This window comes from Triturus cristatus, chromosome 3_2 (genome assembly GCF_964204655.1).
Source record: "Triturus cristatus chromosome 3_2, aTriCri1.1, whole genome shotgun sequence".
Classification (NCBI taxonomy): domain Eukaryota; kingdom Metazoa; phylum Chordata; class Amphibia; order Caudata; family Salamandridae; genus Triturus; species Triturus cristatus.
Genome location: NC_140584.1, coordinates 283,451,829 through 283,523,917, shown reverse-complemented (window position 1 = coordinate 283,523,917; position 72,089 = coordinate 283,451,829). Strand labels below are relative to the sequence as shown.

At 45.7% G+C, this 72,089-nt stretch overlaps 1 protein-coding gene across 1 annotated transcript; it reads right to left on the bottom strand.

The window, feature by feature from the left end:
• Nucleotides 1-13,985: 13,985 nt before the first annotated feature.
• LOC146857154 (ras-related protein Rab-39B-like) lies at nucleotides 13,986-53,206 on the bottom strand. The gene is made up of 2 exons (XM_085647633.1): nucleotides 52,564-53,206; nucleotides 13,986-15,637 (listed from the first exon to the last, which is right to left on the bottom strand). Exons 1-2 carry the CDS (start codon nucleotides 53,022-53,024, stop codon nucleotides 15,199-15,201), a joined length of 900 nt encoding a protein of 299 aa, XP_085503759.1. The 5' UTR covers nucleotides 53,025-53,206; the 3' UTR covers nucleotides 13,986-15,198.
• Nucleotides 53,207-72,089: the final 18,883 nt, after the last annotated feature.

The window sequence follows — 72,089 nt, the reverse complement described above, 5'->3', positions numbered from 1 at the left end:
TTTTTGAAGGGGTAGGAGTTTGGATGGGTTCCAGAAGTCTTTCTCGTCAGCCTCGGTCCCCATGACTTGGGAGTAAGCTCTTACAAGGCCCTTTCTTTAAATAAAAATCCACAACTGATCTCTGTATACTTAGCAACTATTGATCTATTCTACTTCTCTCTCCTAAAATAATTGAGGAGGTTAATCAACACATTTCGGCCGCCTATCAAGCCAGATATAGGCCAAATCATAGTACTGAATCCGCCCTACTTCCAGCCACTGACGTTCTCTCTGCTACTCGCGAGCAATATGTTAAGGCTGCTCATGTTGTGGCAATGTGCAGTAACACAGGTTGCAGCACTTTTAGTAGCATTTGATCTGGTTGAGGTAGAAACATTTTTTTTTTTGTTAAAATCTGTAAATTATGCAGAAGATGATGGATTATGTGTCAAATATTAATTCAGAAGTTACCAATGCCACAGAATCACACAATTTCCTTAGTCCTGTAGTAGTATATGCAAGACATTATGATGGCTGCAGCTACAGTTTTGTAATGCTCTAGATGGCACATTGATAGAACTTTGTGAAACATTCTAATAAAGAAGAAACAGGAGGAAGTAACTGTTGATTTGCAGAGCTGTGGCAGTCAAATATGACTCAAGATTTTAGCCAATAAGGCTGTATTAGAAACTTGGCCTAGTTTAGAGAGCCGCCAGCTGGAAGACAACATGTCAAGGGAGGTCCTCAATTTTTCCATCTCTCTCAAATTAAATGGAGAGAAGCTATCCAAGGAGCAACTTCAACCATACATGCAGAGTACTTGTTTGTAGAGCTATGGAAGTCATTAGTTATTACTATTGTCTGCATTGGGAGAACATAAATGTAACACCAAAAGTGCAGATGAGACTTGCAAGAAGCGAAACAAAGATTAAAATGGGTGGGGAGGAGAAGCGCTACACTTCCAGCCACACGACAGAGAGGGAAAAGGTGGGAAGTTACACTGCCTAAGTTCATTGAGAGAGACATGATGACGACCAGTTTAAGGCCCTGTTTCGTGTTCCTAAACGAGAGAGATCGCACAGCGTGGTGGTCACTGGCACAGTGTACTGAAGAGTCTATTCCTGTTGTGCAAGCACCCAAAGGCTTTTTAAGTCTGTGTACGCTGGACAAAGAGCATACGCTGCAATTTCTTGATATACAGCATGACAGTTTGCAATAGAACTGTACCAATCAAAACAAGCGTTTGAAATGCAATAAGTCTCCCATTTGCAAGAGTTAGAGCTATTGGTGTTCTAAATGACTGTCTTTTACTCATGTGTTTTGGTTTGCAGTGGAGTGGATACATAAAAAACAAGAAACAAAGGCAGGTGCCGTGCTGAAATAGGAAGTGCAGCGCCTGTATAGATAAAAGGTATTCGGGCGACGGCCAGTGAAGCGGGTACCAGGATGACTAAATAAACGGCGGAAGGAACTACAAACAGGTGCCCACAGTGTAACATGAGCAGGAAAATAAAAAAGTAGTCCCCAAAGGAACACATAAACACCCACAGTGTAAGGAAACTGTAGGTGGGGCTGATCCTGAGTGAAAAACAGAAGTGATGGGAGCACCAACCAATGAGGAGCCAGCAAAGAAGATCGATGCAGGAGTAAACCAATGGCAAGCAGCAGGGGAAATACACTCCATATAGTGATTACAGCAGGTCTTCCACAAAGCGTATGCACGCTGCGTACGCTGGACCTAAAAATAATGTATAAAGAGGGCCAATGGAATTATACAGCAAGGGAGGACCAAATTATGCAGCATGAAAATACAAATTATGCAGCATAATGCAGCACATTCTTTGTGATCGTATCAGTTCATTATTTTGTCATTTTTACACGGTAATACTTTTTGGTCAAAGGTTTCGACTTATTAGTTTGACACCCAAATATAGCAATATGCAACTGAAAAGTGAACAGTCAACCTTTGTGAAGTGTCTTTGGCTACACAGCAACACGTCACTGCAGATTTAGAAAAGTTTGGTCCATTTGAGCTAGAAACTATGAGGCATATCATCAACAACCGGCGATAATCATCGCTAAGCGCACTTAGCGCGAGGATAATTATCGCCAGCTAACGCTGAATTTTATCGCTGAGGTAGCGTGCAATCAGCAACGCTTATCTCAACAGCGATAAAATTCCAGGCGCAAGCTGCCAAATGTGCGATTATCGCTGGAAATCCAGCGATAATCGCACAACATTTGGCGATAGCTTGTTGATAGGGCCGGGTGGACTTAGCCATTATATCCAATGGTGGATATAATGGCTAAGTCAACCTGAAAGCAGGCGTAAGGAAAGTAGCGATAACCGCGGTTAGCGCTACTTTTCTTATCGCTATGCTTGTTAGCGTGCCCATTGATAATTGGAGAAATGTCGGTTAGCGACATTTCTCCAGTTAGTTTGGGACGGAATGCCCAGTTTGCATCTCATTAGAGATGCAAAGCTGGGCGTTACGGGAAAGGGTGCGAAGGCATGGATTCACGCGATAGCGTGACCTTGCTGATAAAGCGATAAAATCATCGCCGCTTTTCGGCCGAAAACGGCCGCAAAAGCGGCAATAATTTTATAGCGCTGCCTTGTTGATATGCCCCTATTTTTCTTGTTATGATCTGCAAATTATACAGCAGATGATGGATAGAGTGGCAAATGCAGCAAATTTATATTTATGTGAAAAATGCCACGGCTGCAAAGTGGCCCTACATATAAAATATTAGCAATGATGCGGACGAGTCTGCGGCGTAGTGAGAGTAGTCTTAGATGTGTGTCCAGGAGACCTAGGTTCAAATCTAAGGGGCAGATTTAAAAGCCCCTTGCGACACTTTTACGCCACCGTTTCATCACTTTTGTTATGCAGCGGCGTCATAAACAATGTGTCACGTTGTGACACATTCACAACGTGACTCATCTTGAAAGATGCGTCACGTTGTAAAGCACTGCGCTACATTATACCTGTGTCAGGTATAAGGTATTCAGGGTGGGCGTTCCGACGCAAGAAAGCCTCGTAAAAGTGACGTAGTGAAAGTCACAAAATTTCACTACGTCAATTCTACCATGCCACTGCATCAAAACCTTATGCCTGCTCTGAAGCAGGTGTAAGGAGTGACCCAGCATAATAGGAATAGGCATTCCGAAGCATTGCTGGGTTGCGTCGTGCTTGCGACACAACTCCAGCAATGCGTTGCCTTTACGGCAACAGATGCATCACGCATCTGTCAATCCTTGCACCACGGTGCACCACATTGTAAATGGGAGGCATCAATTGTGGCGCAAGGGTTTTTTTGCGTGACGCAAATTAACTGACGCATCTCTGCTATTATGCAGAGATGCGTCAGTTCTTGTAAATCTGCCCCTTAGTTTTAGTCCTTTGCAAATAATGTGAGATTCTGGGTATAACTTAAGCTTCCTGTACCTTATTTTGTAAATATTTGTGATGTTGAAATAAGACTGTGCTATATGCTGCCTAGTGCTGTCACAATTACTGTCTCCCATCTGCCTGTTTCACTCGTCATGAGCTGAATGTCCTGCTGCAGTATAAATGTTTTCTGCTTAGTGCGGACGGACAGATGGTCGGTCTTTATTTTTGATGTGCCTGTACTACACATCTCTTTTTAAGCAGTTAAAAGCAGTAGTGCCCGTGTCATACTTTCATAATTCTGAGGTCACTACGATGAGTTCCACTGGAAGTAAGCATTAATACTACCCATCAATCAAGCACTTGAACACCATTCAGTTTGTGCTGTGCAGTTGTCTAGTATTAGTGATTGCGATGCAGGTTTTTAGCAGGCTACAGTGCCTGAGCGGTGAGCCACTCTCAACGCAGGCCAGCACAGGCAGCGCCCACATACAAAGCAGGCGGCGTTGAGGAAGTCGTATGTCCCTGCCTAACCCCTGAAGGCTGTCCTTGTATACTTTGCAGTTACACAAAGTTGCTGTTTTCCTACAAGTGACTGGCTGTGAACAGCCTGTGTTTGTGTTTAGCATTAATTCCATGCATGTTTTGGAAGGCTGGCTGTGGGCTGGAAGCATGGGGCTGCTTGCTTGTTGCTGGCAGTAATGCAAGCTGTCGGTGTGAAATTGTTAAGGTGGCTGGATTGAGGGTGTGCTGTAGAGAGATTATTGTACTTAGCTGCCAATGTTTTAGATTGATGTGTGTGACATTTTCATAATTTCAGTGTAATTATGAGTGATATTTAAACAACTATGAGTGACACTTGAAGCAGCTGGATGTGACGGCGTTGACCTGTCGGTTCATGGTGAGTGAGGAGTCGAGTATGATGCCCAGGTTCTTGGTGTGGTCCGAGGGGGTAGGTGGGCTTCCGAGGGCGGTCGGCCACCAGATGTTGTCCCATGCTCAGTGGGTGGTTCCGAGGATGAGGACTTCTGCTTTCTCGGCGTTGTGTTTCAGACACGGGTGGTCATCCAGACTGCGACGTCTTGCATTCCTTTCTGGAAGTTGAGTTTGGCTGTGGTGGGGTCTCAGGTGAGGGAGAGGATAAGCTGGGTGTCGTCGGCATAGGAAACTATGTTGATGCCATGTTGTCGGATGATGGCTGCGCGGAGGGTCAAGTAGACGTTGAAGAGGGTCGAGCTCAGAGATGACTCGTGTGGGACTCCGCAGGTGATTTTCATGGGGTGGGAGAGGAAGAGAGGTAGTCTGATTCTCTGACTTCTTCCGGTGAGGAACGATCGGATCCACTCCAGGGCTGTTTCTTGTATGCCGGCGTCGTACAGTCTGGTGAATAGTGTGGTGGGAGACTCTGTCGAAGGCCGCTGACGGGTCAAGTAGGATGAGGGCTGCAGAGTGGCCCTGGACGAGGAGGGTACAGAAGTCGTCAGTGGCGGTGAGTAGGGCAGTCTCGGTGCTGTGGTTGCTTCAGAAACCGGATTGGGACGGGTCAAGGATGGCGTTCTCTTCAATGAACCGTGTCAATTCCCTGTTGACCGTTTTCTCTGCAACTTTGGCTGCGAAGGGGAGGAGCAAGATGGGCTGGTAATTTTTTAGGTTGGTGGGGTCCGCTGTGGGCTTCTTGAGCAGGGGCCTGACTTCAGCGCGCTTCAAGATGTCTGTGAAGGTGCTTGTTTTGAAGGTGGTGTTGATGGTGCGTTGCAGTTCAGGTGCGATGGCGGCCGCGGCTCTGTGGTAGATGTGAGGAGGGCAGGGGTCGGTGGGGGCCCCCGAGTGGACGCCTTTCACGGTCATGGTCGGTGTCCAGTTGGAAATGGTCGGTTGGCTAGTGTCCTTTGGGGGTGAGGGGGTGGCTAAGGCATCTCGAGGACGGTCGAGGAAGTTGTCGTATAGGGTCTTGATCTTGAGGTGGAAGTAGGTTCCAAGCTTGATGCAGAGGTCTTGTGACGGGGTGATGTCTGTGGCTTCGCTACGCGGGTTGGTGAATTCCTGGATGACACTGAAGTGTTTCTTGGAGTTGGTGGAGTTGGCGAGGATTTTGTTGTGGCTGAAGTTCCTCTTGGTGGTTCTGATTTGGTTGTGGTAGTCCGTCACTGCGTCCTTGTAGGTTTCGGTTTTCTTGGTGGTTCTCCAGTTCTTCTCCAGGCGTCTGCAGGTGCACCTGGCTTCTTGGAGAGTGGTGGTGAACCAAGCAGCTTTCCTGGGGCGCTGTTTGTCGGGGTTGCGTAGCGGGGCGAGTTCGTCTGCGCAGTTGGAGATCCAGGTGTGAAGTTCTCTGGCTGTGCTGTTTGCATCGGAGGCCCAGGTGTGGCTGTCTCGGTGAGGGTGAAGTTAAGTTGCTCGTCGGTGACCTTGCTCCAGTTCCTTCGTGGTGGGCGTGGGGTTGGTTTGGTTGCCTTAGGTTTGTAGACAGTGAAGTGTACGCAGTGGTGGTCGGTCCATGGTGGTTGTGTAGTGTGGCTGAAGTGGATGCTGTTTCCTGCGGCGAAGATGGGGTCGAGGGTGTGCCCTGCTCGATGGTTTGGTGTGGTGAGGAGTTGTTTAAGTCCGATGTTGGCGAGGTTGTCACGCAGGGTAGTGGAGTTGGGGTCGCTGGGGTTGTCGAGGTGGAAGTTTTGGTCTCCAATTAGCATGTAGTTCGTCGATGCGATGGTGTGGGGTGCTACTAAGCCGGTGGTGGTGAAGGGGGTTCGGGGGCCAGGGGGTCTGTAAACGAGGGTTCCTTGGAGTGTGGCGTTGGGGGTGATGTGGATCTGGAAATGCAGGTGTTCGGCGGCTGGTAGGGTTTTGGTGGAGGTGGTGAGGCGGATGGTGCTCTTGTGGACGATGGCGAGGCCCCCTCCCGGGTGGTTGGCGCGGTCCTTCCGTCTGGATCTTGTATCCATCCGGGATAGCGACGCTGATGTCGGGGGCAGAGGAGGCGTTGGTCCAGGTCTCTGTGAAGAAGGCAATGCCGGGCGAGAGGGAGTCGAGTAGGTTCCAGATTTCTATGGTGGGCATGTGTACGGAGCATACGTTGAGGAGGATGCATTGGAGGGTGTCGCCGTTGCTGGTGTCGATGTTGGAGTCCGGGATTGTGGTGAAGATCAGGCGGCAGTGGCGGCAGGAGAACTGGCCGTGGGTCTTGTTCGGTGAGGCCTGCTGGCTGTCTGTGCGTCTTCCGGGGTTGAGTGCGAAGAGGCTGGTGGTGTCGTAGCGGTGGATGCTCAGGTCGCAGATGGGCTTGCCTTAGGCGCGAACGCACAGCGGCTGCGATTAAGAGGGGGAGGGATGGCAGCTGGGAGGTGGGCGGGGCAACAGGGGCAGCAGCAGCAGGAAAGGAGCGGGCAGAGGGGAGCGGGCGCGAAAAGTGGGAACACTAAACAATGAGGCAAACAAAAGACTGAAAAGACAAAACAATAATTAAGACAGTACTCGCAGTTGCGAGTGCGGCAGAACACACAATTAGGCAGCAAACACGGAGGAATATGCCGACAGCGGTGTCGAACCCTTCAGGTAGGAGGGCTCAGCGGCGACGCAGGTTAGGCGGAGCTGTTGGGGAGTGCTTGGGCCTAAGACGAGGGTCAGGGGTCTTGCTTGATCACCAAAAGATCTCCAATAAAGTGACACTTCGGGGGTCCCGTAGGGTATTGCAGTGCCGGCCCAACAAGGAGCACCGCCCCATGATGAAGATCTACGAGACTCCTGAGGCGGAAGCCGGGAGAGATTGAGACAAAAATCTTATTTTTTAAAACGCTTGTGTGCGATACTCTGTATTTTTAAAACGATCACCTTCATTTGCACTTAGCAATTTCACGAACAGCGAGTTCCTCGCTGCAACGCTTGTCACTCCCACCGCCATTCTCGAGGGCGAGGCGCGACTAGAGACACGCCCACCTCAGGCGGCCACGCCCCCTCGACCACACTATAAATAGTGCGCGCAGCTGGAAAGCGCGACACTAAGATCTACGAGACTCCTGAGGCGGAAGCCGGGAGAGATTGAGACAAAAATCTTATTTTTTAAAACGCTTGTGTGTGATACTCTGTATTTTTAAAACGATCACCTTCATTTGCACTTAGCAATTTCACGAACAGCGAGTTCCTCGCTGCAACGCTTGTCACTCCCACCGCCATTCTCGAGGGCGAGGCGCGACTAGAGACACGCCCACCTCAGGCGGCCACGCCCCCTCGACCACACTATAAATAGTGCGCGCAGCTGGAAAGCGCGACACTAAGATCTACGAGACTCCTGAGGCGGAAGCCGGGAGAGATTGAGACAAAAATCTTATTTTTTAAAACGCTTGTGTGTGATACTCTGTATTTTTAAAACGATCACCTTCATTTGCACTTAGCAATTTCACGAACAGCGAGTTCCTCGCTGCAACGCTTGTCACTCCCACCGCCATTCTCGAGGGCGAGGCGCGACTAGAGACACGCCCACCTCAGGCGGCCACGCCCCCTCGACCACACTATAAATAGTGCGCGCAGCTGGAAAGCGCGACACTAAGATCTACGAGACTCCTGAGGCGGAAGCCGGGAGAGATTGAGACAAAAATCTTATTTTTTAAAACGCTTGTGTGTGATACTCTGTATTTTTAAAACGATCACCTTCATTTGCACTTAGCAATTTCACGAACAGCGAGTTCCTCGCTGCAACGCTTGTCACTCCCACCGCCATTCTCGAGGGCGAGGCGCGACTAGAGACACGCCCACCTCAGGCGGCCACGCCCCCTTGACCACTCCTTCCCTGACTATAAACCATGTGCCTCGCCAGGAAGCACAGCGGGCGCGACGATGGCGCGCCGAAGGCGCGCCTAAGGTAAGCCCGTCTGCGCCCGTCCGCGCCAGACCGAGCCCAGAGCCTAGACCCCAGGCTAGTTACAATGGCCCTAGATTAATATATACACTCGACACCCTGTACCAGCTCAGGGAATCAGTGACCACTGGATGTAAGGAAACTATCATGCCAGAAACCGACCCTGTGGGCTGCCCAAACTGCGAATACAGGTTAGCCCCATCCCCCCAACCCGAACCGGCACACCTCGAAATGGCCCTGTTGAATTGTAGGTCACTCCCAAAGCACCAGACAGAAATCCACTTACTACTAGCAGAGCTTGGCTTAGACGCTCTGTTCTTAACAGAAACGTGGCTTTCCCCTAGCACAGATCCAGACATCATTCAAGCACTCCCCCCCGGATACCTTATCAAATCTCTAAATAGACCGAAGGGTATTGGTGGAGGGATTGCGATCATCTACCGGGATAATCTTTCATGCCAACTTAAAGATAGCCCCATTCTCGATAGTGAAAACCTTCTGTTCTCCCTTCACCTGCCACCATCTACGACACTCTCTGGTGCCCTAATCTACCGCCCTCCGGGACAGGTAGGGGGTTTCATAGACTCACTCACAGACGCCATCTCCTCTCGGGCTTGTGTTACCCCTAATTTTACAATCCTTGGAGACTTAAATCTCCACTTCAACGATCAAAGCAACAAACTTGCAACTGACCTATAAGCCGATCTGGCTTCCCTCAATCTTCACCTCCTTAACAAAGAACCCACCCATACGAAAGGTCGACTACTTGACCCAATCTTTTCCAATCTCTCCACCCTCACTGTACAAACTCCTCTTCCCCTCCCCTGGTCAGACCACTTCCTGGTTCCTTTTAAACTGCAACTTCCAGGCAAGTTGCCTGACATTCCCCTTCCCCGAGCCCCTTCTCGGCCCTGGAAAAAACTGGACACAACCTTGTGGGATCAAGCACTGACGGCTACGACCCCCTTAGTAGACCCTAACCCCTCGTCAGCTGAAACCCAACTTCATAACTGGATAAAAGACTCCCTCGACTCAGTCTTACCTCTTAAAACTCTCCCATCCAGTAGGAAATCGACCAAACTGCCTTGGTTCACAGAGGAACTTCGCGAATTAAGAAGAAAGGGAAAAAAACTCGAACGCCGTTGGAGAAAAAACTGGAATACAAACGATAAAAGCGACTATAGAACCCATATTAGACTGTACAAAAACGCATTAAAAAATGCACAGGCCAACTTCTTTGAGGAGAAAATAGCTTCAGCCGCTAACTCCGCGAGAGAGACCTATAGAATTGTGAAACTCCTCACCAAAATACAAGACCCTCCACCCCCCCCTGACGTGGACAGTGCAAATTGCAATAAAATGGCAGAGTTCTTCTCGGCAAAAATCACCAAAATCCTAACCTCCCTTCCAACCCCATTGACAATCCAAGCACTACCAGGCCCCTCCCCTCTTCAAGACACCCCGAGACTAACCTCTTTCTCTCAAATCTCCATCGAAACGTTCCTCAACGTTTTACAGAAAGTAAAAGGGGCTCCCCATCAGACCCAGCCCCAATTAGTAAATTGAAGCTAGTTGCTTCCACTATTGCTCCCCTATTTACTAAACTGATCAATGCTTCCTTTGAAAACGGTATAGTCCCGGAGAACTGGAAAAAAGCTACGGTCAAGGCCCTCATAAAGAAACCACACTTGGATCCCTCAGACCCCTCCAATTTCAGACCAATCTCGTTGCTTCCAGCTATGAGTAAAATAGCCGAACGAGTAGCAAATCGGCAACTTTCGGATTTTTTAGAGTCCAACCATCTTCTTCGCATGTCCCAGACAGGCTTTAGACCAGGACAGGGGACTGACACCGCTTTGTTAGCCGTTGTCGAGGAAGCCAGAGGCATACTGGACGCAGGAGGATCAGTGGCAGTGATCCTCCTCGACCTGAGTGCCGCCTTCGACACGGTGGACCATGCAACCCTTGTCCAGCGCCTTGGCCTAAGGGGAGTGGCCGATTCCGCCCTGGCCTGGATATCATCCTTCCTCAAAAACAGGTCCTTCCAAGTAGCGGACGGGTACTCCGTCTCCTCTGCTCAGCCGCTTGGGTGTGGTGTGCCTCAGGGATCTTCCCTGAGCCCCACACTCTTTAACGCTTACATGGCTCCCCTTGAGGATGTTGTAAAGCCGTATGGCATTAAATCAATAATGTATGCTGATGACACCCAGCTGATCGTCTCCCTTAACCAGGTGGACAATGCCCTGTCCAACCTGAGCAGCTGTCTAGAGGGGGTGCATCAATGGATGTGCGAATCAAGGCTAAAATTAAACGGGGAAAAATCGGAAATTCTCCTTTTAGGGACCTCCAACAAAATTCCCACTTCCCTTCCTTGGCCTCCGTGCATGGGAACACCACCCATCCCCAAGTCCGAAGTCAAGAGCTTAGGGATTTGGCTTGACCAGGATCTAAGCTTCAAAACTCAGGCGAGAAAAACGGCGGGAACTTGCTTTGGCCTGATAAAGATGGCTCGGAAGATCTTACATTTACTGCCACTCCAGTCCAGGAAACTCTTGCTGCAAGGGCTCGTGAACTCCAGACTGGACTACGGAAACGTCCTGTATCTGGGAGCCCCAGCATCGGTGACCCATAGACTCCAATGCACTCAGAACGCAGCGGCGAGAATCCTCACAGGAACTTCAACGAGGAACTCAGCTAAACCAGCTCTCAGAAGTCTGCACTGGCTGCCAGTGAAGGAGAGGGTCAATTTTAAGACCCTGTGCATCACCCACAGAATTCTGCACAATGAGGGCCCTCCCATACTCAGGACACTGGTGACTCAACAACAGTCGAGTCGCCATCTGAGGTCCAACTCTCTTTCCCTCGCCAATGTCCCCAGAATCAGGAAGGCCAGATCAGGAGGTCGCCTGTTCTCCTATAATGCTCCTAGATTGTGGAACGCCCTCCCCCTTTCCCTGAGGCAAGAACACAACTACCTCAGGTTTAGGAAACGCCTAAAAACTCTACTGTTCCCCTGAGTTCACCTCCTGACCCTTCCTTCCCTCAGTTCCGTAGTCTTTTTCAGCGCCGGGATGCCCTAGGGTAGCTGCGCGCTTAAGAAAACATAAAATCAAATCAAATCAAATCAAATCAAGGATGGCATCCTTTGGGGTGTGTGAGGGCATCATGCAAAAGTCTCTGACTTTTTCCTGCTTTTCTCTAAAATATCTTCTCCCACACTCTCTTCTCAGGAACAGTGACTCTCCTTAGCGAATTATCTACTATTCGGGAGCACGAGCCACTGGACCTACATTCAGCTCCCTGCCCCCCCCACCCCCTTTCTCAATTGTAGTGATATAGTAAAATATGCATCTGTATCAAATGTGTAAAAACTCTATTAATTTTCGTTTGTGGCCTCAGTAGTCACCAAAGCATCAAGAGGACAGGTATTTGGGAAACCCTTTGCTATACAAATACCTAGTAAAATAACATAATCCCTTTAGTAAGAAAGTTACATAAATACTCTATTGTAATGTTATTACACTTGTGTTCTAACATCACAGTGTCAGAGATCATAAACAATGTGAAAGGGAGACCACTGATCGAAATTACAAGTGCTGGTTAAACGAAGAACGAGATTATCAGCTTTGTAGTTCTTTTTCATGTAAATTCCCCCCCACCTCAAACCCACCACCACCCCCATGAGACCCCCCTTTCATTGGCCCATAAGATATTAAAGGGAGTCAGTTTATCTATTAAACTGCTGGAATTCACTAGGAGAACGCAAGAATCTATCTGCAGGTTACCACACATTCAAAACTACAGCTGATTTTGACAATGACTTGCATTAAACTGCTTAACTAAGAATTACATCTGGAAAGAGTTATAAACTGCACATTGGTATGTTTATTTTCCCAGTACAGATTCCATATGTGTTCTAAATATCAGCAGCCAGATGAGGTCCGTCATAGAAAGAGTGAAAGGATTAAGGGGGATATTTACTAATGGTTGTGCAAATAATAGGGTGGCACTGAGCAGTTTTGTGGTGCACCGCTAGGCGTCTGTAATGGTAAGTATATTGACACAAAACTTTGCGCTACATGAGCGGCCTTGCAAAATCTTACAAAATAACCCCATAAAAATGTAGAAGACAGTAGGTGGGGGGAGGAGGTATATGTTTATATGTGTATAGGAGAATAAACTAGCTCCTGTGCTGTATTATAAAGATACTGCAAGTCACCTTAGAGTTCCCTGACCTTGTGAATGGACTCTTCTTTCTTCTACATGGTCACTGAACTCCTCTGTGATTTGCAATTACGTTGTAACATATGTTAGTGGGTACTTGATAGTTATTGGGTGCGGCTGACATGCTGTTCCTTGATCATATAGGGCCTAGTTTAATCTGCCCAGTGTGCAATGAGATTTTGTCTCGCTGGACAGATGTATCCCCTTCTCTTCACTGTCATGCGATGACCTGATGTGACAGCGCTCAGTGTGGAATATTTTTCCTCTAAATTAAGACTGAACACCAACATGTAAATTGTTTTAGTTCAACCCACACACTTCAGTAGCATTTCAGTACTTAAACATGGCTAACTTGCCTGGAAAGAAATACCTGAAAATATTCCCTTTTGCTCCCTGCATTTCAGTACAATATATACACACAATGCACTCTCACGCGCGCACACGGACGGTTGATCGCTCCATGTGACCGAGTACGACATTAGTAGCATGCTCAGTTTCCCAAAAGATGTCCCATAGTTGAGTCAAAGGAGAGCTAAATACCAAACTAGAAGAGGAAGGATACAAGAGGAGCCTAAACATGATGGGCCTTATTTACAACTAACTGACTCAGCGCAGTGCCGCAAAAAATGTGGCTGCGCCGCACTAAGTCACTTACAAAGCACAGGGATGCGCCATATCTACAATGATATGACGGATTCTTGTGCTGGCGCACAATTGGCTGCCATGCGCCGATGCAGGCACCCTTGCACCATAGTGCAAGGGTGCCTGCGTGGCAGTGATATTGTTTTGTGCAGAAAGGGACACCTTCCTGCACAAAAACAATCACGAGAGATGATTTTCTCCTTCTATGTGTGCTGCAGAATGCAACACGCATAGCAAGAGGACAACACAAGGAGAAATGAAACATTCATCCTCGTTGCGCCTCCCTACACCTCCTCTGGGGAGGTATAGCATTCTGAACCATTCCCAGGTTTACAATTTCTCGTAAATCTGGAAATGTGTCAGGCTCCATGGGTGTTGCATGGGAAAAGCCACAGCAACACCTATGAAACGTCCCTTTCATGCAAAGTGCAGCGTGTAAAGGGGCCGTATTTACAATGACAGGAACAGCCACACAGGGTGGATTTACGTGTCCTTGTAAATATGGGGCAGCAAAATGCGCTGCCGGTGCGTCAAAAAAAGTGACGCAGCGCAAGGGGCTTTTAAATATGTCCTGATGTTTATTGTCCTGCACCTTTCTTTTACAAATCATTCTCAGATCAGTCTGCCCAACTGGTACAACTGAAGGTGGGCCAAGACTACGCCTCGCAGAATGCCTTCACTTGTCAAATCAAAATAAATCCTAGCCAGAATCATGGTGTTGCACACACATGAAGGAATAAGGCAACACTCCTCACATTCACCCACCAACTGCACTCACTCACAGGCACCGGACAGGAGTATATCCAGATAGGTAGGTAGAGATGTAGTTTGCTCTAAGTGTTGTAAAGCCATGGAGAGCGCTTCAAGAGGATGTGGGAATATAGAAAAACTCTCTAAGCTTTTATCGTGTGGCCATTTCATGTTTATTGTTCTTGAGGGGTGAGTTTATAACAGGAAGCAGGAGGAAAGACGTCTGTCCGCCAACAAATTTGAGCCTAAATGGTAGTCCACCATGTGTAGCTGTTCTGATTCCAACATGAGTTTCCATCCATCCTTTTCTAGGCTTGTATGCTTTCTCAGATCAGCAAGCAGTGCTCTTGAAGTGTTCAGAAGAATTCCCTTTTAGCCAATGTCAACTTCTGGACCAGAGAGAAGTCGTAACTCGCTGGCCATGTCTGCAAGCTAAGAAGTAGGTTTTGAACAGAGTTTCACCTTAGGGTATTCAGCTCCTGGATACCCTCACGGGTGATTGGCTGCGCTTTATAAATGAGGTTGATTGATTATTGCTAGTCCTACCTTGCATCCTACGGCATGTGTTGTAGCCCGATCGCCTTTGTCATTCTGCCATAAGTTCCTGTCCGCCTAGGTAACCATACTTCTGTAACATTATGTGTGCCCTTGCATCTCTTCTAGTTACTGCAGCCCTGCTACCATGATATTTGTCGGGTTGCACTTTGTAACGGTGTTGGAAGAACCACCTCATTTTTGTCAGTGTTGGGATGCCCCCTCGATCATACCACTGCAGTGTTGGGTGGTGCCTCCTTAAGCCTCCCATTGTAATGCTGTGGAGTCCTCCTTGCTCCATCTATTACTTTCTTCTGGTGCCCAATCAGTTGTACCGCTGTGTGTTGGGACGGGTCACTCAATAAATCCACTGCAATATTGATTTTCCAACTTCATTTCATCGTTTCCATCCTGGGGTGCTCGCTCAAGGCTAAGAATGTCTGGGAACTAACTTCCATGTACCACTCACTGCTGACATGGCTGCAAAGCTGGGCTGTACACATCTGCTCTGCCTACTGGGCGTTGGCCTATGCTGATGGTTTCTCACCTACATTGGTTCTTCAATTCCTCCTCCTTATTCCCAGAAGAGGGTATTGGATGTTGTCACCAGAACAGGCCTGCTCTTCGCACCATATCAGTGACATGGAGTCAAAACAAGCTCTTTGGGAGGTGGTCACCCTTGTGTTTTCACCAGCACTGGCACTTCCATTTTCTTTTCTCAGAGCATTTGGTGATACCTGTCGCTAGGGGTTCCCTTTGAGTCACAATGTACCTGTCGCCCCAGGGCACCATATGCACAGTGGTTCCTGGTTGGTCCTGTTTGCGTTTTCACCAGCATTGACACTTCCGCTTCTTCTCCGCCTGTACCAAGGAGAGGGAATTTGGTGTCACCGTTGCTATGGCTACCCTGCTCTTCACCCCGTCCCAGTCCTCTTGGGGCACCATCTGCCCATTTTGCACAGCCCCGTAGATCTCGCGAGTCAGCAGTTCGAAGGCGGCCTCCACGTTGCTGTTGGTCTTAGCGGAGGTTTCCAGGTACTTGAGCCCCAGTGAACTGGCCATCTTTTCCGCCTCCTCGCGATTCACCTGTCGTTCGGCCACAAGGTCACTTTTATGGCCCACGAGGATGAAGATGGGGCTGAATGGTTGAACTCGTTCACTGACCTCCCGATGCCAATCCCGGATGCTCTCCAGGGACTTCCGGTTGGTGAGGTCAAACATTAGTAGACCGCCTGCGGAATTCCGGTAGTATGAACGGGTCACAGACCTGGTGCAAAGGGAAAGAAAAGAGAAGGAATCATCATGTATCGTACATACTGATATTGACTTATATAAATCAAATGAAACTGCTGACAGCTGTTGCTTCACTCAAAAACATAGCTAGTCGAAAAGCTCAGTGGGTTAATGTGACTGTTCCACAAATATGTTGGAAATTTAAAATCTTAGAGTAAACAACACAGCCTTTCAAAAATCATCGGATTAGGCAGTAGCCCCTGTTACTTAAAACACTAGGAAATTGTAAACTCCATGTACTGGCAAAGTCAACAGGTCTCGCTTTTTGGGCCTACTGACTTTGCCAATGCTTTTTGGTGATGCTGAACAGCATCGGCAAAAAAGCAAGGCCTCTTACCACTGGCTGTTTAGTACTGAAAACAATAAAGGCATGAGGACACGGCTGTTGGTGGTCTCGTCATTGTGTAGGTGCACATACACCACTAAGCGTGCGCGCACCTTCAGAATGACACAGGAGCCATATTATTTTATTTTTATTAGCCAATCTAAGATGGCGGGCACTACTTCGATGGGCCAATAAAAAGAAAACGAAATTGCTAGTGCATGAAAGCGCTTTTGCGAAGGGACAGCACAATTTGCTGTTTGGCCCTCCAATAAAAGATGTATATAAAAAATATATTTAAAAAGAGAACAGCAGAGGTGTTGTAGACAAAGAAGCGGGATGACAGAGCAGAATGGGGGAAAGCAATGTGGAGTGGATGGGGCATGGAGGTGAGACTAACGAGGGGGGGGGGCACACAAGGGAGACAGCAATACAGGGTTGGGGGAGAAGTACACAAGTGAGACAGCAACATAGAGCGCGGAGGGGACGTGGGGTAAGAAGCAGATGGGAGAGCGAGCAGCCAGCCAGGAGAGGGAGGAAACATAAAACATGGGACAGGTATTTGAGGGGGTGGGAGGAGAGAGCTGGAAAACACATGCATTCTGATAGAGTGCTTAAACAAAAAGAAAATATTGTTCCCTAAAAGTGAGCAGTGGAAGGACACAAGTCAGCCAGTCAAGAGGGTGGTGAAGAGGCTATGCTCCAGGGGAGGGACAAACACAATATGGGCAAGGAAAGTCAACACATAAGAATCAACTAAGAGTAACAAACTCAACCAGTGGTAAGCAATGTAAGTTCTTGGTAAACCCTCGATAGGTCTTTCACAACCAGATAACTAGTACTGTCTGGTAGGCTTCAGCTAGCAAGCAATGATTGTGAGCACAATACTGGAACCCAGATTCACTAACACTTTGCACTGGGAAGTGCAAAATTGTTGTGCATTTACATTCCAGACCGAATCATAATTTGCATTGGAAAGTTGTCCAAAATAAGGCAAAGTAGTTTTAGGCACACGTGAGTTAGATGCAACAGTGGAGAAAAATGTTAAACTCTTCATATTTTCCAAAGTTGCATGTGTGCTGTATTTTACAGCACACATAGAAACTGGAAATAGAATTGAAGCATAGTTTTTTACTGGACGTGTCACCTTCTGTAGGAAGGTGCAGTATTATGTAGTGATGCTGGTTAGGCTTCACCATGCAATACTTTCACAATACCCCAAGGATGGTCCTTGGGTTCACAATAATAAATCCTTAGCTCAGTCCTAGAAGAGTGGCAAAGAACAGTCAGACTTTACTAGAGGAACATGATAGGCATTTCAGAGTACCAACATGGATGATAAGTAATTGACATGACAGGAAAGAAATCCAACTCCAATTTATAAACGTAAGGCAGATTTTTACATAAATTTAGACCCCAAAACAAAGTAAATCAGATAAGTACAACCAGAGTTATGGATTTTAGAAGCAATAATAAATCACTGCAAATCAATACTGCAAAACGTTAGCATTGCAGTGAATGGGAAAAATCACTAGCGGCAATCAGTCACTGGCAGGCCATGTTATGTGGAACCCAACGAGGGTAAAAGTAATGCATGTCCCAGGACCGAGCCACTTTTGTCGGTTCGATTTTATCTGGCTCGAGAAGTCCAGGTACAGAGTTGTCCTGGCTATCCATGGTGCTGAAGTGGGAGCTGGTTTTATCGCTTACATGGTGCTGGTAAGGAAACAGGTCCAAATAGTCGACAACGAAGCCTCTGCTGACGTCGGATGAAGGTTTTGCTGTGTTCCATCAAGGAACGAGTAAAGGTGCTGGTTGCTGGACTGGCCGCAAACAAGCCTTGGCAGCGGTAAGCTCAGCAGAAAGTTATTGCGACGTTCGAGGGAAAAAGGTATCTGCATGACTATGTTTCCCACAATGCACTGGACCATCTACTTTTGGGCTATCACTTGGAAAGCCCAATGGGCAGCAATTCTTTGCTTGCAGTACATTGTTAGGTCGAGCCTGGGCTGTGCATGCACTACTCTGCGAAGCGAACACAAGGAGATGATGGGTAGAGCACTGAAACTTTTCAGACACTCACCCCAGTCACAGATCTGGATTGAATCCATCATCGTTCTTTAGTTCACTTTGTCACCCCAGTTCAGACCTAGCCATATGCAAATCAGTCTTGACCCCGTTTGTCATGGGAACAGTCCAGCCTGAACTGCCAAGCCAGGTCGTCCCTGGACCGGAAACAAGCACCCTGGGACAGGTTCCGGGGTAACACCCCTCATCAGCAAGGCTAGCTTTATATCCAGTGGTAAAGTGAGCAAAGACCCACATCTGGGCATACCCTGCCAACATAGGGCGAACAAAGCAAACATAAGATGATGATGGACGGAGAGCTGAAACTTTTCAGACTCTCACCCCCCAGTCACAGATCTGGTTTGAATCCATCATTGTTCTTTAGCTCGCTTTGCCACCCCAGTTCAGATACAGCTTTTTGCAAATCAGTTTTGACCCTGTACCTCATGGGAACAGACCAGCCTGAACTGCCAAGCCCGGTCTTCCTAGAACTGAAAAAAAGCATCCTGGGACCAATTTCGGGGTAACACCCCTCATCAGCCAGGCTAGCTTGAATCCAGTGGCAAAGTGAGCAAGGGACTTCTCTGCGAGGCGGGCTGTATTCAGTCTATGGGTTTTCAACATGCCCAGCACTTCTGGTTGGTTGGCCTGCCTTTCAAAATTCCTTTACTCTGGTAAGCCAATAGTGTCCATCTGTGCCGTCTTTGGGTGCTTGGTTCCCTCCCAGCTGGCTTCACCAATTGTTTCTTTTGGCTGGCTAACTCTGGCCATCTGTTGCCTCCTCGCTTGCACCCTCTCCCTCCCGCCATTAGCTGGCATCACTTAATTTCCCTAGTGCCGGCCCCACACGACCACCTCTCATCATCACTGCTTGTGTTAGCGCTTTTTTTCCCCAGCAGACATCACCGATTGTTTCTTTTGGTTGGCCACCTCTGGCCAACTGTGTTTTACGTAAGCAGGCGCTAGATTTCTACGTTGGTGGAGCCTCTCCCTCAAAGTATTTACACTGTCTCCTTACAAGCACCACCCGACCGCAGGTCCAGTCTTGAAATGTTCACATGGGTCACTTGGAAGTTAAATCAACTAGCTAATTTAATTAAATCCAGTGCTTTAAATGGTCCGGTACTCAAACGTACTGAGTACCGGCACTTCTTGTTTTTACCAAGCTGAGTACCAGCACTTCTCCAGTGCCAAGGAGAGTACAGGTACTCGGATTCATAAGATAGGCACTGGACGGATGCCTGTTAATTTGATAGCATGTTGGCCTTTTTCGCGTCTGTCTATTATTCAGCTGAACGGCCTTCTGGAGGCCTGCCGCAGGGGCAAGTGGGCCACTGCTCCCGAAGCTCTCATTGTCCTCAACCGCCCCCTGCCGGGCCTCCATGCTGGGTCGTCTTGTTAATGTATTGGACATCGGCTGCCAGGGACACAGTGATGTGTGCAGCCTGAATGGGTGGGAGGGAAGAGAGCCTGCATAAGTGACCGTGCCATTTGAAATGCTTGGCCTCCCACTGAGGCCTGACTCACTTGATCCTGCAATTCCACCCCCACCTCCCTCCACCTGCTGGGACATTGGCTGGGATAAGGTGGGGAAGATGGCCTACACGGCCTGCCTGGAGCCCCCTACGTGGCCTGCCTGGAGCCCAGGTGAGGTGGGAGGAGGTCTACTGACCTGTCTATCAGAAGCCAGTATTGTTCTTCCCCTGACCTCTACCCTGCTGGACTCTGCGCATGCTCACGACCCTGCAGTGCTCACTCCCTGCCACTGCAAGTCGGCCCTGTGGCCTTCTGCCGAGGGAAGAGGAAGAATGGGGTGAAAGAAGGTGAAGAGTGAGGGAGCAGAGATAGAAGGAGCAGAGGAGAGTTTAAAGGGGTAAAAATAGAGGCAGAAGGGGTAAGCACAGACAGCGATGGGGAAGAGATCGAGACAGCCATGGAAAGAGTTAGAGAGGCACGGAGATGGCTGATTAGAAGTAGAAAGAGTGATAGTAGAGGATTATAGGATACCTTTGAGGTAAAGCGAGTGGGGCAGCGAGTGAAATGGATACAAATGGGAGAGAAGTGAGTGGGGGAGGGATCGAAAGATTAGAGATGTCAAGATTGACAGAGAGTATTTGTCTGCTTGTTTATGTGCATTTGCTCGGTTGTGTGTATGTTTGTGTGTGACAGAGAAACTAAATTAGAGAGAAAGAGAATCAGGACATCCAGGAGGTATCTGAAAATAAATGCGCCTAATGCTGGTTATTAATGAGGCTATGCCAGTCTCTCTCGTCCTGGTGCACATGGATTCTTAGCCTGAAAGGGCTAATAGTACTGTTGATGGCTTGGCTGCATTCAGGGTTTAGAAGCTCCTGGCATTCTTCCCAGAAGTACTTCACACCACCCTTTATTAGCCTATGTACCTCTTAATCTGCACATATGGAAAGTTTGAGACAACTGTCATGGGCAAGGCAAGGGCAAAATGAATACTCACTAGAAGTGTTTTCTATCATCATATCTCACCCCGCCTCTAATCCTGCCCACTAACCACGCCCCTAACTCAATTTAATGAGTACCGGCACTTATTTTTTTCCATTTAAAGCACTGATTAAATCTAGATACAGAATATTCTAGCGATTAATACGAGTTGAATGCTTATGTAGAAAGGCTCACGGAGGATGTGATCCTCGGTTTGTTATGAATACGTGTTGTTCTCCATTTCTATTGCAGTTAAATGCAGTCGCTCTTCTTGCATGGACGCCGCCTTTCATCAAGCTCCCTAGGTTAATAAAAAACAGTTTTTTCATTTTTGTTTAATTTACTGCACTTTTACAAACGTCAGAAAAGTGGGCTCTCCCTCCACACCAAAAAATATATTGATTTTCTGTAATAGGTTAAAAAATATGCTTCAATGTATTCCAATTTTAAAAGGTTTACATTCTGAATCTACCAAAATATCATCTGGTTAAACCTGTTTAAAGCGGTCAGAGAACGTATGTAAATGTTTGCTTACGAGCATGATGATCGCCTTCTGAATTTGAATACAGCGCCTCGTTTGAATGTAAGAGTTTGGGAAGCACTTGGAGAAGTGACGTGTTCTGTCCCTGGTTGTTTAGCATAATGTATTTAGGCCATTTTCTGTGCTTGGTAATGGGCCCTGCAGAATGGTTGTAGTACACGTGCCAGGAGTGCAGCTCACCACTGCGACTGAAGCGCCGCTCCCTTCTTGAAGTGCCAGGTTCTGGCCAAGATCACACCGGGGCCTGTAATTATGTACTAGCACTAGCTACGTTTTTGCAATTGTTTACCTGCAAACATTCGGAGGTAGACTACTGTCGATTAAGGGAGGTCTGGGCCTTTATTCAGGCCTGTGACTTAGAAGGAAAAGGTCAAAGGGCACCCAATCTGCCAGTCACACAGCCTGGACAGGAGGACAAAGTTCACAGCGGCTTGATAATTCGACGGGCTGGCTCACCTGCTAGGCTGCCGCACAGGTACAAGTGAGGTCAAAGGTCTTGTGAATAGGCCTGGGCGGTACATTCCTCTCCATTCGCGGAATTTGAGGAATTTTGGCAATTCCGGGGAGAACGCGGAATTGCCGAACATTCCGCGAACCGCGGTGTAGCGGAATTTTTTCCTTGTTTGCGCTTTCAAAATGAGTGTTCGCGCGTGCGGTAGAGGCTTACTGGGATACCTGCGTTCACCGACGAGTTTTCGTATCCGTTCGCATGCGCCATGAGATTTTGGTAGCCGGCTACGCGATTCCGCGAGAGTGTGCGATCGCAAATACGTCATTCGGACGCGCCATCGGACATCCGCGTTCGCGAACAGGAAACACGCACCACGAATGGGCGGGACAAGTGAAACAAGATGGCCGCGCCAATTGGCAACCGCATGGGCAAGTTCGTGAGATATTTCCCCCGAGCACGCAAACAGCATCCCCGAACAGGAAAAACGCATCGCGAACAGGCAGAACAAGCAATTCCGCGTGCTCACGGGATTCTGCGTAGCTCGCGGAGATTTTTTACTGTTTCGCAGAACTTTGCGTAACGCAACTACGCAAATTCCGCCCACCCCTACTTGTGACAACGCTAATTGATAACAATACCAATTGATAAAGGTGCGGATTGCCCCAGAGCCTCTCTAAGCATGCCCTTCCGACAAGGGCGCTCAAAGGTTCTGCTGTGCCATGCCAGGGTGGCACTGGTGCTCAGCTGCTGCTTTCACGCTCGGCGGTGCTGCTATGTCATGGTGTCACTGGTGCCCAGCTGCAGTCTTCACTGTCGGCAGTGCTTCTCTGTCCTACCAGGATGGCACCAGTGCCCAGCTGCAGTGTTCCTATTCGGCGATGCTCCTGTGCCATGTCAGGGTGGCACGGGTACCCAGCTGCAGTGCTAGGCAATGATGCTGAATAACAAGGCGGGGTAACATTAAGTTGTGTCCCTGTGGATTATGAGTTAGTATACCAATCATTTTGTGCAATTAAAGCATCAAAAATGTAATACATATGCACCACAGCATTGAAAATAAATGTGGTCCAATAATGCGTAATTTAGAACTGTACTAACAAATACACATCCGTACTACAGTGCAAAGATAAAATTCCAGTTTATCATCTCAGTCAAGAGAAATCGAAATGAGAAACCACTGCTTACTGGTTCGTAGATTCTGCGGTAGCCAGGAGGCCTCTTCAATGTGATTTTACCTTACTGCACAAATGTAACCCCTTCCATCCTGGTTTTGTACAGTGGGATGCAATAATTTTAGGGCTTTGCCTTTAACAAGATGGACACCTACAATGCCTCACGGTGAGCTGAAGATTGGAGTTCTGGGGGGCACTGGCTTTTCTGGGTCCCTGGGGCACGTCCTGGGTGACCCCTGGTTTGTACACTTTTTAAATAATTTAAAATGCAATCCGTACAAACACAATAGTTACAAAACAAGTTAGAACAAGTTTTAAATAACTGAAAATGCAATCCGTACAAACACAATAATTACAAAACAAGTTAGAACAAGTTCTAAATTAAAGTTCTACCGCAAAAACATTCTACTCTCCTAGAAGATCTACAACTGCACCTTGTCCCTCTTGCTTTCTCAGAAAATGTTTTGATCCCGTAAGGCCACCATACACAAACATGCGGTCACATCTGTGAGTGGGAGCTCTATATTAATGCTGGGGGGTGTAGTTCTGTTTTGTTTCCACTGATCTGACTAGATTAACACACCTGAAAACAGCGATCTGTAGGTGAAAAGTTCAGGACTGGAGACGGTGTCTGGAGTGCAGTTGTTACTATAGGAGGCATATATCATAGACACCCCATTCATGTCTAGGCCCTCTCACACTTTTTAGGTCGAGCCTGGGCTGCGCATGCGCTGCTTTGCGAGGCATGCTGTATTCATTCTATGGATTTTCAACATGCCCATCGCTTCTGGTTGGTTGGTTGGTTGGCCTGCCTTTCGAAATTCATTTATTCTGGTTGGTCAGTAGTGTCCATCTGTCCCGCCTTTGGGTGCTTGATTCCCTCCCAGGGGACTTTACCAATTCTTTCTTTTGGGTGGCCAGCTCTGGCCATCTGTTACCTCCTTGCTTGTACCCCCTCCCCCGTCATTGCTGCCATCACTTAATCTCCCCAATGCCGACTCCACACCACCACCTCCCATCGTCGCTGCTTTTTCTTTAAACACTCAAGTAGCAGAAATGTAGACCTTCTGTTATGCTATTCTTTAAAGAAATGTGGTGGCATCGGGAAGCTGATGGTTTAAGTGCATGGGGTAAAACTTGCACGCGCACCGCGCTTCATTTTTTATGGCGGCACCCACTTTCATCAAACGAGGAGGCTTGGGAGGTTGGGCGCTTTTAATGCACAGCGTAAAAATTCTCTACACGGATGCCACGCTTCATTTTTCAGCACAGCGGCCACTTTCATCAAATGCAGAAGCTTTGGGAGCCCAGGCGCTTTTAACGCACCAGTAAATGTTACTGTACCCACAATAATGTGCTGCACGACTAAATACTTAGGTCCCAAAGGTGAGACCGATTTCATTGCAAATGCTTTTTTTTACCTTCGGTGTGCAAGGGACTAGTGCCACTAGTCCAGGGGAGTCTGGAGTTGTCTTTGGCTCTCAAAAGGGTCCCTCTGTCTGAGGCAACCAGTCTTTGGTCCAGAATGAGTCGCAGTCATGCAGTTCCAGGAAGGTTGCCACAGGTGCAGAATATCACACCTTTGCTTTGTGCAGATCCAGTTGTCGTAGACACAGATCTCTTCTTTGTCCTTTGTTGCAAGTCTGATCAGAACTGAAGTTCTGATGCCCCTGGTGCCCCTTAAATCCTAGCTTTAGGGGTGTGGGTGCAAGTGGCCAATGGGCTGCTGGCCCCAGTGGCTAATCCGCCCCTGAGGTGACCATATCCTGGGGTGTGGGTCACCTTTTCTGCCCAGAACCCTTTATTCTGCCACTTTTAAAAATGGCAGAAACATTCCTTAGCTGTACATACCAGGTAGACAATCCTAGAGGTATGGCTAGCCTTCTGGGGTGTACACCTCTTGTCTACATTATTTTCCTGCCTGCCTGGGTGCAAATGCGCCTGGGGCAGAGGGAGAGCTGTTTCCTCTTTTGGGAGGCAGCCTGCTTGCATATCACAGGCGGTGTAAACTTTGAAGTTCACTGTCTTGATGAGCCACTTCACTAGCCATCCTGTCAGGGAGGGAGGTGTGACTTCCTTCCCATCCAAGCCGTTGTTTTGACTCCTGGGAGAGTTCACACCTCCTGGCAGGGGTCAGATGCCTGTCTTGGTGGCAGCAGCTGCGAATTGGCAGCAAGAGCACAGGAAAGGCTGGGGAAACTAGGTGGGCAACCTCCAACGAAGCCACCTGGGTGCATGCCACATCATTCTCAACACAAGAATCATGTCTGGGGTGATGAAGCACGTTGTTTGATCCCAAACATTACATATTTCGGCAGTACCATAATGGAGCTGACGACCTCAAGTTTGCCCAGGTGGCAGCCATGTTATCCTGTGGACCGCTGATCACTTATAGTAGCCTTTAATGGAAAAGGGCATTATAGGGACATATAAGCTTGCACTTATATGGTCACACCTTTAAAATAATGTACCCTTTCTCCTGGCCTCAGGAGGACTTCCTTAGGGGTTGACTAGTATGTATTAAAAAATAGTGCTTTGACCTTGCCACACAAGGTGAGGGCAAAATCGAGTTTGAGCCATTTGCACTGCTCCTGCAGTCTGCAATGGCAGGACTGCTGTCATCAGTTTATTTGGGTCACTCAGGGTGGCACATACACTGCTTCAGGATCTGGTGAGCTCTTTAACTCTCATGCCCTGAATACCACTGGAACCATTTACAAGGGAGTTATAAGCTGGTTAAAGTCCTTGCCAATTTAGCTTACCAATGTGCATGTATCAGTCTTAGGGAAACAGCACTGGCACTGGGGCCTGGTTAGAAGGCTTCAGTGCACTGTCAAGAGTCGAAAACCAGCATGTAGTACTCCAAATGGAGGCAAAAAGTGTGGGGGAAGGGGGCTGCAAAAAGTCTGATTTCATACACTATTCAGAACAAAACGTATGCTTGATTGAGCACACACACCTTCACATTATTGTGCACGGGTGTGTGGTTCGGCGCATGGCAGCCTAAAGTGTGCCAACACCAGGGGAAGAGAAAAACAACACTGTTTTTCTCCGAGTCCTTGATGCAACACAGCGCAGCGACTTTGGTAGGTGTTCTAAAACCTTTATTATTTATATCATTCCCAAAAATTATTTAGCCGTTCCAGGTGATTTTCCACTCATGTTAATCACATCTCGCCTTTTTGAGTAAACAAAGTAAATATCATTTTTAATGTATTCTTCATTAAGACATTTTTCGCGATGCTCATAAAATGATGTCTTTATAGAAAGCATATTTACATGGTGCTTTCAATGAAATTACAAATAACTTTCTGACAAAACCTAATATCTACAGATTTTAACAGTTTAAACTACAGAACAAAATTGTTTTCTTTTTTGTTTCAATACAAGATTCCATTATAACCCAACTCAAAGACACTATTTTATTGCTCTTGGAATGGTACACAGTTTAATTTGCCCTCCTGAAATACCAACCTGTGGCCTTTAGGTGAAATACACATGTATGTGGCTGGTGCATGAACCAACCAAGCGGTCTTAGAGACTATTCCACTTATTTCGAGTCTTTCTATATGCACTAACAATGGCATTCCCATGTCACCTGGTTCGTAGTTCAGTGTCTTTTTGATAATCAGGTAAGAATGGCGATTACTACATGTCGTCAGCGAGGGAAAGGTGGGGTGTGGGCGTCCAGGACCACGTTACTTGCACACAGAAAGGATTCCCAGATCCCCATAAATTCATCCTCTTAACGTGTACAGGTATTGATATCACGCTCCTTCACTGCCATCTTGACCACTATGCCGGGTCTTTCAATGGCCTTCTAAAATGTAAACAATTGAGGCTTGGCACCAGCCATGGGCACCACCAGGGTTAGGACAAACCACAGACATTGCCAGGGTTAGGACAAGTCGTGGTCTCCTCCAGGCTTAGGGCCAGCCATGGGCACCACCAGGCTTGGGGTCAGAAAAAGCCACCATCAGAACTCTAGGCAACAGTTCTTAAACTTTTGACTTCTGTACGCCACCCCCTGATCCACTGAATTACTACTGGAACCCGTAAAGTCCAGCCTAAGTAATTTCTATGATTTTAACCTCAAAACAATCCACAGAAATAAAGAAATGAGTGCACGTCAAACACATACACAAATTATTAAATATTTTAATTTAGAAACAAAAAAATGTGCAAACATTAATTTGGATTTTAATGGAAAGTTTGAGCTTTTTAAAATGTGGTTTTATTTCTAAAAGACGAAGCAATATGCTACACTCTAGCATGTAGCTCTGTCTTTTTTGCTCCTAATGCATGCTCTCTTTTTGTCTGTGCATACCAGTGCTTAATTTTTTTACCTTTGTAGGAGCCACTATCCTTCTGTGTCCCATAACAAAATATGGGAATGTCCCCCCCTTTTTTCACTGGAAACCACTTAACACAATTTATGTGCACACAGGCTTTTGCAACGGTAAGTAAACAGATGCTATCTTTTGTGTACTGTTGTGATACGCATGTACCTGTGCGAATCTTTAGTACTTTTGAATTTTGACACATCACAAGAGTCGCAGCACCATCTAATTTTTCATGAAGTGACACGAGACAGAGTGCACGCTTTTTTTTTCGTTTGAGATGTTGCCTCGTGAGCTACCCTTACCCCTAATAGCATCATCAGGGGGGCCATTTTGAACTGTTGACCAATGATTGTGTCCAAAAATGTCCCAATATCTTGAATAAAGGGGCTTAATACTGGACATGACAAAAATATATGTACGATCTTTGTCTGCTCCGCCCGCACCGATGATTATTACCGTTGGGCCTACTACCCCATTTGTTCAATTTAGCCAGAGTATAAATACAAATCAAATATTGTTTTAAAATGCTGACTTTTTAATCCAGCCGTCAAAAGAACCTTCCCCCAAAAAAGTATACAGGCTCCTGAAACATTGACCTTAACACCCAAAGCCTGGTTTCCAATTTGCTATTTTGATCCTCTAAATCGTCTGGCGGCACTTGAATCAATAGATTGTTAACTCCAACCTTGGCTCCCTTAATCCTGGGTTCTATTAGGGGGACTGGACAGACCAAGATCTGACTCCTATCTAATTTACAAAGAAAATCTTGTATCTTTAAACATTTTGAAATATCTCCACTAATTAAACCAAAGATATCCTGCAACTCACTAATAGAGTATAACTGCCCCTCCACATAAAGATCGCCCAATACAATGATACCATTCCTGGCCCATATCTTGCCTTTTCCGTCATGGAATATACTTGGGTGCACCGGCGAACCACGTAGAGGTGTTTAGCGATTAAGTTTAGTAACACAAGCTATCCGTGCTACCCGTCTCCATAACCTAAATGCTCCACATAATATTTTAAATCTGGTCTTCTTTTAAAAACCGGGTTCAAGATTCTTCATGAAGAAACCCCCAACCTCTGTTCCTAGAATTAACTCATAGATTGTAGGCGTCTTGGCCGTGTCTAGAGTAGCAGTCCCGCCCGAAAAAAGAATCCCCATATGCTGAAACATACGGGCCCAAAAATAAAACGTGAGGTTGGGTACCCCCTAGTTCCCTCTGCTTTTAGGGCGAGCCATATATTTAGCTGCCTCTCTAAGTTGCTTAAATTTCCACACAAAGCTGGACAAAAAACGCTTTTCAATTTAGTTAGCCAGGACCTATTAATCTCCATGGAATCCGTTTTGGCAATATCGTCATTTTTAGCACACTGCACCTCCCCATTAATGACAGGTGCACATGGCTAATTCTCATACGTTGCTGCCTGACATTACTCAGTTACAGGGCTAAGTTGATCTCTACTAGATGATGATCCTCATGTAACACAACTGGTGCTATGTAAAGCGCTCTGATAACCGATACCTTCGGGTCAAGTTTGCGCTATATAACACTCCGTTAAAAAAAAAAACGCGGTTATTCGGATACCCAAGTACACCACCTCTTCCACCACTTGATGATCATCCAAATCCACTGCTTTAGAGCAGCTCACCTGTCTTCCCCTTCTACAGCCAGAGAGAGTGCCAAAATACTTAGGGGCAGATTTACAATAACTGGCGCATCCCTGCATATCGGCAGGGATGCGCAAGTTACTTTGCGTCACGGCAGACACCTCTTGCGCCACCATGGATGCGCCGCATTTAAAATGCGGCACACCATGGTGCAAGAATAGACAGATGCATCACGCATCTGATGTCGTAAAGGTGACGCAGTGCTGGAGTTGTGTCGCAAGCGCGACGCAACTCCAGCACTGCTCGGGGGTGCCCAATACTAGCTCTGCTGCATCACTCCTTACGCCTGCTACAAGCAGGTGCAAGGTTTTGACGCAGCGGGGTCGGAAAAGTGACTGAGTGAAATCTTGTAGATTTCACTCGGCCACTTTTCCTAGGCGTTCCTGCGCCGGAAAGCCCCGCCCTGTGCCGGAACGCCCACATGAAACCTGATGCAGGTTTCATGTGACACAGGGCTGTACAACGTGACGCATCTCCCTAGATGCGTCACGTTGTAAATACCCTGCAGCATGGCGCTGGCTTTGCGCCACCGCTGTGTCACAAAAGTGGCGTACGGCGGCGCAAAAGTGGCGTACGGGGCTTGTAAATCTGCCCCTGTGCATCTTTTCTGATTTCAAGAATAGCGCTTGCGGGGGTGCACCGTAACTACTGCTATGTCATCTGCATAGGACAGTACTTAATACTCTGCTTGCTCTGTCACTACACGCCTCATAAGTTTGTTGCTCTCGAGCATTGTTATAAAGGGATCAATATAGAGGGCGAACAGCAGCGGTGAACAGGGACAGCCTTGCCTGATCCTTCTAGTGGTCGATCTATGATCAGATTTAGCCCCCATTATCTTCAGTTTCGCATTGGATACCTGAATAGATTTAATAAAACTCGGTCCAAGCCCTTTCCAAGCTAAACCCGCCATAACAAACTCCACAGGACCCGATCAAACGCTTTTTCAGCGTCCAGTAATATCAAGCCCATATAGTGTCCTCATAGCCTCAGCAATTCAAACAGGGCTATTACCCTCTTCAAATGATCAGCTGTCTCCCGCCTAGGAATAAAACCATGTTGTCGCAGTGATACCACAAAAGAAAAAACTCTGCCTTGCCTATCAGCCAGCAAATTTGCGTACATTTTTGCATCTGCATTTATTAGTGAAATGGGCCTATGGGACCCAGGGCCAAGGGAGGGGTTGTCTTTCTTTCTAAAAATGATAATAGTAGCTGTTTCCCATGATGGGGGGGGTGGGGGAGGGGGGGTTACCTCAGACTGTGCTTTTAAGAAAACAGAAAGGAAGTCCTTACAAAGTATACTAAAAAAGGCTTTAAAGAACTCTAGGGGCAGATTATCAGGTCACCTAGCTTTGCCTGACGCAAGTGAATTGATTGCCTTCAATATTTCATCTGAAGTGATTGGTGTTTCCATCGCTGTGCGCTCCACTGCACCCAGCTTGGCGCTATCTTAAGTGTCCAGTAAAGCCTCGCTTCCATTCACGGGGGGTTAGTATCCTCAGTATATAGATTCTCATAGTAATCACTGAGACCCGGGCAATATCTGCCGGAGAGGTAGCTTTGCATCCCTTGGAATCACAGATAGCCGCAATATCGCTCTGAGACTGATTTTGTTGAATACGCAACGCGTTTAGACGGATCCGTGTTTTCCCTGTATTGATAGCATTGTAATCTATGGCAATGATATTTCACTGCGACCTCTTTGCTAAAATATTGGGTAATGAAAGCACTCAGTACAGCAATCCTTTGACTAACCTCTGTGCCACCTATTGAATTGGCCAAGTTATCCTCTAGCAGTGACAGATCTTTATATAGCTCCTGAATTTCAGCCCGCTTCCGTTTCTGTTGAGACAAGCTATAGATTACGGTTTAGCCCCTGATACCAGCTTTTAACGCATCCCACAAAATATTGTCAGAGACTGTACCCCTAATGAACCCCGAAAACTGATCAATCCACTTGTGCATATGGCCTAAATACAAGTCATCAAGCAAAAGATTCTTATCAAATGACCAATACCCCTGTGGTTTGCCAAGACCCTTGTATGACATTTACAACACCAAGGGATTGTGATCTGATAAAGCTCTAGGAAACTTTTCAATTCCTACCTGGTCACCAAGGGATCCGGACACAAAAAAATAATCCAAGCGTACTAGTTTGTGGTGTGGGTAAGAAACAAATGTGTATCCTGGATCAGGTGCCTTTAGCTTATCCTATACATCAATAAGCCCCTGATCCTAAATAATCATTTGTGTTGCCCTCTAGACTGATGGATTCCTGCTATCATAGGGTTCGGACACCACCCCCTTTTTTTAATATCTAAATGTATGTCAAGATCCGCACATAAAATTATATGGGTAGGCCAGGACAAGAGCTCTATATTCAACTGTTCAAATATCTTGGCCTCGTCCAGGTTTGATCCATCGATAGTACATAGGGTAAATCTCCCTTCATTCACATGGCATTCTAAAATAACCCACTGAACCAGACTGTCAGCAGAGAATCGGAATGCCAAACATCTAGCTTTATTTGGTAGCATCAGGTGCAATGGTCCTTTGGATAAAGAGGCGTATTTGCTGCTTTAGCCATGGCATGCCTGTGTATTGCATGAGGGTGACTTGGATCGGAACCACCTACCTTTGCGGTATGGACCGTGTTTAATTTGAGCTGGTGGTTTCCGGTGCTCGGCACCGGTATTTAATTATGAACACCAGCAGTTGTGACAGTCTGCCACATGATGGTGCTGTCTGTCTAATTTAGAAATGATCACAACAACAGTTGTTTATTAATTCAATAGACATTAAAAATTAATATTACCTGTCGCCCAAGTCATTCTTAAAGGTTTGGGGGCCTGAAATAGTCCGAACTGTCACACTTGTAGGAGGGTGATTGTTAGTATTTGTGTTGGTACTATCATTGGCAGCACTAGCAGAGGCAATGTGTGGTGCAAGCTGCAGTGGTCTCCTGACGAAGGCCCTGGCAATGTTTTAATTAAAAAAAAAATTGTTTTTTACAAACTAAGCACTGGGTATGGAGGTCCCGGTTTCTGGAAACATTTAATATGGAGGTTAATTTATATGCATGTGAGTAGCGCAAGTCCCAGAAACGTGGAGCTAAAATCTGTTTGTCTGCAACTAAGTGGATTGATACTATGAATTGTTAATGCCACTTACACCAACACTTTATAAGCTGCCTCATATATTTGGTGTATTTTGTCAATTTCCATATGGATTGTTTTACTGCTGCATTAATGTATTCAGTACCAGCTTAGCTTGTCTTATATTTATTCAGTATTGTATTTATACCTCCGATTGCTTCTGTAATACATACATGCCTCAAGGGTTGTTTATATCAATGCACATTATTGCTCTTTGCACAGATTTTGTACTGTGTTTTCTCCTCTGCTTGCTGCTATGATGTTATATATTGTATTATTGGGATGAAGCCCTTTTCCCCTCTCTCCCTCGCTCCTCTTTAATGGAAAAAGTCAAATAAAACAAGCATTTGCAATGCAATAGGTCTCACATTTTAGAAACTTTGAGCTATTGATATTGTAAATGACAATGCCTTTTAATATTGCAGGTTTTTTAAACACATAAGTAAAAGGAATTGTCATTTACAATGCCAATAGCTCAAAATCTCTCAATTGAGAGACCTATTGCATTGCAAATGCTTTTTAACTGGTTTTTGCGACAATGTAAGGTACCTTTGGCCTGAAGAGAAAGCTACATACATAACTCTGGCAACGAGCACCAGGAAAACAAAACAAGGAATCCATGTGATGTAGGCATGAGTAAAGAGTGTAAACCGCGTTTATGGTGTTTTATGCCACATTTGGATTTTGCAGCGTTTGCTTTTCTGAAACTTAAAAAAAAAAAGACTGTGAACCCCACACTGAGGCAGGAAATAAAGAAGACAAGAACAAGACGCACAAAAAAATGTTGTGTCCTAGCAAGTAGTCCACTAGATGGTTTAAGGCAGAGAAGGGAAAACCGGAGTGAAGGGCCATGCAGAAGCAGAAAAAGCATGCATCATACCAATCTAGGACGGTTTTAGGAGAGTCCCAAACCAGCCTTTGCCCTCCCAGTGGAGGCTGACCACATGTGTGTTTACTGCAGTGTTAACCATATGTCACCCCTCCTGGAAAGTTAGGATAATGTCCAAATAAAAGCATTGACGCACTGATCAGATTATTTTGTGCGTGCTCCCCAACCGGAAGTACTGCATTCTTGAGGAAGTTGTTGACACATGATGTACCAACCTCTCTATAAGAGCATGTTCTGTCATATAGAAGGTTTGCCAGTTTAGGGGCACAGGCATTTTCCCGTTAAAAGTCAGGAGTGCAAGTACTGTCCCACTAAAGGTTTGAAAGGTCTGGAATACAGGTAGTGCTGCATTAAAACTATGGCAGCTCAAGAGTTCGAAGAATGTGTGGAAATTAAAGAAATACGCGCAGAACTGTATCCTGTGAAAAACGGAGTGCGAAAGAAATGAGTAACATGTCCTAAACATTAGATCGCTCCAGACGTCTCAAGCAGCCCCTACCTGATCGTTTCAAGCCGTCCCTAAGAGCCTGCATTTGAGCCTTACCGTGATCCAACACCTTCGACTATATCACACCTCTAGAATACACTAACCTTTGAGGGTCTTTGACGGCATGTAACATTGTGTAGGGCTTGGCAAGTTGTGATTCGATCAAGTTTTGTCGGATCAGAAATAAATAACAAAAACATTACTGAAACAAAAACCCACGCTAGAGAAGTAACGGTGTAAACATATCAAAATTATACATATATTTTAAACATAATGTCAGACTAAACATCTGTAGTTTATATCAAACGGGTATGCAACCGAATGGCTTCTGCAAACAAATTTTGTTTGATGAGGATATCAGGGAAAACAACGGAATGAACTGCCCCTTAATGGGCGCAGATGCCTGGTGGATAGAGCGGACGCACTAGACCTAAACCGAAAAAAAGCATTACAGCCTGTAACCAAGGTAAAATGGGGAATGGCATGGAGAACTCACAAGCGCAAATAGGGCCGTGCAGCCCGCCCCCATCTCTTGCTTCTCTTCTGCGTGACCCCAGCCTCTGACCGCTTGGCACCTTCTGCCTGGCGTTAAGGCCAGAACTGCCAACTATGATGGGGCTGAAAACCGGGTTTGAGTCTCAGCGCCGGCACAACATCCTGTGAACTTGGGCAAATCACAAAATCAACATGTTCCTGCAAACACGAACATTTCCTTGTGCAAAGTAACCGGCGATCATGTAGAGCCCTCTAAGTAATACATTTGAGTGGCATTCCCACCCATATAAAACTGTATTTTTTTTTTTTTTAAATGAGACGGAACGAGTGGTCTGAAAATACGAGCACTGCACGGGGTGCTCCAAGACAAAGCAAGCTTTAGAATAAATCATGAAGAACTGACTGAGAGAGGCCCATGACTGATTTGAAGGGAGGGGGAGGGACAGCAAAGAGTGTAGAGTGGAGGAGCGAGGAGACACAAGAGGGAAAGCAAAACCAGCGCAGTGCTCATAAAAGGGCACTGTGCACATACAAAGAGCCTGCCTTCCAGAAGATCGATGTAATACAAACAAGTTAAACAAGCGTGGCGTGACCCGAAACAGATGGCACACTGCGCTGCGCGCCGATGCTAATTAAAACAAGTGCGAGCAGACGAAATCTGTAGTTAGGCGCCGCTGCTCCCGGACTACATGGAAGTTACATATCGGATCAACAGCCAACAGAAAGCAAGATAAGAACAGCAATGCCACAGTTAAACGAATCGCAAGCGGTATGACAAATTACACAGAGTTTCACCCAACATATAGATTACTTTATGTCTTGCTGAGACGGCGCATGCGCTGCCAAGGTGAGACCCAAAAACCTGCTTAATAGTCCGCCATGTTAGTGATTAAAATGACTTAGCGTCACTATCCCGTATACCATTCAGTTTATTCTTTTCTGCACTGGGTGTGTCCTTAGAAATACCTTTTAAAATCCTGAAACCACTAAAACTAACATTAGGATGATTAAAAGTCATGACCATATACTTTAAACCAACAATAGTCCATTTCTAGTCTGTGTTCATTGACATACGTGACGGAAATTCAGTTTTCAGAAACATTCCCATATAAAAGATGATTTTATCATTGGCGAGTAGGAACAGCTTCCTATGTGCTTCTCTATAGTCTCTCGTGGCAAGCCTTTTAATTAGGGAAAGTAAAATTATTTTAGTGTAAAAAGAGTAAAAACCACAGGGGGTGGAGTCTAAATTATCCTGAAATCCTGAGGAAGCATAACATATATTTCACTGTATCACCCTAAATTAGAACAACAGACATCTCTCCCATCACCCCAAAGGTTTTGTTAGATACATCGCCATTATTCTGTCTACTCGTAAATTCATATACGCTGCTACACTTGACTTTAAGACCTCAGTTGCCGATTTGTCAGCCTTGCGAGAATTGTACAGAGCCATTTGAAGCGCCTTTTTATTAACATTTGGTGGTCCTTCCGGATTTTCAAATAAGTGATGTTATCCTACTTTCTGTAGGCGAGATTCCATGGTTGCCAGCCACAGAATACACTTTCCCTTTTCACAGACGAGACCGTCTCGAATACATCTTTTGTGAGACTTGCCTCTGTGTTCCTACATAGGGCATGCCATAAAAGTGGGGGTCCGGCATATATATAATCCTCAATAAACAGGATAGTCAATTCACTATGGGAAATAAAATTAGATGTAGAGATGGGCACCCCTAAAACTCCTCTACAAAATCCTGTTTTCTTCCACTTAAATTGAATTGCACTAGTTAATATCTCAGACCTCTGGCCCGTATGTGGCTATTGATCTGCACTGCATTTTAAAAATCTGCAGGAGAGGAAGAAGAGCTCCTCCCTTCCTCTGAAAACTAAGCAGCGAATGAACTGCACTTAATAAATTATTGCTGCTTCGTAATAGGTTTGGTCCATGAACCATATCTGTGAACGTTATTCCCAGATATGAAAAAGTGCAAGTGCATTTTAGAGAGACCTGCCCCTTCTTAAGTGTTTCCAGGCTCAGTTTCTTCGGGCCACAGGACATCATATAATATTGATTAAAAATGGTGTGCAGATCTAGGGATTTCATAAAATTTACAAATCAAAACACTAGCTGTCGTAGAGCTCTTGGGGTACATTCCATTAAAACTGCGTCATCAGCATACAACAGCGACAGAAGGAAAAAGTCCTTAACTTTGGGGAGCTCAGGGGTAATGGCAAGTAAAAATGGATGACGATCATTTATATATAAAATAAATAAAAGTAGGGCAAAAACACATCCCTGTCTTACTCCCCTGAAGATTCCGATTACCGCTGACACCGCCCCTTCGGTATTTGTTCTTATTCTAGCTTTCATGTCTGTGCAAATAGGCTATAAAGTGCACCAGTGCTGCATCCATACCAAGGGTTAAAAGAATAGACCACAGTTTTGAATGGTTTATACTGTTAAACGCTGTGATCAGGTCCATGAATGCCAGATATATTTGGGAGTTTTGTGCTATTGTACATTTGCCTATCAAAAGATTAGGATTGAGACATAGTTCTACCGTACCAAGTTTTGATCTAAAGCCATATTGACATTGATTAAAAATTTCTATCTCAGTTGCCCATTCTTAAGTCCGATTATAAACGGCTCTTCCCAGAATTTTTAGTGGTGTGTCAATTAATGAGATTGGTCTGTAACATCTTGGATCCAATCGGTTTCCCTTCTTAAAAACTGGTAGTATTATTGAAGTTGACCATGTGCTTGGTACGGAAGAGTATCCTAAACTGTTAAAAACATTTGATAGTAACGGGGTCTAGAAACCTGGGTTATATTTAAGATCAATGGGTACCCCATACATGAATATTATTATCAGCAGAGGTTTAAATACTACTTTCTAGAAATATGCAGAAATAGTGCAGGGGAAAAAAGCAACAACTTAAAATCTTACGTCTGTGAAATTTAATTTAATGTTTTACACATAGCATATATATTTAATTGAAATTCTCGTGTGGGGTAAAAGGATCATTAAATATCACGTCTTGGGGTAATGTTCAGTAGAAGCATAGAAGTGAATGTATAGACCAATGGTAGACTGGTTTCTACCAGCAGTGATGTGTGAAAATTCAGAACATTTAAGAAAACAATTTTGAATAAACATGACTAATGATCACTGCTCCTCCACTTAATCTAACCCATTCGCTCACACCCCTTAAACAATTGTACAATGGACGAATGCCTAACCTTGATACCTTCTCTGCCCTCCTAGCACCCAAGTTATTCCTACAAAACTTAGTCCATCTTTAGCAGTGGGCATACAGTGAAACGTTATTATTAGGAGGAGGCACATAGGAGGTCAGCCTTTAGATAATGCAGAGCGAATGAGCAGTTTTCTGCCTCAATGGGGCACTTTCTGACCTACGTAAGAATCCCTAGTAGTGTACCATGATTTACAAAGCACTGTCACTATGTGATTCATCTCACTGACACCTCAAAACCTACTTCCCTCCCATCATCCCTCCTGCCACCCACTTCATGTCCTTTTCTTCACTCCCTCCCTGTTGTGAAATGCCTAATGTAGGTTGCCTATAAATCTAGTGAGATACCAATGTCTTGGGCAATACCTGCTTCACCCACAAGAATCCTTTTTTATTGTATCTGCCTTACCCAAGTTTTCTCTCTCACTTTGTGCTTTTAAATGATCTTAAAGCGCTGTACAAATAAGCAATGTGACTTCTTAAGACCGAGACAACAACTGAAGTCTCTTTGCTCTAAAAGTTTAAGTTAACAGTTTATTTAAGTTGAACCACTAATATGTTTCTCTCTCTCTTCCTCTTTGTGTCTCGATGAGTAACTCTCTTATCAACTTAAAATTTCCCTTGGTCTTTGTCACTTTCTCTGGGTGTCTATTTTAGGCTTCTTTCAGTCGCTCTCTCTTTCTCTCCAAGTCTCTCTTTTAGTGCCTCCTTCTCTAGATCTCTTTTAAGGTTGTAGTGGGCACGTGCAGAACACCAAACAGTTCGAAATTCTCTGCCACAAAGTGCATCATTCTCTTGTCCCAGAGCAACAAGCCCTTCTGCATCCTTCCGAGCCCTTCCTTTGTTCCTCATCCTACAGCCACTTAACACTTCTTCCCCCCCTTAGGGATTGGCCTACTCATACTTCCTCCTTCAGATCCATTGAACAGAATGGAGCATTTTTTTTTCCTTGCTGACAAAAAGCAATATATCCTTTGTGCACTTTCTTTAATTAGTATTGCACAATATCAATGTATTCACAGCACCAAGAAAACATGAGACAAGATGCTATTAAAATGTGTGTTATACTTTAATATACAAGGCTAACTTTATAGACTTAATGGAAGGAGATATATTCTGGCAAAAAATGGTCTATCTTTTCACTGCCATTTGATGGATACTTATTCTATCTCTTTGGTTAGAGGGAATGAGCTGCTCGGTACCCTGGCTGTTATTCGTTGGTGGGTGAGGGATGCGATAATTGCAGCTTTGACCCATTGACCCATTTCACCCCATCACTTTAAATAGCGAGTCACAACTCTATTATGGAAAGAAACAGGCGTTATGTAATGAGAACATGCATTTGTATTTCGAATGTCAAAGGAAAGACACACATAGGACTGTCAGGGCTGCAACTCTTCTCCCAGGAGAAATACCTTGTTATTGTGGCTGAAGGTCAGGCCAGCAGCCCCAGCCCAGCCAGCCTAGACAACAGAACCTGACCGGGAGGGGCGAGGGGTGCTAAAGCCCGCTCAGCCCACCGGTAGTCGCGCGCCTGATAGAGAGCGCCGTTTTATTCGTTGGGGCATGGCACAAAGTACAGATCATCTAAAGGTCTGCGCACGTGCCCTCCCTGGGCTGTATACAGGGCAGCACTCTGTGCCTGCGGGGGCGCACCAAGGGTGCCGATGGTGCCTGCGCTCATAGTCTGACTGGCCGGAGACGCACACGAAGCACCCCGGGAGGCATACACGCTCCCCACGAGCTGTACACAAAGTAAGCCGTGAGAGGGCGCGGGAGGAGTGGTACCTGCGCGCGTCTGCACGAGGCAGCTTCCTGTGCAGTGAGGGCTGCCACGCACAGCTGCGCGCACAGCTCTCTAGCGCTCAGGCGTCCTCGAGGGCAGCTCCGTGGCTTTGAGTGGATTTACCTTTCGTTTCTTCCATTAAGGATTTCTTTTGGTTCTCCGTATAATTTGAAAAGGGCTTCTGTGATGGAAAGGAAGAGACAGAGGAATCAGCGCGGGAAAGGCAGGAGGATTGCACGCACCATGGAACTGGAGACTGGTGTTTGCCAAACAATAGAATGAAAGGGTCCATGGAGAAGACAAAGTGCTCCGGAAAACGAAAACAATGCAGAATATAAATAAGTAACAGAAGAAAGAACAAGAAGCAACTGAATGAAGCATAGATAGAAAAATGGGAGTCTTACAAAAAGAAAACAAGCGATAAAGAAAGTGCGAAAAAAGAAGGAGAGGGGACAAGAAAAAACAAGACAAGCCCGGCGGAGCGTGGCGCGCGCGCTTGGTGGGGGAGCGCATTCCAGGCGGGGGAGCAGACCCTTTGAAGTGCGATGCCAAACGGATTGCATGGCGGCACGATGCGCGTGATTGTGCGCATGCTCGCCATGCAATACGCTTTTCGGAGCACTTTTGGGAGCCTCTTACAATAATCTCGCTTTGCGATCGCTTACGCGATAGCAAGGCGAGACCTAAAAAATGAGATGTGGCCACATAAAATTTGTAATAACAGGTTGCGATCTTGGTAAGCAGTACGTTATGTGATGAGCAGCACCTCATATCTGATGTTTTACACTCTTGCTACGTTTAAAGAGGCGGATTTACCAAGACTTTGTGCTGCTGCAAAGTGTCACAAAGTATCAAAAGAGAAACCTTTTTTACCTTTTTTTGCACTGGAAAAGTCCCCCTTTGTCAGAGCAAATAGCGCTTTGCGCTGCATTGCACCACTTTGCATGAAGGGGGTGTTAAATCAGTGGTACTTGGGTGTTCCTGCACAAGCACCCATGGTTTCGGACGGAAGGCCCTAAAACTGTCAGAGCAGGCTTGGCGACTCCTTGCGACAGTCACAAAAATATGTTCATGCTGCGCTCTACAGCACACATACAATGTGTGAAATATTTAAAAACGTGTCTAGGCATAAGGTTCTGTACTGGAAGGATATACCTCCAGTACAAAACCTATGCTAGACATCACGTGCACACCTTTGCATCATGGTGCACAGGTGTGTGTGTGGCACTAGGCAGCCTGTTTACGCAGCAGGGGAAGACAGCAGCTTGCTTCCCCCTTAGGTTGCTGGGCTGCACTGCAATGTATTTTAGGATATCTACCCCCTAGTGGTTATGGTGTGTCCAAATGCAATCTGAGTCCAGGGGGATATTTACAATAAAATGTCAGAGCGCGGTGTTACTCCAAAATTGGTAATGCCGCGCGCCAAAATTTTTCTAACACAGGGATGTGCCGTATTTGCAAAAACACGGCACACCCCCGTGTTTCCCCTAATGCTGGTGCTAAAAAAGTTGCCTAGCACCAGTACAGGAACCCTTGTGCCATGTTGCAAGGGTGCCTGTACTGCAGAGGCGATTGTTTATGTGCAGGAAGGGACACCTTCCTGCACATAAACAATCTTTAGAGGCGATTTAAGTGTGCTGCAGAATGCAGCACACACAGAAAGAGCAAAATACGGGGACATGTAAATAATTTCTCCTCGTATCGCCATCCTAAGACCAGGTTTTACCTGGCCTTAGTTTTTGCCACTGCCCCATCCTTGTAAATATGGGACAGCGTCAAAAAGCAATGGGTGTTACAGTGGAACGCCCATTGCTACACCAATTGCACCCCCTTTTACGCTAAGTGTAGTGTGAAAAGAGGCCTTATTTACAAAACGGCAGCCACATTAAGTAGCTCAACGCCGCTTTGTAAATAAGGAGAAAGGGATATCGCCACCAGAACATCACTAAAAGTGACGTTCTTGTGGCAATACCCCTTTGTAAAAATGGCCCCTGATCCCCAATCCTTTAACGAAAAAATATGGGGAGGGAATACATTATATACAATCATGAGTCAGCTATATGTGTGGGTTCACATTACTTATACAGTACCAAACCTCTGGGAGAGAGAGTCACATGCTGCCATTAACGTGCAGCTCTACACAACGTTTTTATAAACCTTGCATCAGCAAAGTAGGTGGAAAATATTATTTTATTGTATTTATTTTTATTTAATTGTAAGGCAGGGTCTATGGGAGGCACACACGTTTTTTTAAGCAAAGTTAGGTAAAGTTCAATCATTTTTACTGGATATAAAATCAATTGAAACAGAGAGGCGAACAATTTACAGTTAAAGTGGAAAACATGTAAACAATGTCATAGCACAAACCCGTGACATGAGCCGAGCAAAGGAAAAATAAGCTAAAGGTTATGAGCAATGACAGATCAGTCACATAGGAGTGGGGTGATGTTGACTCATCTCAAATGCAAGCTCAAAGCATGGCCATGTTGCACCAAGGCAGCGAGTTGAGCCCTCTTCATGTGGGACACAGTGGGGGGATGGTGAATCACTTTCCCAAAGATCTCCATCATTTTTAAAAGTGTGTCCAAATGGTTCACTACACACCACTATTTTGGGAATAAACTGCCTAAAAAACAATATGTTTTGCTAGCAGTTCTTGAATTATAGAAATAGTTCAGAGTCTGGCAAAGTAACCAGGAGCACTAGTTCTCCGCGGTATAAAATCACATCTGTATCTGTAAGGAAACTGTGTGCCCCTAACTCACAGTGGTCCATTCACAGCTGAAAGCAGCCTCTTGTCCTCCTTAGACTGCCCTTTGGTATCCTACCACTGCACTGGCTACTACTCTACTTGTCTTAGAGGTCATGAAGCCCTCACCAGGCACAAAAAGGGAAACCAGTTTAACTTCTCTTAGTTTCCAACCCTTTATCCGCTAGACCCTCAGCAGCTGGATTGACCCATGCGAAGTACATGGGTGTGCACACCTGCCCCGAGTGCCCAACTGCATGCAAATCATAACTTTTTGTTTGGCCCTGGCATCGTGATAATCTAATGTGTATGCAGAGGCCTGGGCCTGTCCCTTGTAGTGTGAGGTCCAAAACCTGAGCTGTCATCTGGAGATCCACCATGCATGCCCTCATCGCAGAAGAAGGACTACTGTCCATGCCCGGAGTAAGTTAGATAAAACTGCGTTGGCAGCATACCACGTTGTGTGAATCTTTAGTGTGACCAGACTTTTTTGTCTGTCAGGAAACAGTGTGGTCTATTGAAAACTCTGGTGTAAAGTGTCACTTTAATGTGAAGCCTAGACCTTGCCTTGACACTCTGGGACATATTTACAAGCCCCTATCGCCACAGGAGCGTCACTTTTTATGACGTTCCTGTGGTGATAAGCCCTTCACCTTATTTACAAGATGGCGTTAAGCCACTTAATGTGGCTTAATGCCGCCTTGTGAATAAGGACCCCTTTCACGCTGCACTTAGCATGAAAGGGGCTGGCAATGGGTGTTGCGGTGGGCGTTCTGCCTCCACACCCATTCCTTTTTTACGCTGTCCCCTATTTAAAGGGTGGCGTAAATATGGGGCAGCGCCAAAAATAAGACCAAGGAAAACCTGGTATTAATCTGGCAAAAAGAGGAGAAATTATTAATTTCTCCTCATTTTTGCTGTTTAGGTCTCGCCTGGCTATCGCGTAAGCGATCGCTCAGCGAGACTCTAGTAAGGGGCTCCCAATAGTGCTCCCAAAAGCGGATTGCATGGCGAGTACGCGCACAATCACGTGCATCGTGCCGCCATGCAATCCACTTTTGGGGAAGCGCTTCAGGCCACTGGCGCATGCACTGGCGACGGGCGTGCGGTTACGCGCACAATGACGAACAGAGGCGCCATATGGCTTTCCTCTCTCGTCATGGTGCGCGCACATCGCACACCACTCGACAGCCAGCCTGCTTTCATTTTTGCGCCTCAACGCTCCTCCCCCACCACAGAGCGCGTCTCGCGGCCGCGCGTCACTAATGATCTGGAGTCCAGAAGAAGGAATTGCCCAGCAATGAGATTGTCTGCAAGATCTTCTTTCCCTCCAGGAGGCATCGTCTGCTACATGCAATTTTTCCATAAACGATCTCTCCTCTAGGACCATGCCTCCCCCTCTCCTTCCGCCCCCGCAGCCTCTCGTCCTTTTCTCCTTACTCCTCCACTCTGTTTTCCTAAACCCTCCCTGTTCAGCTTTCTTCTCTCTTTCTCCCGTCTCCGCGCTGCCTCCTTCCTCCGCGCTGCCTCTCTCCGCACCCCCGTCCTTTTCACCCACTCTCTTTCGCCTGTTTGACAAACGTTTTAGTGAAGCAGTTTCACTCGGCAGAGCTTCAAAAACACTGCACATTTCTGTGAGAAATTGGCGGTATCGAAGAGCTGCGAATGCGTTCTTAGTTGTTGTTTTCTGTGTTTTTAAACTACACCTTAACGGTACTTCTTTTGTTATCGGCCCGAGAGGATGAAACGCGGAATGGACTCACTCAGGTTTCTAACCTGTGGCATGCAGCTTATGCTTAGGTTTCAGCTGCAGGCGCATTAGCCCTTGGGAGTAGCTTGCATGCACCGATGTGATATGCATTGCACGCACAGGGGTGCAGAGGCGCAACTAGAGCCAAATTTCGGGGGGGGGGCTAAGAAAAGATTTCGGGGGGGGGGCTGAATGTTTTAAGCCATAGGCAGAGTGGAACTGCAGGGGCTCTTAGAAGGGGTGAAACAACAGCGAGGCCTCATTAACATGCAAATGGTCTTTTAAAGACCTGTGAAGTGCTCGGTGCGGCTGTGTGTGCGCCGGGAAGCGGTCTCATCCCGGGTGCCATACACGACGGGGGGGGGGCTGAAGCCCCTTGAGTCCAATGGGTGTTGCGCGCCTGCAGGGGTGTTACAGATTCCCCATCTCTAGCCTTGAGTTAATTGACAGGCAGCCGGGTGCCCAGGGGTACTGGGCCCTGCTGGCCAGTGTTGGGGATTCTGCAGGCAGGTGGTACGACAACCACAGGCACATGTGAGGGAGCATGACGCCAGGCGTGCGGTTCAAGGTTACACAAGTGTACAACACCGCAGCAAGCAGACACATGAGAACAAGCCAGGGGGGTGCTTCTGTCCGGGATGTTAGCCCCCGCACTCCACTTTGGTACAATTAGTTCTAAAGCAGATGTTTTCCATACTCTGTTACCTAAAGTGCCTAATCGCGGAATGTGTGCATACTAAGTCCCAGCTCAGTTAATTTACACACTGCCTGATCTTGGGCACACGTGAAAAGTGATTAAATGCTATGGTTGGGGCTAGAGAGCCATACGCTAAATGACTGTCAAGTCACTCCATGCCAGGGTCTCCGTTACAGGGGGTTGTTGGCGTGTCGCCCACCAGACACTGTCCATCGTTGTCAACAGCTACCTAAACTATGTCATAATGGTGCCGAAATGTGTATTTGAAGCCATGGAAGCCGGCTCTGAGAGACCAGGCCAGCAAATCCTAACCTAGGGTTCGCAGACCTCCAGGGCTCATTTAGCCCTACTCGGGGGGGGGCCCACGACTGATTAGAAAATGAAATAATATTAGAAGCTTAAAGTATGGACATATAAAAAAGCGAAATTCAAAACTGTGAAACGCGCTGGAAATGTGAGAGAATTTGACATTGAAGGATATGAATGAAGATGGTAGCCTTCTCTTGAACTGTGGAACCAGCACAGGGACCGGGGATGTTGTCCGAGGATGGAGGCCTCCACTGGAGCACTGGTGTGCGCCACAAACCGAGCACGAACTGGGAGCCAATACACGACATTGTGTCCTGGAGTCTAGCATATCAGTTCATCCTTCAGAAATAAAATTACAGTTTGAAAAGTTCTAACCATTCCATTAAAATTACGATTTCAGCTTGAATATTTCAAAAACTCCAACCATTGCATCAACACATTCAGATTCCGGTTTCTGCATGTTTTGTGTTTGTAAACTAAATAAAACATTTCATAGCTTTTTTATTTGACGTATCCTTGTTTCTATATCTTTGTGTGTTGTTTGGGGTTCAAGACATAGAAATAGCTTAGGTGCGGTGTCTCCGCCTTCCAGTAGTGATTTACTGAAAGCGCCAAGCCAATGGGCTGGGCGCTAGAGGTGGAATTCCAATTCTTTTTCCAATGGAACAGACAAGGGGTGGTGCTTCCTGCACATCTAAAGTATTGCTGTGTAGGAAACGCAGACACACAAAGCGGAATAAAACAGAACCAGTACCCAGACCCTTTTAAGAGAGGGGGGTGGTGAACCCCCAGAGCTGTATGAGGGCCCTATACTGTCACGGGCTTGAAGGGTGTCACCCACCACAAATACCTAACTTCACTCTGCTTGGAGATACCGTCGGCTGAAAGGCATACTTACATCAAACCATTGCATTCTGGGAGTTGTAGTCCTGATTCATATCAATGAACCAGTTTGACTACAGTTTCAAATTACAATGGTTTGATGGAGGGAAAAGCTGGAAAGAAACATCAGGTGTCCGAGGACGTCGAGTCGGTCAGTAGCCTCAGGTCCGATGCTTCAGACTTTATTCAGGCTTTACTGGGGCAAAACAAAAACGCAATATTGTAACGTGAAAACATCAGTTTGTGAGGGACAGCTTCCACTGAGTCAGTGCCAGACGGGCTGGCCTGTCAGCTCAGTGTGTGGGCCGTTTTTTTGGGAGTTTGTGGACCCCCTTTATGGTCTGGTGGACTGTTTTTTTACTGTTGATTTTACTAATATTAAAACGAGCATCTGCAGTAAGCTCAAATGCCTGGATCCTTCCACACCTTGTAAAACACTTATACAGGGTGTCTTTGCAAGTTCAAAACTGCCCCAATTTGCAAGCATGGGACACTTTTTAGGTTTCTAATTCACTAATGGGGCTTCACCTATTTATTTGGAGCCGGGGCCTAATTCTTGTCCCAGTCTGACGAGGGGGTCCCAAGAACTCATGCCTGTCCCCTGGAGTCCCTCTAGGGATGTCACTTTGATGCTCCGACTGGGTCCCAAAACCAGCTCAATGTAGACAGGAAGCGGGTGCACAGGTCTGCTGTCCCTTGTAGGCTTCCGTCCCTGCATTACACACATTCACAAGGATTTGCAGACAGAGTGCTGTCTTAAGAAAAATAATTTTTACAATAATTGCAGTACTATTGGAGCAGCATTTTGGGGATGCCCTGCAGCGGCAGCTTTATGCCCCGAGGAGGGTTACATGGAACACAGCCCAAAGGCTTGATTTAGTCGCCAATGCAGCACCGACCCCCAGCCTATTAGCCCCCTCGGGCCTATTGCCTGTATAGAGCGCCAGGCTGCTCCTCGAAGCTATGCTCACGCTATAGGAGTTACCTACAGAACTGCATGGAAGTGATGCATTTACTTTCTGTGATCAGCAAGTCAGGACTGAGGTGAACCGTGTGCTAATGCCCCAGAGGGCCAGAGCAGCAGGAGGGTAACCAGCCCCTGGGATCCAGCCCTCCCGGGGTCAGAACTGGAGTGAAGTTTCAACAAGCATTGGCATAGCCAATAGGTCTCGCCTTTGGGACCTTATAAGTGTTTAGCCATGCAACAGTTGATGGTGTTGCACCAAGGATATTGTGCTGCATAACTAAATATTTATAAGGTCCCAAAAGCGAGACCTATTGGCTATGCCAATGCTTGTTTTATGTGTGCTGTATCATGCAGCACACATAGACACAGAAACTCCTCATTTTTTAATTATTGCTCATGTGCAGGAAGGCAGCACACGAGCAATCATTAAAACATGACGAGTTGCAACTTCTAAAAGTGCTGCATTCTACAGCACACATAGAAGCTACAAATCGCAATTAGTGATTGTTTATGTGCAGAAAGGAACACCTTCCTGCACATAAACAATAATTCCCTGCAACGCAGGAACCCATGCAATTTGGAGCAAGGGTGCCTGCGTTGGTGCTAGGCAGCTGAATTGAACGCCAGCAGTAGGGGAAACGCAGGGTTGCGCCATATTATTGTAAATACGGCGCATCCCTGCATTTTCAGAATGGTGGATAGCGGCGTTAGCAATTTTGGCTTTCCGCTATTCTCTTGTTAATATGCCCCTCTGTGTCTGTTGAGTATGTTTATGTGCAGTGTGTGTAGCACATGTATGCCAGTACATGTATAGTAGTGAGGGTGTAAGTACTGGGACCAGTGAGATCCACTTTGGATAGGCCCTGGTTAGCCTGGCACATGTTAGAGGGTGGCTACCGCTCCCTCAGGCACTGAAAGTGTACTGACTACTTTCTTGTATTTGGCAGATTAGGATCCAGACACTGACGTGAGGTAGGATGGAGACAGAGCTACCCAATTCAATAAGGTCCTTAATAGGCCGGCCCTTTTTTATCTGTCCCTGATTACTGCTTCAGAAAGGCTAATAACTAGGTGCACAGATCTAACTTAATTGTGCCCTTGTTTTGGAATACCCCTTCTTGGAGTAAGAATCGATCCTACTGGTTGTGAGAGCCAATAACTTGCACAAAGGCTGAGTCTGAGGAGCAACTCAACCTGGTTCTGAAACCTTAGACAATGGATCCTTGTCCCACGTCTGGAAGAGGAGTTCAAAAGTTGAACCAAAATCACAATCCTTTTTCCAATTCCAAATTCTTGACTTAGGAAGGGACTGCTCCACAGTGTACCTGTGTGACCAGGGCTGGTGTCTGCATGACAGCCAGTCTCCCAGAGGTGACCTGTTTTGTGAAGGGGTCTGCCAGAGTGGGTCATGCTGTGAAGTACGTCAAAGCTTTAAATAGCCATGTATCATCATATTGTTTGGCAGCTGATCTTGTGTCCAAGAGAACGGTTTCGCTGCTGCAGACATGAGTCCCCTTGTCACTGGCAATGTGGAACCACTCATTGGCCCAGATGCCATAACTGCCAAAAAGAGACACCCACTGACGGCCAATCCAGAGGCCGCCCACTGTGTTCAATCACCCATCTGCACGCAGCCTGGGAGACCACTACTGCTGAAGACGAGTACTGCAGTGTAGGCCTGCTGTGCTGATGCTGCCCAGTGGCTGAGTTCCAAGTGAGTTTACTAGTGCGGCCCCCTGTAGTTCGAAGGGCTGCCGCCGCAGGGGCAGCTACACTGAATGCACCCACCCACACGATTTGAGCTGCACGTACAGTGTGCAAGTAAGTGCAGTGCCTAACTGTATTTGGAATGAGGGACTGGAAGTGCAGAAGAACTCTGCTGTACAAACTTAAGACTTTTCCTGGATGTACTTGAATTGGTGAAAGCTATTGTAACTGATTTGTGTATTTAGACATTGTGGTATTGTAAGTGAACTGCACCTGTGCCTAATCAATGCTCATGCTATACAGGGAGGGCTGTAGACATTGGGGAAACTCCAAAAGCAGGGAGAGGGCACCAAAAGGGTTAGGTGCCTCACTGAAGATCGGAAATAAGATTACAACCCTGTACCTGAAAACCATATTGAACGGTGCACTATTATGTTTTGCTGTGAGATTTAAGTACTTTCTTTTAAGTAAAAGCTAAGCACTAGGCTGGTCAATATGTCATTGTGTACATTGGTTGACTAGCGTTCTGAGCTCAGGTCCCCGCACTACCTTCCTGTCAAGCCTTTGATGCTCTTCCTCTCAACCCTGAGAGTCAAATGTGAGAAGGGTGTACTGGGCCCAGTAGGGAGAGTAGGACGGGCCCCAGGACACCATCGTGACTGATGCCCAGTAGTAACCCCTGTCTGCCAAATGTACACCATTGCCCCCTCCACCAACCCCACCGTGGTCTGACCGTGCTCTAGACAGCACCAGCTCCATTTCACCAAAGGTATTACTCACAAAAATGAAATGACATGTATTTAATAGGTGGAGTGAAATCTTTGGACATGGTAGGTGCTGCCAAAAAGCAGTCTGCTGGAGATATTGATAGTTTTCCCAATAGATTGATGCTCCCCAAAGGCTTACAGGGCTGGAATAGAGTTGGTCACATCCAGAGATTCAACAGAGTTAGTAACTTCAGGGACAGACCAGTGCCTTAACACGGCTCACCGGAGTGTGGGGGGGGAGGGGCTTGTCGGAGAAGAAAATAGTCAGTCAGTCATATGTTGGTGATAGATCATGAAGGCTGGTCCAGCAGTGGCAGTCAAATGTGCTATATTTTCCCCTCTGTTCCCCTTTTACAATCTCTCCCATCTCTATCAGAGCTGCAGTCTCTCCTCAGTCGAGTTCTTTGAGGAGGCTTTCAGTTGGCAAATTATGCGGAAATAAAATGGAATAAGTAATTGCCTCTCAAAGCTCCGGTGGGGTGGCAGAAAAATCAGTTACAAGTTAGGCACAGTTGCTACGTGACTGGTTCTCACAGCACCGACTCACCTTATAAACATACTTATAGAGAGCTAAATAAAGCAAGGCAGCACAGCAAGTAAAGTTGGTGCTCTGCGTTGCATGAAAGGGAGAGAGCAGAACAGAGCCATATCTAGCAAGATTTGGTACTGTTCTCCTCTCTGTCTGTATTGGCGCACTTTTGACTGCCATGCGCCAACTATGTTTTAAGGCATTTCCCCCTTTGTAAGTGTGCTGTGCAAGGAGAAATTAAAATATTTATCCTCATTATACCTGCCCCGAGAAGGAGCAGAATTCGGGGGCTCTACACCCTCGACCCTGGGCACTGCAACAAACACTGCCACCGTGCCAATCCATACTCCACGGTATGGACCTTTCACCTGCACCCACTGCCACTTCACCTGCCAAAGCACACACATCAGCCCACCGACCAGGCCCGCCCCAAATACACCATAGACACCACCTGAACATAAACTCCAACTCGCATGCGCCCTTCTCAACACACACTCACTATGCAATAACCACCGAGATTTGGGACTTCATCTCCACCCTCGCACCTGATGTCCTCTTCCTCACTAAGACCTGGGTCAACCCCACTTCTGCATGCAACATCACCACTGTAGTACCTAAAAGATACAAGATCACCTACTGCGACCGCATCAACATGCCTGGCAGAGGGATCGCCATCATACACAAGGAATACATCCAATGCACCACCACAAATGATGACATCATCCCAGCCATGGACCACCTCAATTTCCGACTACAAACAGAAAACAAAAACCACCATCAGGGGCACCCTTGCCTGCTGTCATCCAGGACCATATCCAGTCTTCTGCAACTTCATCGCCACCCCCCCCTCGCAATAGACTCCAACAACTACATTTTCCTCTGCAACCTCAACATCCATCTCGACGACCACAATGACATCAACATCACCAACTTCCTCAACAGCATGAACAACATTAGACATACCCAAATCTCCCACGACCCCATGCACACCGCAGGCCACAGGCTAGACCCCCATCTTTAACTCCAGCAACTGCGTCAGGTACAGCCACACCACGGAACTCACTTGGACCAACCACTTCATTGTCCACTTCAACATCACCGGCTCACAGACCTCTGCTCCCAGTCTGCCAAATGACCCCCACTGCAGCTGGAGCAAAGTCTCAAGGACACATGGATCAACATCATCTACCCCATCTCCTCCAACAACCTAGACCAAAACGACAGAAACTTCAGCAATTGGATCACCAACTTTCCCTACAGCATCGCTCCCATCGGCAACAACACCCACAGAAGATCCAACAAGCATATTATCTGATAAAGTGAAGACATCAGAACCGCTAAACAACACTGTAAACAGGAAAGAAGATGGCGCATCAGCAAGGACAAGACCGTCTTCAAGATAGTCCTCAAACTCTACCAAAGACTGTTGAGAGAATTAAAGAAACAGGCCTTAGCCTCATGTGTCGAATCAAGCTCTAATAACAGCAAAGATCTCTTCAACATTGTCAAAGAATTCTCAAACCCCTTAGCTGCAACAAACAACATTACCTCCTCACAGGAACTCTGCAACGGCCTTGCAAACTTCTACCACAACAAGATCAATAACATCTACAGAAACTTCAAACCCTAGCCCAAGACCACTGACTTCTTCAAGCAACACAACACAACGACCTCCCCACAGATATCCAACTGGCCGAATGAAGTCAGCTCACCCCACAGGACACCCCCTCCATCATGAACTCGGTCCACTCAGGAACCGCAAGAGACTCACGCTCTCACCACACCTACAACTTAGGCGAAGCAACTCAGCCACAAACTCACCACCTTGTTCAACACCTCAATTGCCACGGCCACCTTCCCCGGGGACTGTAAACATGCAAAAGTCAATGCCCTACTAAAGAAACCATCAGTAAAACCCAGCGAACTCAACAACTACCGACCAATCTCCTGTTCCCAGCCAAAGTACCAGAAAAAGCCAACAACTCTCCTCACACCTGGAATGGAACCTCCTACTCAACTCCTCCCAATCTGGATTCCGCAGCAACCACAGCACAGAGACAGCCCTCATTGCAGCAACCGATGACATATGAGCCCTACTCAACTGACGAGAGACTGCAGCTCTGATTCTCCTAGACCTGTCGGCTACCTTCTATACGGTCTCCGACCACACACTCATCGCAAGGCTGCACAACACAGGCATCCAAGGAGCAGCTCTCAGATGGATCACCTCTTTCCTCAGTGGAAGAACGCAAAAAGACTGACTTCCTCAGAGCTCATACCTACTGCTACCTCCACTGAGCACACTAGGAATCTAAGCATCATTCTGGAAAACAAGCTAACCATGATGAGTCAACTCCGCCTCCTCCTCCTGTTTCTTTAACCTCTGCAAGCTTTGTTAAGATAATCAAATGACTAGTCTAAAGCTCACCATCACCCAGGCCCTCATCTCTAGTCGACTGAACTACAACAACATTCTCTATGTAGGGATCGCAGCTCACCTCCTCCTCCGACTGCAGACCACACAGAACATCGCAGCCAGACTCGTCCTGGATCGCCCTAGACAAACCCACATCACCCCCTACCTCAGGGAACTCCACGAGCTCCCTGTACAGAAAAGATGCCAGTTCGAGCTCCTGACTCATGCATACAAGGCCCTATACAACTGTGGACCTGGCTACTTGAACCACCGCCTGAACTTCCATCAGCCCACTAGACACCTCTGATCCACGTCCCTTTCTCGAACCCTCACCGCCCGCACCCGACGTAGCAGATGCGGAGGTCGTCCTTCCCCTAACTAGCAGCGAACACATGAAAGGAGCTATCCTTTCATCTACTGACCTCCCCATCTCTTCCAGAGTTCCAAAAGTCACTGCAGGCCTGGCTATTCGGCTAGTCAACTAAACCATGCCAGCGCCTGGATACCCTCACGTATGACAAGTAGCGCTCTACAAATATAGGGATTGATTGTCCACATATCTTAGTAGAAAGGGCTCTGCTTCAAAATTCATGGGTGGTTGCAAGGGAACACCCATGCACCCTCCCCCCATGGAACACCCTTGACGCAAAGTCAAGGCTGTGCATTGCGCAGCTGTGCATTACTTTGGGTTACCTGAACTCAAATAACAATTTGTGTTGTATTGTAAATCCCACAATACTTAGTGTTAAAAAAGTAACACTTATTTTCCTCTTCTAATATCACTTTACAGATAAGCACTAGCCTGGCAAGATAACTCAGTGGGTTGAGTGTATACTGCAAATATCTCAATGTACCCCATAGGGGCAAACACAACACTAGGTTGACAAACTGATTGCCAATGAGTTCCGTAGTACCAAGACTTGTATGTAAGCACTGACATACAGCAGTTTGCACTTAGCATCACATCAAATAACACGTGAATTCACAGCTGGGCATTACACACCCGTGACGTTACTAGCGTACACACCTGAACCTCTCCTGTCCAGCTGTGTCCCAAAACTGCAGCTTGACCCGGCGGCCCGGCTCTACCTCCACAAACTGGACGTAAAAGTCGACGCCCACCGTCTGGTTGATGATGTCCAGGAAGACCCCCTCGGTATAGCGCTTGAGGAGCGAGGACTTGCCCACGGTGGAGTCCCCGAGGAGAATGATCCGGAACTGATAGTGCCAGAAGGAATCCATGGAGGGCAGAGTGAGACCGGACTGCGGGAAGGCGAGGGGCGGGAGGGAGTATGGAGGAAGCGCCTCTTGGCAGAAGGCCTCAAGCTTTGGAACGAATTCAAAAAAATAACAAAAATGTAACTTTGGACGGCGCCAGGTCGAGCAAATGGCATGAGGCGTCGACGACACCCGAGCAACAGCGTTCAGCCTCCTCGATAGGAATTTTGGATCAAAATTGGAGCGATCGTAGAAGGCTGGTTGGGGCATGCAACAGCCTGCTTCCGAATGGCCCTAGGAGACGACGTGCTGGGCCCACGTCTGGGCAGGCCTCCCCTGCACAGCAGTAGCACAGCCCGGCACCGAGATCCCGCCGACTCCAGCCGTCTGCACGGGACGACCCGGGGAGATGTTTATGGAAACCGCAAGAGGTGTGGACGAAAACCAGAACCATTGTTTATCGTAAACCTGACGTCAAGCGTGCCGAATCCCCGCCCTCTCCCTCAAAAGAAAAACACGCTATATATTCTTTATAGAAGCAAAAATTAGGCACCAAGATTTGCAAAACCGCGGCCCAGGCCCGGAAAGCACCAACAGAGAGAATTTATAGCCGAGTTAATGTACAACGTTTCCTCATTTCGAGAACGTCTCACTGCCTCAAGTAGGTCAGGGAGGACGCAGGCCTCGTGCTTCTGACTGAAAAGAAGGTCGAGAATGCTGTACCCACGCGCTGCTGCTTCCCCATCTCGGTTGGCATCGGGTTACAGAGGAAGCAAGCCAGGAACAATGTGTTTTCACCACCCAAGTATCGGCTTACCTCTTGGTTTCGAGCATTTGCACTTTCTTGTTGTGATAGAATACCCCCCTGTAAGTTTGGTAAAGTAAATTGATAACAGTACTCAGTGGGTTATCGCCCCTGCTGTGGAGATGTGTGCGTGTCTGTGTTCGTCCTGCAAATCTTACATTCTAGGGCCAGCAGGGCTTCGATTTGTTTATTGGCTACAGCCTGCGGGGTTGGTCACATTGGATACACATTTGAAGGGCTGCCACGGTTCCCAGGTCTATGCGTGATGTCCTGCTCCAATTCAGGTTTTTTTCTTTGAACTGTGGTACTTGTAGTCCAAATCTGCCCGCTTTAGCCCCCCTATGTTACTGTGAGTACATGGTATAAATGTAATTTACAACTACAATTACATAAGGATTTGGTACTCTGTGTTAATGTTCGTATTGGGGTTGATCAGGGCACAAGTCCTCAAAAAGAAGTGGCAAGTAACCAAGTTAGGCAGTATGCAAGTGACATGACGTGTGACATCGGGCACGTGATATCACAAGAAGTGACATCAGATCTTAAGACCTCACACACATTCAGCATCATTTAAGCGAATGACACAATTTAACAAGTGAGATTTTGCATAGGGTTGTGCCCAAAAAGTGACTCAATGCAAAACATGGGCCTCAGCTTTTTTTTTTTTTTTTTTTAAAGGCTGCCACAAATTGGCAACAAGGAGAAACTGGCAGTAAATAAGTTCTTGTGAAGTAACAAGCTGTATGCCTTTGTTCCCCCTTTACTGTATTTGTATTTGTATCTAGGAGGGAAGCTCAGATAGTTCCCAGCCAGGATACTCCCTCGAATAAAAGGAGGCCTGCTGGCTCCTTAAACTCGGTCTTTGTTTTGGGCCCATCTGGAATCTGAAATAACAAAGCCCTCTCGCCGCCTGCACAGCTCGGAAGTAAAGAAGTCAACACGGACACGCTGCTGAAGATGTCCCAGTGTCTGAAAATTCCACCAGACGAGTTGAGCATTTTTCAGTGCAGCCCAACTTCTTGGCAGGGTGGACAGCCTTAACCCTGTGAAAATAGTGGGTAGACGCTATCTTCCTGTGTGTACCCCCGACATGTGCCTCGGGGTTGATTGACCAAACGCAATACCACAAAGAAGTTATTGTCAGTTACTATGAAGGCGAGTGGATAAAGACTGGGCGTATCAGAAAGTAAAGTTTGCCTAACGGAGTTGTGCAAAGTTAAAATCTCATCAACTTCATGAAGTTATGTTAATTTTGCACTTCATCGGCAGGCGACATTTCCTGCAAATGAAAGTTTTTTGTGAGAGACTTTGCCAGAAAAAACTATTTCTTGTGTGAGATCTCTTCCACAAAAAGTAGATTTGTATTTTTTTTCTACTGCAATACATACTTTTGTGGGATGTATCACCTTTTCTTTTTAGACCTAGCCAACTTTGTGGTGTTCTTCAATTCAGTAAAACAAAGCCATACATATTATTATGAAGACCGGTCATTGACCATAATGAAGTGTGTATGTACTAATTTAACCCCACGCGTGCTGTGATAGTAGGGCAGGTTATAAAGTGGACCGAGGCAAATGTAACTGCACTTTTAGTTTCTTGATACAGTCAATCGACAGTACCCAAGTACACTACTGGTATAAATATATATATATTTAAGTTTTCCCACAAAGGTACGTCATGCACCCGCAGGCTCTTGTTAATCAATTCTTTATTCAAAGTTCGTAACAGACAATCGAATAACTGACAGACGCGTTTCGCCCTTATGGGCTTTGTCAATGTCAGTAACCATGATTACATATTCACATTTTATCATGTCATGATTTTATTGGGCAGCAACTGTTGAACTGTAATGGAGAACAGACTACCATTCCTTCTATTTTTCAGGGGATTGGTGTCGGCCATTTTCACATGTGAAACATCTGATTTAGTTCTTCTATGTATATAAACGCACATGCTTTTCTTTTGAAAATATTAAAATCAACACAAATCAATGTAGATAACCATGCGAATGAATACAAATGTATATGTACACCAATCAATATGAATTTACAATCCGTTTTTTTTAATCGTAATTCCTTTCATATATATGGGGAATGTTGTTGTGTACCCTGTATGGGCTATCTCCCTAATTCATTGGTGGAATTATGGAATGAATAAACCTTAATATCTCATAATTTTGCTATAATGCCTTTATTATAGGTTAATATTGGCGTGCATGCATGAATACTTCATATTTTTTTAGAGTCTCCACTTCTCCAAGTAGGTGTCAGACCAATCGATACAAATAGCCCAAGGTCGCCCTTCCTGCCTTCCAAACATCCCTCATTCGTTGGGAGGGAGGAATGCGGCTCAGCTCACATTACAAGCCTTAGGGGCTGAGAGGCTGAGGGCTGCACCTTGAGCTGGGAGGGCTGTATGCAAGGAATGCCAACAGGCTCCTGAGGGCACCCTCTGGCGTGAGGCATCTGCTTGAGCAGGAAGCACAGGGACTGAGGCCTGCTTCGCTCTGTTAATGCCCCTCAGTAGGGACAGACATCTATGTAGTGCTGCATTGTCCTTTAGCAGGGCTTCTCAGCACTGTTGGGTACACTTATGCCCTTGTCGCTAGCATTACATCACAGACTGGAGCTTGTTTTCTTTTGGGGTAGGATTATCAGTAGTGTGGGCGCAGTTGATATTTCAGGTCATGTGTATGGTGGTTGTTGGCTTGGGTGTGGTGCGCAGCTGGATATATGTGCGACATCAATATGATGCTGCGGTCTCGTTGGAGTCCACAGTTTCCCTTCAAGTCAGTCTAGCTGCGGTTGTTGGTTTAGTCTGTGGTGTTGTCTTGAAGAGGACTGTAGTCCTGGGTGTTGCTGGGTGTGTGCCCTGCAGGTGACTAAGGAGGGTTTGGGGGCAGTGTTTCATTGAGGCAACATTAAGCATCCAACTAGGCTTCCACCAGCGAGGGGTCACCCGTTTCCCTCTCAAAGAATTAAATATGGAGACAGAGAGTAAATGGAGCAGCAAAATAACACTTTTAAAAAAAAGTCTTTTTCTTCACTTGTATCAGAACATTACATGTCATGTGTTACTTTCAGTGAATATGTATAAGGCATAAAGAAAACGATACAATGAGAACCACTTAATACATGTGGGCAAGAACTGTAAAGAAAATTAAAAAACAAATAAAGACAGTGCAGCAACAGTATTATCATGTATCGACACATTGCGGGTAGAGGGATCAGAAGGAATAAGTCATAAACTCTAGGTGGGTGGGGCAAGAGAGGGTGGATGGGGTGTGGAGATCACGGGCGGCTCCTCCACTACGGCGGAGGAGCGTCGCCCCACTGCTTTCAAGCAGTGCGAGAAGCAAAAACATAAAATGATAATAACTTTCAGTTAATATCAATTTTATCTGTTATGTGCTGCTTTGCAGATGGGTGGGGCTGCTCTGCGAGCAGGGCAGTGGAGGAGTGGTTTGCCCACTCCTAAGTGCACAGTGAATGGCAATGCACCGACGGGCCAGCACCAATTCCGGCTGAGTGAATCTGTGCTGTGTTTACCTTTTTGGGAAGAGGCAACAGACCCAGCAAGCAGTGTCGGATTGCCAATTCTGCATTCACTTTTGTTACTCTGCGTACTTCCTCTAGTACCTCACCCCAAAAAGCTGCAACTGTACACAGTTCCACGTAACATGACCAACATCTGCCAGGAATGCGCCACAACGGGTGCAGCCAGCAGGGCCATTGGGTAAACCCTTTTACGACATTGTGGTGTCAGATATGCTCTTTATAGGTAGTAAAACTGCACCAGCTTAAACCTGGCGTTGCTGATCGCCTCCAGCTCCTGCGCCAGAGCCCTTTTCATCCCCGTCCGTGAGTGGGGTCTCCAGCTCCCCATCCAATGACACACACTTCGATTCAACATTCGTCTGTTTGTCGCTTTTGAGAGCTGCATATAGTCAGGATATGATACCTTTAGAGGAGTCAGGCTCTAACATCACCCGTAGAACATGGGACTCTCCTACGTCTTCCGGGAAGGATGTCCAGATCTCTCGGGCCATATGTGACACACTTGTACTGCAAGAATTGTTCCAAACCTATACCAAGGCGAGTCCCAACTTCCTCCAATGACATAAAGTTACAGTTTAGGAATAGATCTTCCACTCTCTGACATACCCTCCCCAGCCATCTCAAGACGTCCATGGAATCTCATATGTGTATGAATGGGCGCAGCCACCAGAGTGGGAGGGGCATGGCATAGGGAACCTGCCTCAGAGCCTGCGTAAAGGACCTCTTCCATGCTTGGGCAATTTGTGTAATAATGAAGGGAGTGCCTGCCGGGAGTCTACGGCCATGCATAAGCAACTTTGGGAGCTTATCTATCACAATGAAGCCAGTCAAATATATTTTCCCATTTGGGACTGTTGCACACCACTAAGCGGCATACTGCAGTAGGCCTTCCAGAAGGTACAGCCGAAGATCCTGGAGACCAAGACTGCCCTCCGTAAGGTCCAATTTTAAGATCGCAAGGCAGACCCTGCTCCTTCTCCCTGCCTATACCAGGGACACCACTAACCCATTCAGCTGCCGGAGCAATGAAGACAGCACACAGAACAAGTTTTGATTTGCGTAAAGGCAGCGGGGTAGTAGAACAATTTTGCTCAAAACCACTTTGCCCATAACTGACAGCGGCAGTGTGGTCCAGAACTGACTGGACGCTGTAAGGCCTTCTATCACCCTTCCCATGTTTAGTTCATACTGTAGGTGGCGGTCATGTGTCACCTGCATACCCAGAACTCTGGGTCTCCCACAGCAACTCCACCGAAGGGAGGTCGGGTACATCCATCCCAGCTAGAGCTGCCAGGAGGAACAGCACCGTCTTGTGGCGATTGACACAAAGCTCTGACACTTCTCCAAAACCACCCATTAGCAGCAGAGAGGCACTGAGGTCTCAGGGTTCGTTGCATAGATCAGTGTGTCATCTGCAAACATTGAAATCATGTGACACGGCTACAACTGCATGCCCCATTCCCGCAGTTTGGTTCTAAGATTTATCACCAATGGCCCTAAAGCAAGTGCAAACAGTAGCGGCGACAGTGGGCACCCCTATCATGGAACCATGTTAATACGAAATACGCCAGACACTTACCACCCGGTGCGCACCCTTGCACTTGGCGCTGTGTATAGAAGTCGCACCCATGATAGGAATTCTTCACCCAGGCCCATCCGGCAGTAGACCTCCCAAAGGTACATCCAGGACAAAGTGTCAAATACCTTTCTATATCTAAGGCTATCAGTGCCGCACGCATGTCTATGTCTCAAGATCCGTATAGCACGTGGGAGAGCCTTCACAAGTTCATATGGGTACCCTTCCATGGCATGAAATCGCATTGATAGTCCTGGCCCAGATGTGTGATCACTTGTCCCAAACACAGTGCTAGTACTTTATTGAATAATTTAACGTCCACGTTGAGCATAGAGAGTGGTTGGTAAGATCCAGGGTCTACGGGGTCTTTGCCCGGCTTTGGAAGCATAATTATTAGGGCTTTCCGCATGTGTGCCGGCAATTCACAGTTAGTGTGTGCCTCGTGTAAGGTTTCTAGTAGCAGAGGAAGCAGGAAAGCGGAGTAAGTCTGAAAATACTAATCCAGGAGACCATCCGGTCCGGGACACTTCCCTCTGGCCATATCTCAGAGCAAAATAACACTTTACCTAAGAGACCAAAACTCCTTTCACTTGCTGCAGCACTGTTTGCTAGAGAGACTGGTGGCAGCGGTACATCTGGGTAGGAGGAGGAAAGCAAATCTGTGGACCCATGTAACTGGTGGCATCTGGACACCTGCTTCATAGAATAACTAGGTTATACACACTGCCACCATCCGAAACAGTGACATAGACTGCGTCACACTCCTCTATCTAGAAGAGAAACAAAATCCCAAATACAGCTTTAACGGAAGCATTTTTAATCAATTTCTAAGTGTTATAAATACAAAATTACTGGGGTGGTAATCTTTCCTACGTGGTAGTCAGACATGTATCTTTCCCTCAAATTACCTAAGTGCGAGTGAATCTGATAACCTGACTTTCTTTGGACCCAACACCCATCAAATCTTGCATGCCCACTAAGGCCTAGACACGAAATGGACCCCGACACCTAGAGCCTAGATCTGAGTTTTAGTGGGGACATCAAAAAAATACCCTTGGCCCACACAAGACTGGAGTTTGTGTCTCTGGGACATGTACAGTGAGCAGTGGTGGTAGCAACTGAGCACAGTGCCTTCCTGCCCACTCGTGTAAAGTTCTGCTCATGTTTCATGCCCAGACCCTGTCCTTGCATCTCTACATGAGGGTTGACTAGGTGTTGTACCTGTGGTCCCTGCTAACAGCAACCTGTGTTGATTGTATGTGTATGTATGCTGTAGCCCAGTGGGATCCATTTTGAACTGCCCTTGGCTCTGACCTGGCCCAATATGGAGGTGTTGATAAAGCCTCCCCAGACAGTGCAAGTGCATTACCTGCATGCCCGAGCTGTAGGGTATAGCCCTAGATACAGAAGTGCAGAGGAATGGCGACGGGGCTACCTGTTTAGATAGTCAATGTGACCCACTTACCAAGAAGTTACTGATTAGTCCTTCCTGAGCACTAACATTTTCATATTGGTAGGGTAACATGGGCGAGTCAGCAGATTTTGACGTTAGTGGGAGAGAAGTTTGTAGATTTTAAACGGAAGGTGCGCACTCCTGTTTATTCGGATTAACAATTTAAGCAAGGTAATGGGTGCAAACGAATAAGTCCCCCTGAGTCGGGAATTCAAATTCACATAAGTAAGCACGTTCCTGAATAGGAAAATGTCATTCCTGATGCACTCAGTCTCAGAGATGAAATCTCTTTCAGTAAGTTAAAGTGGTGATTCAAAATTGATTCAAACGTAAGTTCAGTTTATTCAACACTTTCTTCAGTGTAATTTCATAGAATTATATTCATTCTTATATATCATATCGTTAATCCAACTGCCCAATGCATTTCGGGCTTTTTGAGCCCTTCTTCAGGGGCGGCGCTCTGAAAGGACAAGTTCAGGAATCAGTCTACATATATACGGTTAAATCAGTTTCAATGGAGAATCAAACAATTGAAAATAAAGGATAGTTAGAAACGATAGTCAGAAATGACAAGTACCCGTCGAACCTTGGTGATACCAATTGTGTCTGGTGAAAAAACGTAAACAGTGCATTCAACATATATGTAAAATCAATCTCCCCGCAATGATACAGAAGAAGTGGTGCATAGAAAGACCTGTTTCCAAATTATATCTTAAAAAACACTTAACCACAGTGATGCAAAAGAAGTAATACTGAAAGAGACCCGCTTCCAGATAGTGTCGTGACGCCCGATTCAGCGCGTATTTAAATATCACAGCAGTGCCGATTGTGATTTTCAAGAGTGTGTGGCAGAAAAACAATGTAGCAAATACGTGTGACGTGAAGATTAATAGAGGCTATGCGATTTTAAACAGTCTTCAAATGTTAAAAATCTAACTTACGGTTTATAATGATAGTCAGTAGGCGATTAACGGACCCTCATGGAACCGGGGAAAGCCGTTACAGTGCATTTCGGAGCGTAAAAGGGATTGTGATCACGTGGTATAAGACCACATGATTGACTAGAAACATGAGTTAATTCGAACTACATAGAAAAAAGACTAGTAGTTCAAAGGTGTATATGTTAGAAAAATAAAAATAAAAAATAAAACACGGGTGCGTGAGCATGCTAGTTCATAGAGACTTGCGATGTAAAAAGACTTGTGAGTTCTAAGGGTCAAAACAAGGTGATTCGGTAGAATCAGAAAAAAATAAAGGAAATGAAAGAGAAGGGTAATGCATCAGCAATAAATTGCGAAACAGGAACAAGTAGCATATTGACAAAATGAATATAAAATTGACAGCATCAATTCTCTTGCGTGAAACATCCATATTTAGAGCAAGTAATACAAAGTAAATGGCACTTTTCACGTGGAAATTCAAAATGGCCTGAGGTACTGTGGAATCCAAAGAGGGAGATGGTCTGCTGTTATGTATCTGAGTGTAACAAGGACCAGATTATAGAAAGCAGCCGAGGTCATAACGTTCATTGAGACCTTTTGGGTGTGTAGAATTGAGCTTGTGAATCCAAAATATTTCTCTTTGTAGTAGATATTTACTGTTATCTCGTCCCCTAAGGTAGGGTATCAGTTCAAGAACGAGAAATCGAAGTTGGCAAATATTGTGTTGGTGCTGGTGAAAATGAGTAGCGATAGGAGATTTAGCTTGTTGTGTCCGTATGTTACTTTTATGTTCGTTAATTCTTATACGAATCTTTCTCTCCGTCTTACCCACGTACACCAAGCCACATGGGCATTTCAACATGTAAATGAGATTCTGGCTATTACATGTAGCTGTAACTCTGAGTTTGATTGTGTGGCCTTGTGATGGATGTTGAATAGTAGTGCCTTTAATGATGGAATTACAGTTGCCACAGTTAAGACAGGGTACAGTGCCTTTGAAAATGCTTGTAGTCGGTTCGTCCGCTTTGGATAATATCTGTTTGAGATTGCGTGATCTTTGGTAAGCAAATCTTGGAGGTGCATCAAAGGCGTTGTAAAATTCCGCTTCAGTGCTTAGCATAGGCCAGTATCTGAGGATGTTTTTTTTATGTTGAAACTTTGTGTTGAAAATTTGGATACAAATGTCATTCTCTGATCTTGTGTTTTAATGGGTTTAGGTGAAAGTAACATTTGTCGGGTGGATTTGTCTGACTTCAGAATGGCGTTGACCAAAACTTTAGTGGGGTACTTGCGTTGTTCAAACTTAGAGATACAAGTAAGCTTGCTTGATTCAAAAAGATCATTGGTGCTTGAGATTCTTTTTAATCTCAGAAGCTGAGAGTAGGGTAAATGTTGTTTGAGCGATGGTTGGTGAAAGCTGTGGAAATGAAGAAGATTGTTGCGGTCAGTAGGTTTCGTGTATACCTGAGTGGTAAGGTGTCCTTGATTGATGGTGATGTAGGTATCCAAAAATGTTATTGATTCTTTGTTTATACAGTGGGTAAATTGGATACGTTGATCTACTGTGTTGAGAGATACAATAAGAGATTCAAGGTGGTTAATTGGCCCGTTCCACAGGATAAAAATGTCATCAATGTATCTTTTATAAAGGACGAGGTGTCTAGTCCAGTCCTGTTCGGATAGAATGTTGTCCAATTCAAAGCGGTGCATGTAAAGGTTCGCGTATGTCGGGGCGGCACAATTGCCCATAGAAGTACCGGAGCATTGGATGTAAAAAGTTCCTGCCCATTCAAAGTAGCTGTGATAAAGCGTAAAATGCATAAGTTCCATAATGAATACTTTGAGATTCTCTGGTTTGTCTGTAATCATTAAGAATGATTCAATTGCCTCAATACCTTTGTCATGTGGTATAGACGTATAGAGTGATTTTACGTCAGTGGTACATAAAATGGTATCCATGGTTATCAAGTCACGAACAGACTCTAGAATATTAAGAAAGTCAGTAGTATCCTTAATATAGCTGGTCATTGATTGAACCGAGGCTTGAAGGTGTTTATCTAAGTATTTCCCAACAGGTTCATGCAATGAATTCACAGTAGACACAATAGGTCTAAATGGTGGTTTTGTTGCGTCTTTATGCATTTTAGGGAGCATGTAGATGTAAGGTGTAGACGGGTTGGATTTGATTAGATATTTTTTGTCTTCCTCATTAATAGCTCCCTGTTCTAGAGCTGTGTTTACAATAACTTTCAACAAATCAAGAAATTCATTGGTAGGATCCATTGATATTGGCATGTACGTCTGTAAATTTTTAACATGTTCGTTGACGTTTTCAATATAAAAGGCTGTGTCCATAATCACCAATGCCCCTCCTTTGTCAGCTTGACGTATGGTAATTTCTTGTTTGTTGGCTAGTTCTTTTAAAGCATGTTGTTCTTTTTTAGTGATGTTATTGTACGTATTTGTGTTGTGGTAACCAATTTTCTTGAGTTCTTTGTTGACGATAGTCTCAAAAGCATCCAGTACTTTGTGACTCATGGGTGCTGTGAAGGTGCTCTTGTTGCGAAGTCCCATAAGGGTGTTATCCCGTGGCATGTATTAGATGTTTAAAATGTTACGGAAATAATGTTTTAGTCTCAGCGATCGCATGAATTTGAAAAGACTGATTTCAGTCTCCAGTTGGTTCGAATGGTAAGTGGGAACGAAAGAAGTTGTTCCTGGTGGACGAGTCATCAGAAGATGTTGCATCTGTGTCTGATCTCTGTCCTGTTTGTTAACAAACAACTGGATGATTATACTAAGGAGATCAATGACCGAAAAACAAGGAAGTTCAAACGCGACAGCATGGATTATAAATTAGGAGAAGTGTACACATGGGCAGAAGCCTACGCTTACAAAAGACAACAACGCCAACAAACAGGACAGAGATCAGACACAGATGCAACATCTTCTGATGACTCGTACACCAGGAACAAGACACCTAGGATTCCCCAAACTTCGCAACCAAATCTCAGACCAGCAGAAACCGGAGACCAGCAGCAAACAGCCAGCGAAGGTCCTACAACCAGTGGTCTAGGTCAATCTCATTTTTTAGGGGCAAGCACAAGGCCATTTGGAGATCCAGGAGGAAAAACATCAACAAAATCAGTGGCGAAGAGCACACGCAGTCAGAAAACCTCGTGATTAACATCTCGTCTGTCCGGCTTACACGACTACAAATTTTGACACTCCAGAAAGGAACTTCTTTCGTTCCCACTTACCATTCAAACCAACTGGAGACTGAAATCAGTCTTTTCAAATTCATGCAATCGCTGAGACTAAAACATTATTTCCGTAACATTTTAAACATCTCAGACATGCCACGGGATAACACCCTAATGGGACTTCGCAACAAGAGCACCTTCACAGCACCCATGAGTCACAAAGTACTGGATGCTTTTGAGACTATCGTCAACAAAGAACTCAAGAAAATTGGTTACCACAACACAAATACGTACAATAACATAACTAAAAAAGAACAACATGCTTTAAAAGAACTAGCCAAAAAACAAGAAATTACCATACGTCAAGCTGACAAAGGAGGGGCATTGGTGATTATGGACACAGCCTTTTATATTGAAAACGTCAACAAACATGTTAAAAATTTACAGACGTACATGCCAATATCAATGGATCCTACCAATGAATTTCTTGATGTGTTGAAAGTTATTGTAAACACAGCTCTAGAACAGGGAGCAATTAATGAGGAAGACCAAAAATATCTAATCAAATCCAACCCGTCTACACCTTACATCTACATGCTCCCTAAAATGCATAAAGACGCAACAAAACCACCATTTAGACCTATTGTGTCTACTGTGAATTCATTGCATGAACCTGTTGAGAAATACTTAGATAAACACCTTCAAGCCTCGGTTCAATCAATGACCACCTATATTAAGGATACTACTGACTTTCTTAATATTCTAGAGTCTGTTCGTGACTTGATAACCATGGATACCATTTTATGTACCATTGATGTAAAATCACTCTATACGTCTATACCACATGACAAAGGTATTGAGGCAATTGAATCATTCTTAATGATTACAGACAAACCAGAGAATCTCAAAGTATTCATTATGGAACTTATGCATTTTACGCTTTATCACAGCTACTTTGAATGGGCAGGAACTTTTTACATCCAATGCTCCGGTACTTCTATGGGCAATTGTGCCGCCCCGACATACGCGAACCTTTACATGCACCGCTTTGAATTGGACAACATTCTATCCGAACAGGACTGGACTAGACACCTCGTCCTTTATAAAAGATACATTGATGACATTTTCATCCTGTGGAACGGGCCAATTAACCACCTTGAATCTCTTATTGTATCTCTCAACACAGTAGATCAACGTATCCAATTTACCCACTGTATAAACAAAGAATCAATAAAATTTTTGGATACCTACATCACCATCAATCAAGGACACCTTACCACTCAGGTATACACGAAACCTACTGACCGCAACAATCTTCTTCATTTCCACAGCTTTCACCAACCATCGCTCAAACAACATTTACCCTACTCTCAACTTCTGAGATTAAAAAGAATCTCAAGCACCAATGATCTTTTTGAATCAAGCAAGCTTACTTGTATCTCTAAGTTTGAACAACGCAAGTACCCCACTAAAGTTTTGGTCAACGCCATTCTGAAGTCAGACAAATCCACCCGACAAATGTTACTTTCACCTAAACCCATTAAAACACAAGATCAGAGAATGACATTTGTATCCAAATTTTCAACGCAAAGTTTCAACATAAAAAAAAACCATCCTCAGATACTGGCCTATGCTAAGCACTGAAGCGGAATTTTACAACGCCTTTGATGCACCTCCAAGATTTGCTTACCAAAGATCACGCAATCTCAAACAGATATTATCCAAAGCGGACGAACCGACTACAAGCATTTTCAAAGGCACTGTACCCTGTCTTAACTGTGGCAACTGTAATTCCATCATTAAAGGCACTACTATTCAACATCCATCACAAGGCCACACAATCAAACTCAGAGTTACAGCTACATGTAATAGCCAGAATCTCATTTACATGTTGAAATGCCCATGTGGCTTGGTGTACGTGGGTAAGACGGAGAGAAAGATTCGTATAAGAATTAACGAGCATAAAAGTAACATACGGACACAACAAGCTAAATCTCCTATCGCTACTCATTTTCACCAGCACCAACACAATATTTGCCAACTTCGATTTCTCGTTCTTGAACTGATACCCTACCTTAGGGGACGAGATAACAGTAAATATCTACTACAAAGAGAAATATTTTGGATTCACAAGCTCAATTCTACAAACCCAAAAGGTCTCAATGAACATTATGACCTCGGCTGCTTTCTATAATCTGGTCCTTGTTACACTCAGATACATAACAGCAGACCATCTCCCTCTTTGGATTCCACAGTACCTCAGGCCATTTAGAATTTCCACGTGAAAAGTGCCATTTACTTTGTATTACTTGCTCTAAATATGGATGTTTCACCCAAGAGAATTGATGCTGTCAATTTTATATTAATTTTGTCAATATGCTACTTGTTCCTGTTTCGCAATTTATTGCTGATGCATTACCCTTCTCTTTCATTTCCTTTATTTTCTTCTGATTCTACCGAATCACCTTGTTTTGACCCTTAGAGCTCACAAGTCTTTTTACATCGCAAGTCTCTATGAACTAGCATGCTCACGCACCAGTGTTTTATTTTTTATTTTCATGTTTCGAACATATACACCTTTGAACTACTAGTCTTTTTTCTATGTAGTTCGAATTAACTCACGCTTCTAGTCAATCATGTGGTCTTATACCACGTGATCACAATCCCTTTTACGCTCCGAAATGCACTGTAACGGTTTTCCCCGGTTCCATGAGGGTCCGTTAATCGCCTACTGACTATCATTATAAACCGTAAGTTAGATTTTTAACATTTGGAGACTGTTTAAAATCGCATAGCCTCTGTTAATCTTCACGTCACACGTATTTGCTATATTGTTTTTCTGCCACACACTCTTGAAAATCACAATCGGCACTGCTGTGATATTTAAATACGCGCTGAATCGGGCGTCACAACACTATCTGGAAGCGGGTCTCTTTCAGTATTACTTCTTTTGCATCACTGCGGTTAAGTGTTTGTTTAGATATAATTTGGAAACAGGTCTTTCTATGCACCACTTCTTCTGTATCATTGCGGGGAGATTGATTTTACATATATGTTGAATGCACTGTTTACGTTTTTTCACCAGACACAATTGGTATCACCAAGGTTCGACGGGTATTTGTCATTTCTGACTATCGTTTCTAACTATCCTTTATGTTTTCAATTGTTTGATTCTTCATTGAAACTGATTTAACCGTATATACGTAGACTGATTCCTGAACTTGTCCTTTCAGAGCGCCGCCCCTGAAGAAGGGCTCAAAAAGCCCGAAATGCATTGGGCAGTTGGATTAACGATATGATATATAAGAATGAATATAATTCTATGAAATTACACTGAAGAAAGTGTTGAATAAACTGAACTTACGTTTGAATCAATTTTGAATCACCACTTTAACTTACTGAAAGAGATTTCATCTCTGAGACTGAGTGCATCACGAATGACATTTTCCTATTCAGGAACGTGCTTACTTAAGAGAAGTTTGTAGGCCACGCATGGTCCTTTTGGCTTCTGAGTAGCCTGAGTCTACACTCATTGTACTTATGTTATACTTCTAACATAAGTGCTTGGCACCAGCATCATCACTACCTGCTGTGACAGCCATCATTGTCCACAAAGAATTGTCTGCACCACAGAAGGAAGAGGAGTTTCTGAAAAGGACCCCCAGCTGCATTCCTGACTGGAGCCAGGGGTACTCCGGAAAGTACAAGAAGAGTTGCCTAGATCCAGGGCTGGTATCGCTTGCAGCCAGTTTTTCAGTGGCAAGAGGACATTGCCTGAAACTGCTCATCATACTGGAGAAGCTGTGGGTGTGCCTGAGACCGGCCTGCTGAGAGGAGAAAGGAGAGAGTCCTGTCCCGCAAGAGCCACCTGCCCAAGGAGGAGAAGCCCTGCTACAAAAGGACAGAAAGGTGCAGCCCAGAAGAGCCAGTCTGTTCAAGGAAAGGTACCAGAGCACAAAGACCACATTAGTCATCAAGGAGATTCACCCTCAACCTCACTTCTGCGGCCACCACAGAGGAAGCTAAAGGGCCTGTGCTGGCTCTACCTTCACCGACATACAAGTCACAGTCTGTGGGAAATCCCCCCCCCATTTTAGCCATAATGGGGCCAAGACCTGTGTTTAAATCTGTGTTACTGTGTGGTAGGCGCTGTAGATTCTACTAGTTCTACCCCCGTTTTAGGTCGAGCCTGGGCAGCACATGCACTAGTCTGCAAGACATGCTGTATTAGAGTATAGACGTGAAGCTCTGCCCATATTTGTCATTGGCTTATGTCATTCCCCTTTGTAAATGCTGGCTTCTGATTTGTTAATAGGCTTGTTAGTCCCTCCTTAGTACCACCTTGTTTTCATTTGTAAACTGCCAATACGATTGGCCCTTTTACTTCTTTTGTTACACGGCATGTCTTATTTAGTCTGTAAGTAATATTTGCTTTAATGAGTTTCTCCTACTGCAGGCACAACATGCTTTCCTAAAGCATTCAACGCGCCATGTGCGCTTTCTCTTTCTAAGCAGCGGCCGTTTCTTTGAAATCAAATAGGTCTTGCATTTACGAGAGTTTGAGGTTTTGGCATTAATGCCTTTTATTTATGTGTTCATTATCAAAACAGATAAATAAAAGGCATCGTCATTTGCAATGGCAATAGCTTAAACTCTAGCAAATGTGCGACCTATTGTATTGAAATTCTTCTTATGAACTGTATTAGGTTTTCATGTGATTACAGTATTTTCCTTTTAAAAAAACACTGGGCTGGATATTCGCTTATTGGGTCAGACGTGTGATTGTTGAGATCAAAGTCTCTAGCCCCACCCACACCCTTAGATGCCTTGGACTGCTCACCCTCACTACCCGGAGAGTCAAGGGTGGCAGGGGTGTACTTGGCCCAGGCTGCAATGTTATAGTAGGATGGGCCCCAGGATATCAGTCACAAGAACTCATCCACTACGGTTGGGACCAGTACTCCTGTGTGCATTGTGGCCCTCGAATGGTTTCTGACCCAGGTGCTTTTATTACCCTATTTTAATTGTACTCAATTTGTCAACCACAGAAGGATGAAAAGCTGTGATGGTCTTGTGGAGATACTAACTATTAACTTGCTGGTCATTAAGACATCTGCAGCAAGCTCTCTACCCACTGAACCTTCTCGCTGGCACCCTTACTTCAGTGACAATGAAGGCGTATTAGCGGTCCTCAGCCCTTCTTCCTGCAAACATCTTGGAAATCTAGCATAGAATTCATAACATTTGAAGTCTCAGCAATTGCATGACCCTACCCTACCTATGCCAATACGAAGTGCAGTCGCCACCCCAAATATAGACTTCAGGAAGGGTGGGTGCTACATTAGGCTTTTTTGCAGTGGCGTAACAAAACCTCAGGGCCCCCCCGCAAGTTAAGGTGGTGGGCCGCCCCATTGCCCAGTCCTCAACTGCCTTGCCCCTGTATTTTTCCCCTAACACAACAAACGCTCTTTGGAAAACCGATCCTCAAAAAAATTTATTGATTTAACGAAAATCTGGTAATCATGATTTTTTCTCAGAAAGAAACCCCTCTCATCAGGATGAGTTTTTTTTAACACGATCCCACATTGCTTCAGAGACATGGCTGTCCAGAGAAGAACACCGTCCTAAAGCATTGCGACCTTGAGCGCAGTAAGGGTATACCACTGTGATGGATGGAAACAGCTGTGTATCATATCAGAGATGGGGAGGTCTGTAAATAAATGAAGCATTTACCATTCTGAAAGCTGTGTGGTTAAACCATTGTACATTATTTCACGATATGCAAATATCCAAAACGTGTTATCCCGAGGGCTGCCTGCTTTTACCCATATATTGCCAGCATGTGTGGCAGATATTATTTTAGGAGCGGTGTCTAAATTACCAAAAAAAGCACCCCATACTGAGGTAATTCAGTTTCCGATCTCGTTTTTATTTAGCCACCATTTTGTGTCTTTCTGCCATTTTGTGTTGCCCTCACTCAGGCGGCACGGTGAACGAAGAGTTGTTTTTCCTCATCCTACTGCAACGTGTCAAATAACCTCCTGCCTCTGTTTATAGCTGGTGTCAGGGTCCGGCCGACTCAACTAATCCTCGTCTGGTCTGACTGATCCCTGTTTCAACTATCTGTTGGTTCGCACCATTCTTTCCTGACTTTATCTTATCCTCTGGCCTTCGCTATTCTTTACTCGTATTCTCTCATTTCACAACTGTCCTCTAGGCCAAACAAATGTGTCCTGCCACCTGCAAGTCGACTTATAAACACTACCACTGATTAACTTGTGGGGAAGGGTAACAAACACAGTTGGGAGAGGGGCTTATTTGAGTTACTTAATATCTTGTTTTCACATTCTTCTCATTGGTTGACCCTGTATGCATTGGGAGTGTTCTTTGTGAATATGTATGTTATAAAAGATTGTGCGCCACGAAGTAAAGTGGCAGTCTCCTAAGAACATACCGAGTGTACTTCTGGGACAGCTGTACTTAGCTGCAGCTAATAAACCCTATCTTCTACGCCTAACGGAGTGTCCTGTGTCTCTGTTCGACAAAGCAGGTGAACTCAGGAGATTAAGGCGTACCCTGCGCTGCCAGGCCCCTAAGGTCTTGGTTCTTCAATACAAAGAGCCACATAAATTTACCTCTGTATGTCCTAGGAACAGGCTTTAAATTCTCTGGGAGTACATCAATAAATAATGAAAGAGGAGAGCTGGATATTTCTGACATTATAGTGTCTGCGGAAAGCGTATTAGGACAAGATAACTGAAAGCCACAGTTAAACCCCCTACAGCAGCAGCGGCCCGTGCAGGTAACAGTGGTAGGGCCGGGTTTGGGGGCGAGGGGGGATTCGAGAGACCATGGGGGGGGGGGGGATTAAATAAATAAATGAATTTTCCGTCTTCGTCTGTCGAAATCCTCCCCCCAACCCCCCCAGTCCCACCGCTCTTACCTGCACGGGCCACTGCTGCCCTACAGTGCCTGGGATTGAACTGCCTATTGTTGCTATGGAGGTTTGTGAACAGAAAACGCATCTGGCATCCTATGAGTTGATAGTATCGACACAATCGCAACGTGAGAGCTGTGTTAACATTATTTTAAAACAAACACAAAATCCCTCTCCCAGGCTTCCATCACCTTTCTTCTCTTCACCTTTTATCCAGTACATCTCCATCTGGGGTCCATTTCATTCTAAAAAGAAAAAAAAGAGAAAAAATCTGCTTTCAAATGTGCAAAACTACAAAATGCAAGAAAGCAGTGTCTTAAATATAATGAAAACGAAAGCTGGGAATCCATACACACTGCCCCATGTTCCACGAGGCTGAACTCATTAACACATCAGGCCTGGCCTTCCTTGCTACTGGGGATATGGTGCACTCATTACCTATCTGGGGACTCACACAAAGCCTTTGCTGCAGTCTTTAATTTGCAATAAAATAAGAGTAGGTACTGAAAAATTTTGCAGAGGCTTCTACCTACTTCCCAAACTGGCGCCGTACACTGCGTTCATGGACAATGACCAAAGCCGGATTGTAGTGAGTGAGCAAGCCTTCCTCAAGAGAGTTCGGGCGGAGGTTCTCACCCAATTAAAATTTTGAAAGGATTGGGTCAAACAAAGCATACTTTAAAAAAACAAACACATATAGTGTTGCGACACGGCCATCTATGCAAATTTGCACACAGCTATCTGCAAAATAAGCAGACTTTTCAGTGGCACAATGAACAGTAGACGTCATGGAATATGAAGGTTCCTAGCCCTGATGATGAATGCTGCTTCCTTGATACAAAGAGAGACCCAGCTCACGAGCA

Bases quoted from the DNA above. Each gene is read 5' to 3' on its own strand.
- LOC146857154 (XM_085647633.1), bottom strand. From the start codon at position 53,024: ATGCCCCAACCAGCCTTCTACGATCGCTCCAATTTTGATCCAAAATTC. The intron at 15,638-52,563 runs GTGTGTACGCTA...CCTTTGCACCAG, and splicing joins GCTGGACAGGAGAGGTTCAG to GTCTGTGACCCGTTCATACT.